Source organism: Rhinolophus ferrumequinum, chromosome 17 (assembly GCF_004115265.2).
Source record: "Rhinolophus ferrumequinum isolate MPI-CBG mRhiFer1 chromosome 17, mRhiFer1_v1.p, whole genome shotgun sequence".
In the NCBI taxonomy this organism is placed as follows: Eukaryota; Metazoa; Chordata; class Mammalia; order Chiroptera; family Rhinolophidae; genus Rhinolophus; species Rhinolophus ferrumequinum.
In genome coordinates, this window is record NC_046300.1 from 45019752 (window position 1) to 45082306 (window position 62555).

Sequence of the window (62555 nt, forward strand, 5' to 3'; positions counted from 1 at the left end):
GTACAGTGAAGAGGTAGCACAAGAGGATTTCTGAGGTGCCAACATGTGTTTACCACCACTTTGTTGGAGCAGCATGGGGAGGCACAAAGGGACCCCAGCATCTATGACAAATGCATTCCCCAGGGCTAGCGGTTAGTGCTGTCTCCAGGTCTTGCAAGGTGGGCAGTGCCTCACAGAGCAAATTGAATTTGTGTTTGAAAATGTAAGTGACCAAATCGCCTGGCCTTTTAAAATTCCAAATTGGTTTTGGAGACAAATGGATTAGTAGGAAGGGAGGGAGAATGGAAGGACAGCCCACCCTGTGTGGATTGCTGACAGGCAGCCTCGCTTAATATGAGATCAGCATCTCTGACTTTTGCCTGAAACAAACCACTCTGTCTTCCTGGCCTGCCAGGAGCCAGGAGTGAAAATCTGCCCCAGTTCCTTACCCAGAGAGGAAGGCAGCCAGACCCTAGGCACTGATGCTTGTTGGGTGAATCTGAAGCCCCCAGGCTGGCATCTGAGTGGACCTGCTGAAGAGCTCCACAAGAAAGACCTTTCAGAGTCCTGGCCATGGGATGGATCTTGAGCTGTCGCCCGTCAGTTTTCTGACCCTGTGAGGCCTGAGCCTTCCTTATTCCCTAAGGATGCTGGGGAAGCATCCTTAGTTCAACATGTGAGCCTCAGGTCCCAGGGAACTTCCTCCTGCAAGCTTTGTAATGGGGCACACTGAGACTGAATTCCTCTGTTTTTGAAAGTATGAAAGTCTGGAAACAGGGACAGGCTGATACTGAAAAATTACTAGTGTTCCACAGATGGAACAAACTCATATTTGGAGAAAACGGCTCAGAAGTCTAGGACAATGGGATGATAAAGTCTCTGCACAATAATGTAGACTGTGCCTTCCTTCCTTCCTTCCTTCCTTCCTTCCTTCCTTCCTTCCTCCCTCTTCCTTCCATATTTATGGAACACCTCTCATTTGCCAAGTCCTGTTCAGGGAGCTAAGCATGCAGCAGGGAACAAAACAGATGGAACCTGTCCTCATGGAGCCTACATCCCGATTATAGGGTGGGGAGACAGATATTAAACAAAATAAAGAGTAAGACAGTTGACGCGTTAGATAGGACTAAGTGCTATGAAGAAAAACTAAAGCAAGAACCAGGACTAGGGAACCGGCGATTTGGTGGGGGTGCTGTGTGAGAGTGTTCGACTTTAGACAGAGGGCTGAGGATGGCCTCATTGGGAAGGTGACGTTTGAGCAAAGGCCTGAAAGAGGCCAGGGAGTGAGTGGTGTGGAGATCTGGAAGGGAATTCCAGGCAGAGGGCACAGCCAGTACAAAGGCCCTGAGGCGGGGGTGTGCTTGGTGTGGCCTAGAAGCCATGGGGAGGCTGGGGTGGGGGCCGCTGGGGGCCCAGGGCAGAGAGGGGTTGGGGAGGTGCAGGCTGCCCCTCAGGCCTTGGCAGGGGCTGGGCTTTCAGTTCCAGTGAGGCAGCTATGGGGTGTTGAAGTGAGGGGGGCTGCATGTGACTTGCAGTTACTGAAGGGACAGATACAAGCTCTGGGTGGTGGGGCCAGGGCAGCGGTCGGAAGCAGAGAGAAGCCCCTGCACTGACCTGGGTGGGAAGGGCTGGGGCTCTGGTACGAGTGGGAGCAAATGGCCACACTGCCAGTGGGTGTGACATGCTGACATTGCACGAGGGGTGTGAGAAAAAGAGGGGCCCAGGGGGCCTGGAGATCAAGAGCGCAGAGTTAGATGTGCAGACTTGAGGTGTCTGGGAGGTGTCTGAGGGGAGGGGTCCTAGCTGAACAGAGGGGTCTGAGCTCAGGGGAGAGGTGCGAATTTGGAAATGGTCCTGGTATGGATAGACGGTCATGAAGCTGACTGAGATGACCCAGGAGTGAGCGCCGATGGAGACAAGATGAGTCCAGGTACCCTGATTTTTAGACATGGGGGGTGAGGAGGTGCCGCTCCCACCTCACCACCCCCAGGAACTGACATGAGAATGAGAAAGGTGGTTCCTGACATCTTCATGAACCAGAGGGGCTATGGGGCCCTGACAGGGTGGATGGGATTAAAGAGCCCCCTATAGGCAGGCTGCCTTCCAAGGGGGGAGGAAGGCTCTGAGATGTACGCGTGGGAAGCCAGTCAGTCAGGGGTGCTCTTGGGAGCAGGCCCGTGAGGAGGGAGCAGGCCCGTGAGGAGGGAGCAGCGTGGCCCTTCAGAGCGGCCCTGAATTCAGACAAGGAGGCCTGGCATTGACCAGTCACGGGGCATGTGGGCCTCCCCGAGAGGTGGGGCATACCCTTAAGCAAGGCAGATTCCTTGGGGCCGGACGTTCCAGAAAGACACAACTCTGGGCCTTGAGCATTCGACACTGCCAGGAGTCGGGAGCAAGTGCCTTGGTCCTGAGGGAGACCTGAAGCACCCCACAGGGGGACGTGACCAGGCCTTTAGAAGACAGTGGCAGGCCAGGGTCTATTAAGAAAGTTGGTGAGTTTTGGGTTCCCTGGAGAGTCAGGGCCGGTGGAATCCAGGAGCTGTGACATGTCCACGACTCAGGTTAGGTTTTCTCTTGTGTTCCAAAATGTCCACAGCTGAATTCTGTGAAGTGAGACAACCTGGCTCTAGAAGCTTATAGGAGCGGCCTCATTTATGTCCAGATGGTGAGGGAACAGAAGACTGGAGGAGGTAAAAGAGAGGGCCCAAGAGCATCAGCCAGGGTGACAAGTGGCAGCACACCCAGTGTGGGTTAGTGCAGTGGGGAGCATTCCTTGGAGACTTCCAGAAAGACCTGGGAGGGACCCCTGTGAAAATGTGGCTTTCTTGTCAAGGAGACAGAGGTTCAGACTATCACCACTCAGCTAGAAAAGGGAAGGGTGGAAGAGTGACTTTCCCTAAAGGCAAGGAATTGCAGGCATCAAGCTACACAGCTTTCCTTTGTTCTTTTCCTGTTCAGTGGATTAGGTAGCCAGGTTTACAGGGACCGAGCCACTTTCTAGCCAGGTCAGTGAAAACCACATCACTTTCTTTTCCCCCAGATTCTTACAACGACAGGTAATAATGCACAGGATTGTTTGTAGTCTACATTAGGGTCTTAGCACCAACAGGTCCTGCTTGAATCCTGGTTCAGCCAAACATGAGCTGTGTGGTCTTGGGTAAGTCATTTTCCCTCTCTGAGCCCCTGCTTCTTCATCTATAAAGAGAATCATAACTATGTTATGGGTTATTGTAAGGGTTTAGGCAGGACAGCACCTATGAAATATCTCCCTTCATCCTGGCATTTGGGAGGCATCAAAACTCTCAGTCCCTTTTCTGTCTCTGTAGTGAGGAGCCTTGGGCCAATTTCCCTGGCTCCCAGGGAGAGGAGGGTGCTTGGTTGCAGTGTTCCAGGAACCTCCCACTTGGGCAAATTTCTTATTTGTGTCAAGACCATTCTCTTCCATTCCATCCTCGATTCCTGCCATGGGCACAACGGGTCTCCATCTACCCAGCCTGCAGATAAGCCAGAAACAATGTTATCACAGCTGCCAGGCCCTTTGGGGCAGAATTCCTTTGTTGGGCAGTCTTGGCTCGTGCCAGGGTTCTGGGTGGATCCAAGTTTAGATGGACCGCTGAGAGGGCCTGGGGCAGGGCCTGGCTCCTAGCAGATGCTCAGTGAGTGTTCACTGGATGAACACAGTGAGTGGCTCAGAGCTCCTCGTATATTGATGGTGGGCGAGAACTTCATCTGGAAAGAGCAAGACTGGATTTGGAATGAGTGCTTACTGTGTGGCAGGGGGACATTGCAGCACCAGGAATTAGGAGGCTCCAGCTTGGCTTCTTATTGAGTGATTCTGGGCAAGTCACTTCACCTCTTGGAGCCTTTTAAAAACATCTGTCAAGGGGCGATAACAATTGTGAACTGAAAAATGCCGTATAAACAGAAACACGCGTTGGTGAGGATGTGGAGAAATTGGAACCCTTATGCACTGTTGGTGGGAATGCAAAATGGTGTAGCTGCTGTGCAAAACAGTAAGGCAGTTCCTTAAAACATTAAGCATAACTACCATATGATGCAGCAATTTCATTTCTGGGTATACACCCCAAGTAATTGAAAGCTGGGTCTCAAAGAGATCTTTGTACAGCCATGTACATAGCAGCATTATTCATAAAACCAAAAGGTGGAAGCGATCCACGTGTGCATCGGCCAACGAATGGATAAAGAAAGTGTGACCTAAACATACAAATATTATTCAGCCTTAAAAAGGAAGGAAATTCAAATACATGCCACAATATGGATGAACCTTGAAGACACTGTGCTAAGTGAAATAAACCAGTCATGAAAACACAAGTGCTGTATGATTCCATGTATATGAAGTCTGTAGTAGTCAAATTCGAGACAGAAAGCAGAATGGTGATTTCCAGGGGCTTACTGTTTGATGGGGACAGAGTTTCAGTTTGGGGTGAAGAAAAAGTTCTGTAGGTAGACGGTAGTGATGGTTGTACAATGTGAGTGTACTTAATGTCATTGAACTGTGCACTTAAAAATGGTTAAGATGGTAAATTTCATGTCATGTGCATTTTATCACATGACAGTACAAAAACATTTTTTAAAGTGCTATGTAACTACCACCTCCTGCATGAAAACAACTTACCTTGACTGAAATTGAGCCTTTCCATTTGCCTCCATGTAGAAATGGCTGACTCTTGAATAATTTAAAATTCTGGGTGAATTCTTGTTGTCATCAACTTATGAGATGGTTATGGTGGCACTCTGGGGTCAGAGCAAGAGCGGAGTCATGGAATAGATGGCGTTTGTGTCTGAATGTCCTAGGATTGCTCAAGGTGGAGCTGCCAACAACTGAGATGATATTTGTGCCTCTGACATGCTTCTTCAATTCTCATTGTGGTCATCAGTGTTACCCCCTCAATATTTGTGCCCTTCAGGAAGGAAAATGAGGATCTTCCCTGTAAGTTGATAGAATGACCTCAGCCAAGCACTTAACCCAATAGTATAATAATTCTTTATCTTGAGCTGAAGAAAGTCCTCTCCATATAAACGAAAAAAAAATCTAAGACAAACGGTGAGAAATCTCATTAAACTTCTATTGGTTGTGCCTTGAAATGACTCGCATAAGAAATAAAATGTTGGAATGCTGAATTGTGCTGCGTGTGTTCCTTAAGTCAGTGTTTCTTAAAGTGTAAACCAACTGAATTGGAATCACCTGGGAGTCTTGTAAAAAGGATACACAACCCAGGGCTCCACCTGAGACATTCTTAATCAGGCTATCTGGGGACAGAGCCTGGGAATTTGTATATTGGCAGACCCCCTGGTGATTCCTGTTGACTGACTAAGAAACAAGGCCTAGGGCCAGCGCAAGTGAATTCATTAGGAAGCCTGGGACAGACACAGTGACCATCTTGAGAGGCCACCATTTGGTGGGAGAAAAACCAGCGATGGCCGCCAGGGGACGGAGGTATAGTCACAGGGAGGAGGCAAGTAGGGGATGATGCTTGTCGGGAGCTTGTGCAAGAGCTGAGCGGAAGCTGCCTCTTCTGAGACCAAGAAGTCATCGGAGCTGACTGGCTGAGGGGCAGAGATTCCTGGCAAGTAGGTCTGATGTTTAACCAGAAAGTTCACCTGATACTGGTTTAACAGTTCAGTGTTAACTGGTGCCTTGTAAGCGGTACATTTTCTGCCACAACCACCCCAATCTGTGGATCCCACATAATACTGGATCCTCCATATTCCAGACCATTTTGTCTGCCCCTCCAGCGCAGCCTTTGGTCCTCTGCATTTAAGTACTTGATTATGAATTTCTCTCCCACCCACCACGGGGAGTTCCTTAAGGGCAGGAATTACCTGGTTTACCTGAGGCTGGGTACATAATAAGCACTGCCTGAACTGTTGAATGAACATGTGATGAACTTTCTGGCTACTTAGACAACAGATCTGCTTGCTAGAAACCTCTGTCTCTGAACCAGCCTGATTTGATTGTTACCATAGGCAGAAAGAACAGGGTTGCGGGGAGAGACGGGGGAGGAAAGGAATGAGGAATGAGGTCATCCTTAGGAAAAGGTGTAGCTACCAGACTGACCAGAACTGGATTCCAGTGGCCAATTGCAGATCCAGGACACGGTCTTGCCCCTCAAGGTGAACTTTAGTTATTATAATGGATTATAATATTATTAGCATGGCAGCCAAGAAAAATCTGCACCCTCTGTGTTGCCATGACTGTTCCGACAAGGGCCAAATAAGGACAAAAAAATCCCTCCTCCTGAGAGGAAGGAGTGGTCAGCAAAGACCCGTCTGGGAACGCCTATTACACCACCCCAAAGTCTTGACTATTCTGTGCCCTCATTACAAAAACAATAAATTCCCAAGCCCCAGTTCTCCCCAGCCTGCCCACTCCCACCCCTCTGGGACTGCACTGTCCTGTCTTCTTTCTTTTAATAAATTCACCGCTTGCTCAGCTTGTTTGGCAGCGTAACCAAGAACCTGTTCTCTGCTACATGATCATTTCTTTTGTCTCAGAGGAGGCAGCATCTGCTCCATTTTGGAGTCCAGAGATGGTAGTTTTGATAGAAGTATTATGTGCAGGGCAGGCAAATCTATATCCAGAGTGTCTGTTTCAGAAGAACGAAGTGTTACCCTTCCACGGTCGAAGTGGTTCAAGGTAATCAACCCGCCATCAGGTAGCTGGCCGATCACCTCAGGGAGTGGTGCCATAGAGGGGCTCAGTGTTGGTCTTTGGCAGACTGGGCACTCAGCAGTGGCCAGACCAGCCTGGGTAAGTGGAAACCCAGGCTATGATCCCTTGCGTAACCTCCATTCCTGCCGCTTTGACCCCCTGGGCATGGCAGAAGTGGCTGAAGAAAGAGCCTGACTGGTAGCCACAGAATGGGTCATGCCATCAATTTGGTTACTTAAGTTCTCTGCTCAAGTCACCCTTTGGTGAGCATTAACATGGGGTACAAATATCTTCACATTCTTTGCCTATTCAGAGAAATCGATAATATATCTCTTCCCCAGACCTCACTGTTACCAATTTTCTAGTGGTGTTCCTGACCATCCAAGGAAACCATTTTTTCACAGCTCATGAATTGATGTAGAGTCTTACCTGTGACCCTTTCTTATTCCAGGCAAAATGCACAGCCAGGTGCACTGTTCAAAGTTCTGCCCACTAGGAGGATTTCCCTTCTCCTGTTTTTCAGGACTGTTCCAAAAAGGGACTGTAGTGCTGCAGCATCCGCTTTTGGACTCTGAACCCAGTTTGCACTGAATCTGAGGCCATAAATTGTTACATTCCACCACTGCCCATGTTTTTTTAATCATGAAGCTTCTGCTTTAATATTCTTCAGAGAGGCCAAACCCAATGGATGGAAGTTCTGTTCACTAGACAGATCTTCTCTTTTGTCCGCTCCCCTCTCCACATCCCTGATTCTGGACCAGCTCCGAGCATGCATGCTCATTGGATAGGTGTCCTGAGATTCACTTCTGCTGCCTCCTCCCCATGGCAGCCCTTTAACACTTGAAGGCATTTATTGAGTTCTCCTTCTAGGTGTTTCCCTCACATCATATTAAACTGCAGCCATACAATGTGATTTCTAGACTCCCTTCTAAAGCCATACACCACCCTAACATGTTTCCCACAGCCATGACATACACTCAAGGCTCAAAGACCAAGGTATGAGGTTACATAGACTTTCTTTCCAAGAACAAATAAGGTTCTCAGACAGCCATAAATGCCTATAGTCACCTCCTGGACAGCTGCCTTCATTCAACAAATGTGTTTTGTGCATATTTACCATATGCAAGACATGAAGAGTGCCAATGCTGCATCGTATCCAAGGACCACTGAGGACCAGCTCAGGAAGAAGAGCTGTAAGAAGCCCACTTTCTGCCATCAACAGCCGTGATACAGAATGGAGGTAAAGTGCCTGGCACACAGTTGGGGTCCCCTTTCCTCGGCCCAAACTGCTTCGATACCAGTGGGAGGTGGAAACCAGTATTAACTTCATATTGGCCTGGGTCCTAGAACGGGTGCTGCTAGTTCCTGCTGACACCATGAATCCTGTGAGGTGATGGGTACATTGTTTGCCGAGTCACTCAAGCACGTAGGCCCACTCTTGCCTTGATGCCTAAGCAAGAGTAGAAAGGTGTAGCAGTTGGCTTGTTCATCTTCCATGTATCTTCAGACATATTTACTAATCCACTACTATGTCATCTAACTAGTGTGTAGCAAGGGACTGCCACTCCTTTTGATCTCCATTCCTTAGTTCCTAAGATACAACTCATGATGGTCTGTATTTTTGTAGCCTCAAGATTTCTGGTCCCTTTCATATTCAACTCTATTGAACATCTTGTTCCTTCTGTTTGCCGTTTAAATCATTTCCTATGATTTTTTTCTTTCAAATGCTGAAGAGGGTTTTAGGTAAGTATATACTGCTGCTTAAAAAGTCCTCAAGATGTAATAGGGGTATATTGTTGCGGTTAAAACACAAGTAGTTGATCTATTTATTTATCAATCATCTAGCTACCTATCTATCAATCATCTATCATCATTTATCATCATGTTTAGGCTCAAATATACATACACACAGACATATAGACACAGACATAGACACACACATGTGAGTATATTATGTTTCGGGTAAACTATATACACAGCCAAGCACACGCATCCTGTTCCCATGGAGACAATTTTACAAGGGCTTAATATCATTGCTTAATGTACGTATAAAGGTATCAAACGACTATATTCATTCCTCAGGATCTTGGTCTTTCTCATGTATTTACAGTAATGAAACTTACATAACTCTCTTCCTTGAAAAACAACAACAACAACAACTCTCAAGTTTAAGAAATTCAGTGCTCCTACCAACCGTAAAAACCTATTTGTGGGTGTTGAGTTGTCTGACTGTATTTAAGAAGTGTTTGTCAGCTATTGCTGCTGTTTTCATGATGTCAGCAGCATTCTGTTGGGAATGGGCAGGGAATGATGAGGGGGAAAGCAGTAGAAAGGGACTGAAGACACTTTGTGGCACACCTCGGAGCCGTCTCTGTGTGGTGTGGCCATGCCGTCAGTCACTGCTTCCCCAGGGGATGCGATCACTGGTGATCATGTAGGACTGTCACGGCGCCCCCGACAGGCCTTGCTGGGCTGGGCGAGCCAGAGCACCGGGTAGTTGCTTTGTCCTGTGGAGCAAGGCTGCCCTGGCCAGATGTGAGGGGTCATCACCAAGGCTACAGTTAGGGGGCGGCCAGTGCACAAGCTTCTACCACCAGGTGACTCGGGTTCAGGTGTTTATTATTTAGACTCCTGCAGAGGGGAGGGTTGATATTCCAAGGGCTGGGGTTGAAGTACTGAGCCTCGATGCAAAAGGCTTGGAAAGAGACCTTGAAAAACCCGGGGAGGTTTCGCAGGAGGCTAGGCTGGTGTGGTGACAGCCGTGGCCCACGTAGCTGGGGTTTTTAGCGGCTCTGCTTATGATGTGTTGTGTGGCCTCGTTTCTTCTCCAGCAAGAGCCTGACAAGTGGAAAGTCTGGTGAGTAGGAGTTCCAAGAACCCCTGTAGATCAGGTCCAGAGCTGTGGCTCTGATGGAAAAAGTGTTTTCTCCCCCCTCATGTTTCCCTTTGTTGAATTCAAATCGGGTAACAATGGGCTGCCATTCAGGGAGGGGCCGAGGGTGGTCCTTGAGATCCCAGCGGCTTGAGCTCACTGGAAAGGCAGAAACCTCCTTGGCTGGACCTCTGGACCATGGACAGGGATCTGAGTGATGAGGACAGTAAGTACTGCAGGGAGGGTGTGGGGCAGCCACCTGTGTAGCCGGCACTGAGCCGGAGCCTTCCCCCTGCCCTCAGCGCTGTGTCAGGTTCTGCATGTGGGCTGCCCAGAGCATCCTTGCCTTCCTTCCTTCCTTCTTTCCTTTCCGTGCAAAGCCCATTTGCAGCCTGCAGGCTGTTTGCATTATGTGCCTCTGGGCATCAGAGGAGGATGGTAAAAACCCAAGAGGAGAACTTTTCTCCCTAACCATGGTAACACAGTCTAAGCCACATCTTCTTTAGCCTTCCTTTCTCTAGTTGACAGGCTCTCCCGCTCCAACCCCAGAGTCACATGTAAGTGTGGTTGTCAGGATTCTTATTTTAATCAGTTGGGTTCTGTTCTTAGAGGAGGTTAGTTTTAAAGAAATGTCCTGAAAGGTCTTTACTCCTGGTCTCCCTCTAGCAAAGTACACGCTTGTTCATTATTGCTCCTGAAACAGCCCCGGTGACCCCATCCGATCATTACGGGGACAGGAATACAATGGAACCTAAGGATTATATAATGAGATGAAGAAGGAGATGGTATTTTAGGAAGAAGTGTGCTATGCTTTAAAAAAGGATATTTTTGATCCTGAATTTGGAATGGGCAATGTGATGGAGTATCAGATTGGGAGTTGGGAGGCTAGCGTTAAAGTCCTGGCTCCGCTATGAATTGGCTGTTTGATCTTGGGTAAGTCACTTAACCTCTCTGAGCCCCATTTTCCCCATCTATGAAAGGAGATTGGGTCAGGACTTCTTAATTTGAGGACCATGAAGAAGATGTGGGTAAAATGTTGTATGAATGTGCACCACAGATTTCCTTTGAATCCCAGGAGGCCCGCGACACTAGTACATTTTCACAGTTTCTGAACTTGGCGACTTTGAAGGTCCTTTGAGGGTTCAACACCCTCTATTGTCTTTAATGTTGTTATCTCAAAGCTTTAAGCTTCAGAGCCGAAGTCGGATATAAAATAAACCCATGCTAATCTTGGAGCTCAATTTAAATTCTGTTGGAATCCTTTTTCATATTGAAGTAGGAAACTGCATGGAGATATTTTAGCATGTGTTTGAGAAGGACTTTATCTGATAGATTGGAAATTATGTATCCATAGTCTTATTTTAATAAGCTTCTACTAACATTCAAATGCAATATTTCCTCTAAAACACTGCTCGTTAGAAGTCTTTCAGTTCATGTTTGGAGTTTCTCTTAGTAGAAACTGGCTAGGTCAGATCTCAATTCAAATCCAAGCTGTGCCTCCTAATTGCTGGGTGACGTTAAGTCACTTAAGCTCTCTTGTCACCTTGCAGAATTAGTAAAGGATTAATTGGATGTAAAGTGCCTAAAACATCACGCAGTCCAGAGTAGGCGTGGAATAAATGTTGACTCTAGAAAAAATTACCAGATTTTTTTCCCAGAGTTTAAAAATTAAACTCTATTAATAGAAAATATTATTACCTGTGATGTTTCTGTTTTGGCATCATCCTTTTAGTAAGCAAGGTGAGAGTATGGTGAACTCTAGTTCCATTAATATTCTAAAAACCCCGATTCTGTCATAGGCTGACCCTACATACTGATTTCTAACACAATCAAACCTCAGGTCAACACTTAGGGTCTACTGCAAGGTATGGGATCCTCCAGAAAAGTTTTCTGAAACTAAGTTGATGAACTCTGGAACTAGGTAAAATTTTCTCAAGGTTTCAGACGAATTGCTATGGGACTTGTATACCTTCAGCATCCCTTCTTAGGTGAGAGATGGCGACCCACTTTTCTCGGTGGGTTACCCTTCCCAGTCACTGTGTCGCCCCACAGTTTTTGAGTCGATGATGTGGACAGCTTCAGAGAGAGAATATCTTCCTCCAATGAAAACACTTTGGCACCAAAGCTGGAATGGATAGGGACATTGTGGGACGTGACCCCCACAGGGACGTCACCTTAAAGGCCGTTTCACACCACTGCTGCCAAGTGCTGGGATGCTTCTGGCAGCATCACCGACTAGAGGCAGCATCGGCGAGTCCTGCCTCAAATGCCTTCTGTGCTGGGCGGGTCCCCCTTCCACAGCTGACACTGTCAAAAGTTCTTTCCTACACTCAGCTGATATCTCTTTCTCTGAAGCTTCCACTCTTCAGTTTTGATTCTACCCCCAAGGCTACTCAGAACGTGTCTGTTCCCTGTTTAAAATAAGAACCCCTCAGAGTCTGTTCTCTAGCTTGACCAGGCAGGCCCTGTTTCTTCAATGGTCCCAGCTGTACTGTGTTTTTAATCACTCTTCTCTTAGAGGGAGATGTTCTAGCACAGAGCTGAAGAGAAAAATTCCCCTTCTTTATTCCAAACACAATAGCTTTTGTAATACAACTTCTTTTGTTACAGACTGATACCCCTCCCAGAAATGGTGAGCAAGAGCCTCTTCAAGTAAGATGTGATGTAACTAGCGCCCCTGGTAATTTTAGGAGGAGGCTGCTCTGCTCCAGAACCATAGGACCTAGGTGGCACCTCCCGACTCCTGGGCACTGGTCCCTAGGCAGGTGGGGGCAGTGATCTGAGGCCACCAAATTGTCACCATCAGTGAGTCAGTGCTGAAGAGATGGGACTCTCCCCTTGGCATCTGAACCACCTCTGCTCCCCAGAGGCTTATCCATTAAACTGTCCCCCCACCCCAGCTCTGAGTTGGAGATCTAAGAGTGGTTCTGAAGCTGTCACTGTAACTCAGTGGGAAAGGATGCTGAACTTCCTGGCAGGGGCCCAGCTGCCAAGAGCCTTGGTGTCTGACCATAGGGCCTCAGCATTTTGACACATCCCTCAGGATGGAGGCACAGCCACCAGGAATGCAGGCCTTCCCCGACAGGTTGGCCCTGGCCTTGTGGGCCCCCTCTGGTCTTTCCCGCAGCACCATATTTCTGGAAGGGGAATGTGGGCCTGGAAAGTCCCAATGGACTTTTTTGGGGAGTAAGAAATAAAAGCTTTAGTGCAATGTTGTCACAGCTTAGAGAAGTTCCCAAGAACTCTCCTGAATTTGCTTCCAGAGCTCTCTTATCCATTGTACCATTCGTTCCTCTCAGTGACATACTCCTTGAGCCCTAATTTAGAAAAAGGATATGAAGCTCTAAAAAGTTAAGTGAGTTTCCCCTAAGACTACACAGCAGGCTAGCTGTGCTGTGCTCATGGCTGGGGGAACAAGGATGAATAAAACATCCACCTGCCTTCAAGGTGTTCAAAATCTAGTGGGGGAGGCAGACCCCGCACTGGTACTTTACACATAATCATTCTTACTATAAAGCGATTCGTCAAAAGCAGTGCTAGAGAGTGGAATGGAGTACTGAGGGCACAGAAATGGGAACCACACGCAGGCTGACTTTGCAGAAGGTGAGGTTTGGGCTGAGTCAGGCTGAACTGGGTGATAGGGGGTCTGTGGGCAAGAACAGCTAGAGCCAGGGCTGGGAGAAATGCCACGGTGTGTGTGTGAGGATAAGTGCAAACCTCGGTCATGAAGTAACCAGTGGCCTCTGGAAAGGAGAGGCACCTGGCAGAAAGCCCAGCCCCCGTGTGGCCCTGTCTTGGCACGATGGCACTTTCTACAAAGCGTGAGTTCCACATCCCGGCTAATTGACGATGTGTGGTACTATTTGCTACATTCTCTCTTGGCACACCAGAGGGGGCCTACATAAGTCCAGGGAAAACTTCTTCCAGGTCTTCTTCCCCCCATTTCTCTCAATGTTGGTCTCACTCCCGTGGTGGGCATTATATTGCTCCCCCAAATATTTTCTCAGTGGCCCGCACCTCAAAGCTTCCACACTTCTCTTTCCAACCTTAAGCAGGTTTATCTCTCTCTGTCTCCCCGTTTCTGCTCTGTTCTTTATTCTCACCACCTCACTCCCCAGTTAGCTGTCTTCCCCGCTCTCACCCTGCCCTGACGACACAGGAAGGCTTTTGTCCCATCCTGTGAGCAGACTCTCGTCTGCTCCCTGTCCCACAGGTGATATAGGGCCTTATCTGCCAAGTTCAGGAGCTTTGGCGTTAGCTGTGGGTAGTAATGAGTCAATGCAGTGTTTGAGACGAGATGACCTTGTCAGGCTTTCTAGTCTTGCTAGGACGGCCTTTGCATAGTGCAGGCAGTTATTTGTTTGTCCTTCTTGGCAAAACAGGACTTCTTCCTTTTCTTTATCTTATAATCACCTGAATCTCCTTCTCTTTCCCTTTTATTTTAAATGGTGGTAAAATGCACATAACGTAACGTTTGTCATCTTAACTGTTTTTAATGGACTGTTCAGTGGCATTAAGTACAGTCACACTGTTGTGCAGCCATCCCCACCACTCACCTCCAGAACCTTTTCATCTTCCCAAACTGAAACTCTGTCCCCATTAAACACCAACTCCCCGTTTTCCCTCCCCGCAGCCCCTGGAAAACACCATTCTACTTTCTGTCTCTCTGACTTTGACCATCTGAATCTCTCTTGTACTATCTTAAGAATAATTCAAACCCCAAGGCATTGATGTGCACCAACTATATGCAAGAAGGCAGGGGGTGGGGTTTCCTGTCGAAAAGGGGCTATTATACCTGTTGAAGGAGATAAGATTTTTAAAAAAATGGCAGTGGGGAGGCACTTGAGCCGAGAAATGGCAGGATTTCAGTGCTTTTCAGATGATTAATCTGGAATCAGGGCCAGAAGATGTGGGCTCTGTTTATCCTCTGAAATAAAAGGCATGGCATTTGAAAAGAGAAAGTGAAGAGGTTATCCATTAATTATGCCTTTCTCTAGGAGAAAAATTCCTTTCTGTACAAACGAAAAATAGCTGGTGGCTGGTGAGCAGAAACACTACCTTGGTACCACTTTGTAAAGCTTTCTCAGCAACCACCGGATGCCATTTGCATGGAGCTATATAGGGTGTTCAGCTAAGCGAAAAGGTCACTGGGCTTGGCGTTAGGACCTGAGTTCTAAGTATTATTTCCGTCTCTGCCGTGAATGTCTGAGCTCCTTGCCTCCAATCAGACCTCCAGCCTCAACTTCTTCTTCTGCGAAATGGGGAAAACCATGGTTGTCATGAAGTGCAAAAGAGATCCATCCCTTTGTGAGCCACAGGACACAATGCATGTGTTAGGGTGGGGTGGCCAGCTGGACAACCACCCTGGAACACAGCCCCAATGCCATGGAAACAGTGACGCTCTTGGGGGCCCCTTTCGGGGTGCCTCACGCTGGGCATCACACAATGCCCCCGTGACATCCGCGTTCCTGTTGCACAGGAAATGACGCATCCGCCTGGAGGTCAGCCTGGAGTCCTTTATTTTTGTCCATAACATAATGGTGAGATTAATTTAGCTCTGACGAATGGCGACGGCCCCGGGAGGTTAGGGTGGCTCCTGTGTGATGGATGGGGCTCTATGTTTCCCACCTCTCATTCTTCCCCTCTTCCTGCCCCTTTGTTTGGTATCCAGCAGGACATAGCAGGCATATGGCATTTCCCTGTCTTCTCGTGGAGGACAGTGTTGATGCCCTAGCTGACCCAAGGCTTCTAGGTGGGCGGGAGCCGTCCCTGGGGAGGGGGCTCTGATGTCCTCGCCCTTCTTTCCGTGCTTGACATTTTTGCTTTTGTCTCCTGGCTTAAAGGAGCACAAAGAGAAAGGAAGACCTTCCTTTATAAGGTCCATGGCATCGACTGAACATTTATTAAATGCCAGGCTTGGGGCTAAGAGCTCTGTACACATTGTTTCATTACATGGGCACTAATACCACCCACACTGTTCCACAACTGGAGGAGTTGAGTTCTGCACAGATGTGTGGCTGGCACAGTGTCACGTACCACCTGGCTCAGCTCCAGTGGACCAGAACCCAGGTTCCGAAGCACTGAGCCTCAGGATGCCGAGTCTGGTCACCCTGGCTACAGGCTAACACTGACCTTCATCTTTAATTCTGATTCCTGGTCCCAGAAAGGTTCAAACTGCAGCCGCCACCTTTCTGACCTCCCTCAAACCCATCCACACAGGTGAGTGTCTAGGTCGGGGTGGACGAAAAATAGCTCAAGGGACAAATCTAACCCACGGCCTGTTTTTGCAAAATTTTGTTGGAACAAAGCCACACTTATTCAATTGTGTGTTGTCTGTGGCTGCTTTGAGGCCACAAAGCCAAGTTGAGTAATTGAGACAGACCACTGCGTCCACCAAGTCTACACTGTTTACTACCTGACTATTTATATAAAATGTTTGCTGGTCCCTGGGTCACTTGTGGCTAAAATAGCTGAGAATGGTAATAAACTCATTAGAAACAAAACAATATTGGGAACCAAGGTATGAATCCCAGGTGATCGTATTGGGGACATCGGTCCCCATGGACAGACCTCAGTTTGAAACTTTGGGACGATGTCACTTTGCATCACATCTGTGTCTGTTTTGGCTCTCTTACCTGTTTCCGGGCAGAATCATTTGCTTACAAGGATGAATTTTCCTGCTAAGACAGGTACTCTGTCTACATCTGCAAACATTCTTCTATTTCAGCTTTCTTTGTAAGTTTCCTGCAAGGAGAAAGAAGCTTCAAGATGCATATGTGTTTCTTATTATCAGAGGACAAGGATACTTCTAATTTGCGGGGAGTGGTGGAGCTGGTTTGTCCCCCTACCCTCCACTGTTTTTGGCCACAAGTTTCAGGATTTCAGGCTTTTTCACCTTCTGCCATTTTCACTTCCAGACGAACCAAGCTGCTCCAATTTAGAAAAAGATCTGGTTAATCTTCTGACCTCTGTTTTTATTAAACTTGAAAGGACAGGACATATTATTTTTATTTTTGAGGAGGTCAAGAGCTATAGGCTTTAAAAAGCTGTCCAAAAAAAGAAGAAAAAGAGAGAGCGAAAGAAAGAAAGAAAGAAAGAAAGAAAGAAAGAAAGAAAGAAAGAAAGAAAGAAAGAAAGAAAAAGAAAACGAGAAAAAAAGAAAAAAAGAAAAAAAGAAATAAGAAAAATAAAAGAGGGATCTGGGGGATGTAGTAGACCAACTGGATGTTTGACCTGAGTGTGCTTCACTGATTTAATGCAGAGAGAACCACCTTCCACTTACCGTTTATCACTTTACCCTTTAAAGCCAACTTCCTGTGATTAAATTGGCAGCTAGAAAGACAGCTGGGGGATTCTTGTCCCTCAGCATGGGGGCTTCAGGGACCAGGTTTGAAGGGTGGGCTGGAACGGAACAAGGACACTCTATCCTGCTCTAACTGCACTGCTGTGCACTGTACGACTACTGGAGTAACCTCTCTGAGCCTCAGATGCGTCCTGTCAGGTGGAGTTAGAAGGCCTGCATTCCATGCCTCCAGGTGTGGGGCTGAGGTGAAGCAACAGGTGTGGGGAGGTGATTCATGAGTTGTCCTGAGTTTCCGGGGGCTAGTTCTTACATTGTGCTTTCCTGCTTGGAGTCTCAGGGCCATGCATATCTATGTCACAGCCTGACAGATCAAGAAAAGTTTTTAAAAGCAGCTTTATAGTGAGTGATTCTTCTATAGGGTTTGCCTCATGAAAAGTGCTTGGAAAGAACACAGGGTTTGGAGACTGATGGACCAGTCCAGCTCCATCACTCACTGGCTATGTGATCTTCGGCAAGTCACCACCTTTCTGAGTACCAGTCTTCTCACTGGTAGAATGGGGTAGTATTAATCTGACAGTTTGAGTCATCCAGGAAGCAGACACCAAGATGGCATTAGATATGCCAGATGTCCCTTGAAGACGCCTGTGAAGAGAAAAGAGAAGAGGGAGCAGATGTAAGCAGGGACGGTCTCCAGACCCCAGTGTAGGTCAGACTTCTGAGAGCAGGGCAGGAAGGAGCGTGAGCAGAAGGAGCCTCAGACCATGGTGTGGCTGAGAAAAAGTCTTACCCAGGTCTGTGGGGCGTCCCAGAGCAAAGGCTGCCCATTGCAGGAAGCATAACAAACAGCCCCATATGACAGTGTCTTGAAAACGACAGCTGAGCCATGTTTTTATTTTTTTGGGGGGATCAGGAATTTGGTCAGTGCTTAGCTGGGTGCTTTTTCTGTTCCATGTACAATCCATTAGGGTCTGTCTTAGTTTGGGTTGCTGTGAAAAAGCACCATAGACGGGGTGGCTTAAACAACGCACATTTATTCCTCACAGTTTTGGAGGCTGGAAAGTCCAAGATCAAGGTGGTGGCAGATCTAGTGTCTGCTGAGGACCCACTTCTGGTTTGTAGGCAGCTGCCTTCTCTTATGTGCTCACGTGGCAGAGAGAGAGAGAGCGCGCGCACTGTAGCCTCTTTCTCTAAGGACACTGATCCGATCATGGGGCAGAGGCCCTCATAACCCCATCTAGCCCCAATCACCTCCCAAAGGTCTCCCTCATAATACCATTCCATTGGGGGTTAGGGTGCCAACATATGAATTTGGGGGGATACAACCATGCAGTCCGTAATGGGTCCCTCAGTGGTCTCAGCAAGCAGCTGGTCCGGCCAGGAGGGTCCACCATGGCTTCATGCCTATGCCTGGTGGCTTGGGTGGCGGTGGAGGGCGGCAGGAAAGCTGGGCCCTCTGGACCCTCTCCACATAGTCTTAGGGCATCTCCATGTGGTCTCATCAGCCTGCTTTCTTACATGGAAGCTCAGGACTCAAGAGGGAGCGATCCTAGAGGCCAGAAGTAGACGCTGCAGTCTCTTCATTGCTTCCATTGTGTTCCTTGGTTGAGGTAGTCTCAAACCTGCCCAGGTTCAAGGGAGGAGATATAAACCCATCTTTCTTTCTCTCTTTTTTATTATTAGTTTCAGGTGTGCAAAACAATGTACTAGTTAGACATCTCACCCCTCACAAAGTGATAACCCCTCTCCCCCAATCTATTGCCCCTCTGGTATTATATATATCTATTACAATTCCATTGACTCTGTTCCCTATGCTGTACTCCATATCCCGTGACTATATATGTATTAAATTATAGTTGACATTCATTATTATTCAGCTTCAGCTTCAGGTGTACAGTGCAGTGATCAGGCATCTACATCATCCCTGAGGTGGTCTCCCTAATAAGACAAGTGTGTATCGGATACCCTACAAAAACTTCACAACATTATTGATTATATTCCCCAAACTGTCTTTCATTTCCCCGTGGCAATATTATAGTTTCCAATTTATGCTGTCTAATCCCTTCTCCTTTTCCCTTATCCCCATCCCTCTCCCATCTAGCAACCATCCGTTTTTCCTCTGTATCTCTGAGACTATTTCTGTTTACTTTGCTCATTTATTCAGTTCTTTGGATTCCACATCTAAGTGAGATCATATGGTATTTGTCTTTCTCCGTCTGACTTATTTCACTTAGCATAATGTTCTCTAGGTCCATCCATATCATTGCAAATGGTAAGATTTCTTTCTTCTTTGTAGCCGAGTAATACTCTATTGTATAAATGTACCACAGTTTTTTAATCCAGTCGTCTACTGATGAGCATTTCAGTTGTTTGCAAGTCTTGGCTATTGTGAATAGTGCTGCAATAAACATAGGGGTGCGTATAGTTTTTCGGATTAGCGTTTTGGATTTCTTTGGATAGATAGGAGTGGAATTGCTGGATCGTAAGGTAGTTCCACTTCCAGTTTTTTGAGATACCTCCATATTGATTTCCACAGTGGCTGCACCAATCTGCAATCCCACCAGCAGTGCACGGGGGTTCCCTTTTCTCCACAGCCTCACCAGCACTTGTTTAAATCATCTTTCAATGAGAGAGAGGAGCATTGAAGAAGTGTGACCACCTATAATTCAGCATCTATCTTCTAGAGTCGTGGAATATGACAATGTTTACAAAGCAGCTGTCATGGTGACTGGCACAGAGTAGGTGGTCATCAGACTGGAGCTGCCATTCTTAATGTTTTTCCCATCATTATTATTACTGCTGCTACTCTCACACACCCACCCCATTTCTGCCTGCCCTGCAGACGTGTTTTTTGTCCGGAGGGTGCCAGAGTGAGACGGGCTTAAACTGTGAGGCTTTTATAATGCACCTGTCCTATTTGTTAGCTTCCTGTGAAGTTGCCATCAAGACCCCTTCCCTCCCCGAGGCTTAGGACTAGGTATGTCTTTCCGCAGGTGTGGTGGACCTCAGCTTCGAGGCCGAGAGTCCTCTGGCACCCCCAGCTGAGCTCCTGGAGAGGCTGCCCAGCTATGACTGCCTTTTTCAAGGTGGTGGTAAGTCTGTGGGGTCTTGGATGCTGCGGCCTCTTCTTGGGGCTTCTGCTGTTTGAGGGGACAATCTCTGGAACAGGCCAGCACCGGGCTAGCTCCCCTTTCCTCTGGGGGCCCTAGGAAGCCTCCTGTCAGCTTTGGGAGGGAACGGGAGGACATGGCATCAGCCGTGTGTCCACGAACATTCCATGACCATGTCCACTAGAGACGGGAATGATGCTGGTCTGAGAACCAGTTTCTTCATCTGTGCTTTCTCACGTTCAGCCAGTCTTTCCTTCTTTCACCCCACAAGTATCTGTTCCTTTGAGCTAGCCCGACTCCTCCCCTCTTTTCCAGGACGGCAGATATTCTTCCCACCTTTGGAGGCCCCGGGGAGACCTGAGGAACCCAGGTGCTGGTCCTCATTCCTGGAACAAAGGTGAGCTGCAGGTGTGCTCGGTGACCCTCAGAGAGCCATCCCACAAAGCACGTGTGGTGCGTCTCATTGTCACCACTGCCCCGGATAGCACCCTTCTGAGGGCTCCCAGGGGCCACGATCTCAACCCTGACAGCACATCAGGAGCTAGACCTCCTAGATGAGATTCTCCAGGATAGAGCCTGGGAATCCCTATTTTATGCAGCTTTTCAGGCTATTTGGCTCCCAAGCCAGAGTTGAAAACCATAGTGGGGATTGCAGGTTGCAAACTACGGCCCACTGCCTGTTTTTGTAAATCGAGTTCCATTGGAACACAGCTGCTCTCTTCTGTTTACCTGCTGCCTGTGGCTGCTTTCCCACTACGACAGCAGAGGTGAGTGATTGAGACAGAGATGAGATGGCCTGCAAAGCCTAAACTTTTTATTCTCTGGCCCTTTACAGAACAAGCTATTGCTCCTTGGAAAGGCCCACACTGGCCTTGTTTTGAGAGAGCTGGGGCAGAGTTCCAGCTTTGCTGCCAGCTTTGTGCAGACAGAAGGGGGAGCCTGGAGCACTCCCCTTCTCCTCTCTGGCCGCCCACCTTCTGTGCCCAGTGCAGGCCTGATTTTTTCTAGTCCACATGCTTCCTGCAGGCACACAGGACCCTTTGGGCAGGGTGGGCTGCTAGAGACACAAGTGTGAATGAAATGAGCTAACCGTTTGGAGCTGGGCTACTGTGAAGAAATGTATGAAGATGAGACGAGGGCTTGGGGGAAGGAGAACAGGGCTCCTGCTTACTGGAGGTGTTGTGGCAGGGAGAGGTTCTCTAAGGAGGGGACATGGCAGCTGGGCCTCAGGAAAGAGATTTCCAGGAGGAGGGCAAGCTGGCCAGAGAGAAGGCTGAGGAAGGAGTCGGTTGTCTGCCTTTCTACCCCCACTTCTCTCTAACCCAGCAGGCTCTCTGTGAGTTGCTGTGGGTGCTGCTGTTGGATGAAGTTGCTTGTAGTTCCTCTGGCTGAGGTCAAATTTCCCAAGGGCAGGAACCTCATCTAGCCTAACTCTGCCTCCTTAGCTGTGTGACATCTTCTCTGGATCTCAATTTTCCTCATCTGTAAAAATGGCATAATTCATCTTTAAGGGTTTTTTTTTTTTTTTTTTTTTTTTTTTTTTTTTTTTTTTTTTTTTTTTTGTTCTAAGGCTCTATCAGCCCTTCTCCTGAGCTCCACACTTCAGCTAACGTGGTTTTGCTGTCCTCTAGAAAGACCTGCCACTTTCCCACCCTGGGCATCTGTTTGCATGGTTCCCTTTGCCGAGATGCCCTCCCTATTTGGATTTCTGAGTGCTTTCCCACTACTGTGGACCAGTTCCCATCTGCACAATGAGGGGGCAGTCTGGCCTGGCTGAGCCCACAGGCCCTTCTGAGACCCCCCTGCCTCTCTGCTCCATCCCAGCAGAGTCCCCGTGGTGACGGAGGAGGTGGCACGAGAAGCCCTCCTCAGCTTCGTGAACTCCAAATGCTGCTATGGCAGCACAGCCGCGGGCGACCTGATCATCCAGGAGCTGAAGCAGCAGACCCTGTGCAGGGTAAGAGAGCTGGGCCTGGCGGGGGCTGTGCTGTGAACCGGGAGAAAGGCGTCCAGGGTGGGGCAGTGAGCGTGAATGGTGGTGGCTGACGTCCCTTCTGCGACTTCTCTGGTCTGAAGTCTGAGTAATAATACAAGGAGTAGTTATTATCAACCATCGTTGAAACGCTCGACTGTGCCAGGCATCGCGTAAACCATGCTAGATGTGCCACATCACAGCCTTATAGCGACCTACATGTTAGGTATTATCGTCATCAGTTTACAAGGAGGAATTCGATGTTTAGAGAGGCAAAACTACTTGCCCCCAAATCTGCAGCTGGATTCAAACTCAGGTTTGTTGGCACCAGAGCCTGTGTTGTCAGACACAAGGCTGACCCGCTGCCACAAGGGGGGGCTGGGAGAGAGAGGTCCCTCTGCTCCCCTTCCTCCCAGCTTCCTCTACCAAGTTACATCTGTCCAAGGAATCATTTATTCATCACTGGGGCCTGACACTGCAGGGAAATCTGCGCCGGGATCTCAGCAGGCACCCGTGTCACCTTCTGCATGGACAGGGCTGAGGGACAGCTTCTAAGTTTACATTTCCTAGTGTCACTGGCACAACCATCCTCTGGTGAGCACAGGATCGCACAGAAATCAGACGAGCCTGGCAGGGAGTGGCTAGAGCAGGGGTCCCAGAGAAGAGCCCCCTGTGTAGTTGTGTGGCTTTGGGCAAGTCAGCTGACCTCACTGAGTCTCCATTTCCTCACATGAAAAAGGAGCCAGGTGATTTCCAAGATCCCTTCCCATTTTGTGATTCTGTGGATCAGGATCAAGAAGGAACTTGACATCAAGCAGATAAATTCCTTCAGAAGGGGAGCCTCGTGGCAGTGGATTCCAGCAGCCTCCAGCATCGGAGGACAATTGCTGCTCCCACACTTGCCGCTTAGAGTGCTTCTACATATACAGAAGTGGGGAACTGAAATCGCCCAGGTTGTGAGCCTGTCAGGGAAATTCCTGGGGCTGACTGACCTCTCTGCAGAGACATCTAGAACAGAAATCACTATTGCCAGCCTGTTCTAAGCAGCTCCCGGATGCCACGAGTGGGGTTTCTGGTTTCTCCACTGATCCCCAGCACGGGGTGGGGGTTTGGGGAGGGGGGGCCTGCTTCTTTTTGTATAATGCTCTGTCTTCCAAAAGGGCACGAGTTTGAACATGCTCTCTTTTTCTCTATAGTATCGACTAGAGACTTTCAGCGAATCCAGGATAAGTGAATGGACATTTCAACCCTTCACTAGTAAGTGAGTTGTCTGAAATCAGTTTAGTTGGGAGCAAATATGGCAGGGGCTCATCTTAGCTACTAACCTTGAATGAGACGCTCTTCTGCTCAGAACCCCAGTTTCCCCATCCCCTGTAAAATGAGAGGATGGGCTTTCACGTTAGAGGCTTTCCAGTGCTGATCTTAGCAAATGCTTCCCGCCCAGGAAATGGTTTGTAGAAGGTCCTGAGAAAGTCTAGCTTTTGCCTTTGACCACAGGCTGGTGCTGCCACAGGGGGCCATATTGCAAAGGAAGCATGTGTGCGTGAGCGTTTCCCTGCCTCCCAGGCCACCCCAGTACCTCCTGAAGTCTCTAGATCTCTGGGCCCCCCTTCACTGTGCCATCCCAACTCCTGCTTAAACCCACTGGAGGCTTCAGGTTCTCTGTCTGGGAAGCCCTATGCTGTACTTGTTTTGTCTGCTGACCACTTCGGTTCATCCTTCAAGACTCAGCTCACAGGTCACCTCTTTCATGAAGCCTTTCAGGATTTCTTCTCCGGCCACTTCCCTCCCCAGCAGAATGAATCAGTCTTCTGGGTTTTCACAGCCCCTGATGAAACTCTTGTCCAAAGCACTTGCTTGTCCAAAGCTACAACGTGTTGTAGCTCCTTGAGTAGAGGAAGAGGAAGAGGAAGAAGATGGTGGGGATGGAGACGAGAGTGCTTGTTGATTGAGCCTTTCACCACGTGCCAGCCCTGCGCTAAACATTTCTATGCCTTCTTCTATGTAATTTTTACTACCATCCTAAATGGTAGGTGCCATCATTATCCCCATTTTAGACGAGAGAACTGAAGGTCAGAGAGGTGAACTCATTTGTGTGGAGTTATGCAGCTAGGAAGTAGAAGAACCAGTAGTCAAACCCAAGTCTCTTCAACCCCAGAGTTTGGGTGCTTCATCACTGACCGCAAGGAGACAGTGATTTATCTCCCTGCCTCAGGGTAGCCTAATGCCGGGCACTGAGTGAAGCCTCTGAAGTATTTGGTAAATCAATAAAAGTGTGTCCTGGCAGACTTACTGTTCTTACACTGATGCCTCTCTGTGTCAGAACACTCTGTGGATGGGCCACAAAGAGGGACGTCCCCCAGGCTTTGGGACATCAAGGTCCAGGTGCCCCCGATGTTTCAGGAAGACGTCAGGAAGTTCCAAGTCCCTCACTCATCATTGGTCAAGGTAACATGACTATTGGGACCCTTGCCCTCCTCTCCCAGCTGGTGTTCCAGGCACTGGAAGTCTCTTCAAACTTCATCCTTTTAAAAAGGGAAACCCCAAATCCAGGCTGTTGCTTTCTTTTTTGGCTTTCTATTCACATAGCAAAAGGATGATCCCATTTACAAAATTGTCATCAGATTTAAATAGTGAGCATTCACATTTAGACCATCTGAATGATTTTTATCCTTTTTTTTTTTGCTTGATAGTAACCAGCTGATGTGCTGAATAAAACGGATATAAAATAAAGTTAAAACATTGTTGGAATTTTTCATAGAAATCCGTAGGGGAACAGAATTTAACCTCTATCCTAGTTTACAGAAATATCACAACATGAAGTGAGGGTAACCTCATGTATTACAAAAACAGAGCTGAGATATTTTATATTATATTCTCATCTAATTGTCTGCCTTGTTTTCATTGTAGAACTTGATGCAAGCACGTCATTTAACCCTCTGTTTTCTTAGCATTATAAGATGGAAGGGACTGTGAGAGGTTAAGCAAAGTGTTCCACTCTTTTCTCGAGAGTGGAAACGCTATTTTGATTCGATGATTAAATTCCAATAGCTAGCTCATTGCCTCTCACAATGTGTCCATTTTTTATGACTTCTATTCCCAAAGACCACTTTAGCTACTTAATGAGTGAAGGGCACCGGTCTTTGTGGTTTAGCCTGGGAACAGAGAGAGTCAGGATGCAGGGCTGGGAGAGCAAGAGTCCCCTTCTTAGTATCCAGGACAGACTGGGCTGGGGCTCTGAGGAAATGCTAACACGATCTCCTGGGCTCGGCATTCAAGGCCCGTTAGATCATAGTCAAGTGGGAATGGCCGTCTTCCTACCCTGGCTCTGGGATGGTGACATCATGGGTGCGAGGGTTGGGGTGGTGAAGCCAGGAGCTGCTGGTGCCTGGGAAACTAGATTCAAGGCAAGTTTCACCTTCAGGAATGCCACAAATGCCACGGGCGTGGGCGCTACAAGTGCAGCGGCTGCCATGGGGCTGGCATGGTGAGTCACGTGTGGCGGCTGGTGAGTAAGGGACAGTGAGTAAGGGCCGCATAGAGACAGAGGGTTGGGCTGGGGGCCTGGCGCTTCCCACTCTATCAGTGTGACCTTAGGAAAGTCATCCTCCGTTTTCCCATCTCTAAAATGGAAAGGTTGGATGGGGTGGTCTCTACTGGTGTTTTTCACTTTGATGGTTTATCATTTTAATTCTTCTCTCCTTATCTCATCCATCTACAAACACTCATTGAGTACCTGCTTGGTACCAGGCCCTGCAAAAGGACGAAAACTAAATCTGGAGCTCCTTCCAACCGGGGACGCCCTGCCTGTGGGGGAGACTGACAGTGACCAGTACTTGTAGGGTGATGAGTGCTGAGAAGTTGAAGTTCAGGGGGCTTCCAGAGACAAAATAGACGGGGCCTTGTATCAGTTTCCGAGAGCTACCCTAACAAATGACCACAAACTGGGTGGCTTAAACCAACAAATTTATTCTCTGACAGTTCTGGTGGCTGGAAGTCCAAAATCAAGGTGTCAGCAGGGTTGTTTCCTTCTGGAGGACTTGAGGGAGAAGCCATCTTTCAAGCTCCTGGCAGCTTCTGGCAGCTTCTGGCAGCTTCTGGCAGCTTCTGGCAATCCTTGGTGTTCTTTGGCTAGGAGCTGCATCACTCCAGCCTCGGCCTCTGTCTTTACATGGCCTTCTCCTCTGTGTGTGTCTCTGTGTCTCCCCGTGGCCTTCTCATAGGACACCGGCCATTGAATTTAGGGCCGAGCCTAGTCCAGCATGACCCTGTGTTAACAATTACATCTGCAAAGACTATTTCCAAATGAAATCACATTCTGAGGCTCTGTTGGGTGTCAATGTTGGTGAGGGGGAGGAGGGGAGACACCATTCGACCCAGTACAGGCCCCTGAGCTCACAGCCAGGCTCTCACGACATCAGCCTTTCAGAAATCTTCAGGGCTGCCAACCATCCCAGGCGTAGAACCACGCTCCTCACGTGTGCTTAGCGCTCCCCTTTGCACCTAATCCTTTGGACACATACTGACCACTTGTCACTCTAAGCTGTGCCTTCATCCATCCTCCTGTCTGCCGGCTTTCTGTCTATTCCTCTCACCCTGGTGGTGTCCTCCTTCTGCCTGCTGTGTGTTCACCCCTCTGTCCACTCACACCCCATCTGTGGGGCCAGCGGTGCTGAGTACCAGTGTCTCTCTCCTGTGTGCTCACCCCTGCCGTTCTCCTTGTGGCTTTCCGGAGCCCCTCTCTGGGGTCTCTTCTGTTCCTTCCTCCACCCCACCCCTCTCCTCCCTCTCCTACCTCCCTCAGGCTTTTCCTGGAATGTCTCCAGCATCCACCATCAGCCAACTGGGGAAGCATTGCCTGGGTCACTTCTGGGGGCCTTTCCAAGATGGAGATCTTTGTCTCCAGCATCAGGTCCCTCAGCCAGCCCGTCCCTCTTCCTGCGTCCTCTGGCCATGGCTGTTTGGGTAGGGGACAGTCCCAGGGTGTGTGGGCATCCGAGGGGAGGAGGAGAGCCTGATGTCCCAGGAGAAACAGGGATATTAGGATGTAGATTCTTTGAAAGGTATGACAGAAGAACAGAAGGTACTTTGAAAGGACAAATTCACTATGTCCAACCCTCCCATTTTACAGATGAAGGGGCGGAGGCCCAGGGAGAGGAAAGGGCAACCTTAAGGTCACCAGGCGGGGATTTGAACCAGGTCTCAGGATGCTCTTTGCCCCACTTTCCTGGGAGGCCAGTGGAGGCTGAGGCCGTGGTGTGTCCGCAGGTGAGGTGCCCTTCCTGCTGTGGAGCCAAGCGCAGAGCCAAGCAGCCCCGGAGGTGTCAGATGTGCTCGGGGTGTGGCAGGCGCAGGTAGGACGGCTCTCCCTGGCTTCTCGCTTCTCATTGTCTGCTCTTCTGGGGAGCAAGCAGGCACCCTGTCTGTCTTATAACTCCTGTGTCTCCAGACCTCTGTGCGTAGCAGGTGCTTGATAAATATTTGTGGAGTGGGTGGGCTTTTCTCAAGGCCTGATATTTCCGGAAAAGACTGGAACTCATCAAGCAATCTGTGAGTCAGGTGCAAGGATCACGCCCCCACAGGAAGGCAGGCGGGCAGTTTATGGAGAGGAAACCTCGTCCTGCCTCACGTGGTGGGGAAGTGAATATAGAAAACCACCCAAAGATGAGATTCTTGATTCTCTAAGTCCCGGGGCCTGGGAAAATGCTTATTTATAACTCACGGCAGGGAGTGAATGGCGGAGAAAGAAGTGAAGGAAGGTTGGTTGATGATCTAAATAATCAACCAAGTTCCATCTCTGCTCAGAAGGCTTTGCAAACAGCGGGGTGTTGCATTTTGTAAATCATATTCTTTAATGTATTTATACATCTTTAAAGGACAACAGGAAATCATGAGGAGTGAAACTATTCGAAGTTGTGTTGGTTAATGATACTTTTGGCTCATCGAGGCCCAAGCTACCCTTCTAAGAAGCCCGATGGTGAAGCTTTGGTATACCTGCCACCTGTGGTTGATAAAGAAAGTCTTTGATTTGGAAGGAAACTCAGGTTTATGTCATTTACAAGTGAAAGAAATCCAATTCAAACTGGCTGTAGCGAAAAAGTAAATTTATAGTCCCACGTCATGGAAAAGTTCAGGAGTATATTTCTGGGTTCAGGAGTATATTCCATCCAGCTGAAGGTACAGCTGGGTCCAGGTGCTTAAACAATGTCCTGAAGAATCTGTTTCCATTCCTCACTCTGCTTTCCTTTGTGTTGGCTTTATTCTCAGGCAAGCCATCTCCAAGTTTAGTAATCTCAGTAGAAAAGGGTATCCCTTTCCTGAATGTTCCAACAAAAGTTATGGGGCAGGTCTCATTGCACTCACCTGGGTCATGTGCCCATCTTTGTATAAGCCACGGTGGCCAGGGAGATAATATGCTAACTGGCCAGGCTGAGGTCCCCAGCTGGTCATAGAAGGGGTGGGGGCAAGCCCATGAACTCTGGGGACTGGGTGGGAGAAGGGTGGTCTCCAAAGGGAAATTGAGGTACCGCCACCAGGAGGAGGCCTAGATGGTGGGCAGATGGAAGTAATCCGTGTCCACCACAGTCTACATATATGAGACAGGATTTGGGGGTGGAGCCTCTGGAGGTCCCCAGGACCCCATCACTATCAGAGTGGTACTGACGACGTGTCCCTCTCAGGTGCAGCACATGCTCGGGAAGGGGGAACAAGACCTGTGCCACCTGCAAGGGGGAGAAGAAACTGTTGCACTTCATTCAGCTGGTCATCATGTGGTACGTGGCAGTGTCTCAATGCCGTGGCCCAGGGGGTAGCCGGGGAACGTGGGCTGGATTGGCTTCTGCAGAGAAACTCCACTTGCTTGGGGCTTTCACAGTACAGGGACCTGCTGGGACAAAAGGGATTAAAGCGACTTGGGAAGGGGAGAGAGCTCTGGGAAGAGGCAGCGTGGGATGGTGGGGTGCTGCCGGGCTTTAGCGCAGACCTGAATTCAAATTCTGCCATCACCGCTTTCTAGTGCAACAGCCACTCGTCAAGTGGGCATTCCCAACTGGGAAGTGAGTCCCCGTGTCCTAAATTCCCATGTCAGGTAAGGCTTCCAGGCATTAAGTGTTTCTCCCTTCAGACACCGCGTTGAGCACGTCACAGGTGAGGGTGAAATGAGGTAATAAGATGGAGCTGTCAGTACTTTACTAGTTTCTGAGTTTACCGTTGAAGATAGCGAGGCCCAGAGAGGCTAAAGAACTTTCGCAAGGTCCTACCAGCAGTAGTAACACAAGCCTTCCAGCCCAGGTTTGTCTAATGTTCTAATCCCATGTTCTAATCTGTCCCTCACCCTCTTCACCTCCAGGAAGAACAGCCTGTTTGAGTTTGTGTCTGAACACCGGCTGAACTGCCCCGGGGAGCTCCTAGCTAAAGCCAAAGGAGAAAACCTCTTTAAGGATGAAAACACAGTGGTAAGGAGGGCTTTGCAGATGCCCCACGGAAGCTAGGTTCCTTTATGGCTCCTCCAGCTTTCCGTGGCGCTGCTCTCATTTGGAAAGACAGGCTGAGCTGCCTAGACAGAACAGAGGCGGCTGGGACCCCAGGGGGCCAGTTCTCCCACGAATTTCACACTATTATACCTTCCTTCCTCCCTTTTTCCTCCTTCTTCCTCCGTCTTCTCTCTCTTCCTTTCACAAACCTGGAGACACTTCTCCTATACGAAGAACCATTCTGGACCCTGGGGATACCATCCAACAAAATCCCTGCCCTCATAGATCTCACAGTCTGGTGAGGGAGAAGATAAAAACATTTGACCACAATGTCAGATGGTGGTAAGGGTCATTGAGAAATATGCAAGCAGGGTGAGGAGACATAAAAGGTTGGGGGTGGTGTTTCAGCTGGTCGTCAGAGAAGTGACACTGGGCAAAGACCTGAAGGCAGTGCAGAGGGGAAGTGGGCCATGTGGCCATCGGAGCGAGGGTGTCCAGTGGAGGGAACAGCATGGCAGAGACCTTAAAGTGAGCTGGGCAGAGCAAGGAGCTAAGAAACGGGAGGTGCCAGTAGGCAGATCAGGGAGGGTCCTGTAGGCCAGGGATCAGCAAACACTGGCCCTCAGACTGCTTTTATAAATAAAGTTTTATTGACACACAGTCATGCTTGTTTGTTTACATATTGTCTGTGGCTGCTTTGGTGCTACAAGGGCAGAGTCGAGTAGCTGAGACAGAGACCCTATGGCCCACAGAGCCTAAAACATTTACTATCTCGCCTTTTACATAAAAGATTTGCTGTCCCTGCAGTAGGCCTTGGCAGGGAATTTGGCCTTTATGGGATACCTGAGCAAGGTCCCTATGCCATTTTCTCTGAGGGACATGTGCTCAGCTTTCTCTCTCTCTCCCTCCTTTCCTCCTGTCCTTCTGCCTTTTCAAACTGGCTTCTTTCACTTAGTAACATGCATTTTTTAATAATTGAGATGTAGTTGACATGTATCATTATATTAGTTTCAGGTATACAATATAATGGTTCAATATGTGTATACATTGTGAAATGATCACAATAGGTCTAGTTAACATCCATTACCACACCTAGTTACAATTTTTTTCTTGCGATGAGAACTTTGAAGATCTACTCTCTTAGCAACTTCCAAATATCCAAAATAGTATCATCAACTAGTCACCATGCTGTACATTACATCCCCAGGACTTATTTATCTTATAACTGGAATGTACCTTTAACTCCTTCACTCATTTCTTCCAACCCCCTCCCTGCCCCACCCCTTCTGGCAACCATGGATCTGTTTTCTGCATGTATGAGTTTAATTGTTGTTTTTTAGATTCCACATATAAGTGAGATCATGCCATCTGTATCTTTCTCTGACTTACTTCACTTAGTATAATACACTCAAGGTCCATCTCTGTTGTCAAAATGCCAGAACTTCCTTCTGTTTGATGGCTGAATAATATTCCTCAGCCCCCTTTCTTTGCCCCAGTCACTCGGGCTTCCTAAATGCTCGCGGCAGGCATTGCACCTGTAGGAAGCCCTGCGTCCCCCGATCAGGCAGCCCGGAAGGCTTGTTGGGGTACTGAGCGGGCTGCAGGCGGAGGAGTGCTCTGTCCACAGCCTCCTCCTTTTGTTGGAATTCCCGAGGCTTTAATGCTGGTGATTGAGGGTCTGTGGTGATTAAGCAATCCCCACCCGCTGGCTGCATGGCCTGGGCCCTCCCCTCTGGGCTCTTCCTCCCGCCCACCTGTTGGAATCAGCTCACCAAGGCTTCAGGTGCTGACCTGGTCCGAGAGTGAGGTGGGTGTGTCTCTCCCCAGGTATACCCACTCGTCGACTTCCCCCTGAGGGAGATCTCTCTGGCTTCCCAGCGAGGCCTTGCGCAGCACAGCGCCGCCCTGGCCTCCAGAGCCCGTGTCCTTCAGCAGGTGAGCTGGGCAGGGGCCTGGGGCTTTGGGGAGGCTTCCAGGGCCAGCCTGGGACCCTGAGGGCACCGTCCCTCTGGTTACGTAAAGGAGGAAATGAGATGTTTCTTTTGCTGGGGCTCCTTTCTGAGGGGCGGGCAGGAAGGATAAGGAAGAGGCAGCTAGAGGGAGGGTGGTGGGGAGGAGCCTCAGCCTGAGAAAACGGGGGGGGGGGGTACTGGGGACTGATTTGAGGTCAGTGGCTGGAGGCAGAGAGCAGGGCAGGCCACATAGTCTATGGTGAGGAGTTTGGACTTTTATCCTGAGAGTGACAGGAAGCTATGGCTGGGTTTCAAGCAGGAATTTGGCTCGGTGTGATTTTGATTCGAACCCCCTGGTGTTCAGAGAGGGGAAGGGAAAGCTCGAGATCCAGAGTCCTAGGCAGGTGGTAACCCAGCGTTCTGCCCTTTAGGGCACTTTCCAAATCCCAGGCATGTCTTCCACCAGCCTCCCTGGGGCAGGGGTGGTGGCCAGGGCAAGGGTTGCTTTGGTGCTATATCCTGGTGGCCACTAGGTGGCGGTGGTGCCTGCTGCGTCCCCAGGAGCTAGGGTTGCTTTGGTACTGTATCCTGGTGGCCTCCAGATGGTAGTAGTACCGGTTGCAACCAGCAGTTACCTGGCTGGAAGCTGCTGGAAGTTGGAGGTTTGGCCAGGGAATGCCCAGCACCAGAGCTCTGTGAGGGGTTTTGTCATCAGAGGCCCGAGTCTTGCAGACTGGGCTCAGATCCTGGTTCTCCCACAACCTAACCTTCGTCCTCCTCCTTGAAGTCCAGTTTCTCATTTGCGGAAAAAGAGATGCTAGAGTGGCCTCAGGGGGGTGTTGTAAGGATAAGACAATTTGCTTTAAGTGTTTGGAAACTGGTGATCAAAATGATCAAAATGTCCTTGTTCTTTCAGTTCCCTTTGCAATGTGTATTTCCCCTTCTTTCTCTGCAAATGTCCCCTATTTGCAGGAGAGAGAAGGATGCATTTAATTTAAAATTAATAAATGACCATCTTGGAGCTGGAATGGACCTCAGAAATCATGGAATTGGGGAACTGCAAACTCAAAGGCCTACCAGGGCCTCGTGGTAACATGGTTGGGAGAGCCCTTTATCCAAAGGCACCCGCCATCGCTCAGCTTTACGTAGACTCAGAGGCAGAGATTTCAGATCTAAAGTCCAGATTTTTATATATGAAGCCTTCTGACTTCTCAATATTGATGACAAATTTTTAAAAAATGCTAAGTGAGCACTGCACAGGCTGATGGAGCTGCTTTGGCCTGTGAGCCGTCATAGGCTAACCCTGGTCTAGTCCAAACTTACGGCTTTTCCGATACATCAGAGGCCCAGGGAGTGGAAGTAATTTGCCCAAGGTCACTCAGCTTCTTAGTGGAAGAGCCTAGGAGTAGAACCTAACTTTCCCGACTCCAAGCCAAATGTTGTTATTCGCTGCATTTAAGACACACAAGCAATTCTTTGGGAGCTAGTGTAGGCTCGCCAGGGAGATCAGCCAGCGGGGAGATTTGGGACCCTTTTCACCGGGCCAGACACTGCAGGGACAATTTGCTTAGCAGGCTAGGACCTGCTTGTCCGGTCGGGCATGCACTCACGGCTTTCAGCCCCTTTCTTCCCTGCCATGGGCCTCTGTGTTCTCTAAATGAGCGGGGCTGGACCTTGCCTTGTGTTGGACTTTGCAGAAGCAGATCTGAGGCAAAGAGTTTTTAAGGCAGGGGTCCCAGGAGAACCTGGTAAAGTAGTGGGAGAGCTGAAGAGGGAAGAGGAGGAGGTCATGCAAGGACGCAGTGCCGGTGACGGCCCAGACACGGCCCAGACGCTGCCCAAACCCAGGTGAGCTCTGAGGGTCAGTCACACCTCAGGCTGTCCTCCTGGGGGTGAGAGAGCTGGACTTTTGTTCTTCAGTACCATCCAATCACTGGCACAACCGCCCAGGCATTTTCTGCCCGTGGGAAGGAGGTGGGTTCTGTATCTCAAGGATGGGACTCTGGAGAGAAAGGTTGAGTTGTGAGCAGTAGCGTGTGTAGAAGCGGGATAGAGGTGAGTGTGCAGAAGCAGATTCCAGGGAACCCGGGTGAGATGAGAACAATACCTACGAGAGTCCCCAGAACGGTCTCTTGGGGAGCTTGCTCTTGTGGCACTAGTATCCTATGGTGTGGGTCCGAGTGAAGAGCCCCAAATATTGAGGTATCTGCTTGGGAACTGGGAAGAAGGTGAGGACGTGATTCAGCAGCGTGTGGACACTAGTGGCTATCCTGGGACTCTCTTGCTTCTGAGACTGACGATTTGAGTCCTTTTTGGACCCTTCATTTGGCACCTGGGAAAACTGAGGCCCAAAGAGGTGAAGTGACTGTCGAGATCTCGACCTAGGTGGCTGGCCTCGGTCTGGAACCTGGTTTCCTGGGGCTTTTCCCTACCGCATGATCCTGTCTCGGGCAACACAAGCCATTTGTGAACCAGCCCTGGAGCAGGGAAGGGTAAACTGGAGGCATGGGGAACATTGTGCTTTAAAAGGGAACGTAATGGGAGAAGAGGCCACATCTGTGAGTCTTTTCCTACATTGTCCCTTCGTCCTGGACTGGAGATAAAGATTCATGACGACATTCTGTTTGGAATCAAGAAGTTAGTAAGTGGAATCCAATGTGGAGACAGCGTCATGACACCAGCCCAGGTCATTACGCTCAGACCTCAGATTTTTTCATCCTAGGGGCATGACCGAGGTGTAGAATCAGATAAATGGCTGGTTATAAGATAACCACTTGATGGCAATTGATGTCCTGACCAACCTGTGGCCTCAAACTCAGAGAGCATTCAAATCAGAAGCAAATAGCAAATGGAGGCAGGTGGGGGTCGGTAGGGTGATATTGCTGTGCTTTCTGTTTGACCTTAGTAGAAAAGTCTGGAAACGAGTGGTGCTGACACCATTGTCCAGGCCTTCTGAGCAGTGATATTGACTACCATCTCCTCTCTCCTTGTAGTTCCCATTTTGGGTCCCCCATACCAAAATGTCAAGAGGGGTTTCTACCTTGTATTTCCCAAATTATCACTGGGAGACCAATTTCTGGCATATGAAAAAAACCCAGTCTCACAATCTCATTTGATTCTCTCAACAACTCTGTGACATAGAAGTTTTATCCCCATTTCACAGATGAGGACACTGAGGCTCAGAGAAAGGAAGTGCAAGATCACACAGAAAGCTTCATGGAAAACGCATGCCCTGATCTGGGACCCCTCCTGCCACAATGTCATGCTTCCCTTAAGCTTCCCCTCCAGTACAGTAGGGAGCTGCTTCTCAAAATCCAACCCTCTATCCCCAGCCTGTTTCACCCTTTCCACGGGGCCTCAGACCATCACATACACTGACAGGACTTGGACTCTCTTCCTAAGCAGGGGAAATTCCTGCAAGTAAGAGTCTGGCCCTGGGCCAAACTCCCTCTGGGTTTGTGATCCCCACATCTGAGTCTGGGACAGGGGAGCAGATAGTGCAGAAGAACTTAGGGGTTTTGACACAGAGCCTGGCCCACAGGATGTCCCCAAGAAAGCTTCACTTCAATGATTAGGGGTAACTTCCTTACGGCAACTCCATCTGTAGTTGTCAATAACAAAACAGCATGGAAAGCTAATGAGGAGGGTACCTCAGTAGGAGCCAGTGTTCTTTCCCAAGGGGGCCGCTGCTAGTTCCATTCTGGGCCCCTTGATTTCAGAAGCTCAGAGAAGGGGCCAGAGAACGAGGGACTTTAGGACCGCTCTGTGGGAGGGAGGGAGTGCCAGGTACAGGTGGGTGCTGGAGAGGAGACCTGAGCATTAAACAGGTACAGCTATGGCAAGGAGATGGAGCTTGACCTAGACGGTCTTCCAAATTGGAGATTCCATGAGGCCATGGGCCTCGATTTTCCCATTTGGTGGGGGGCAGGCAGGGTCGGAGAAAATCGCCTGAAGCAGCCCATCAAACTTTGGAATTCCTTTCGTGTCCATGTTCTATCTTAAAATTTAATTCAAATTGCATAATCCACTCGCTAATATGTCCATGGTTGTTTTAATATAAAAATGTTAAAAATGACTTTATCTTCTACCTTTGTCGTCCCACCATTTAAAAAGGAATGTTTCTGGGAGATGTCCTGTTTGGCTGGTGGCTTTTCATGCATCTGGGGACTCCCCTGGGGATACCTGTACCGCCACTTCATGAAACCTAGAAGCAGATGGTGGCTAAACATGACAAGTTGGTTTGAGTCAGAATGTAGGGTATGTGGAGGAGCGCAGGGGGCTATACATCTAGAGAGGCAGACGGGAGCCAAAATGCCAACTCCAGAGCATGAACTTCATCCCACAGGTAGTAGGGAGCTACTGAAGGTTCTTGAGCAGAAGAGTGACTTGAACAGAACACTGAAGTTTTTCTTGGCCAATTGTTTCCTCAGCGCCAGACCATTGAGCTGATCCCCCTCACAGAAGTTCATTACTGGTACCAAGGAAAGACTAATGTCTACTACATCTACGGCACTGACCACAGGGTGTATGTGGCAGACTACCCTGAGCGGTACTGTTGCGGCTGCACCATCATCTGACTCGGCACAGCTATCTCCACAGCCCACCGGGGAAGACAACTGAGGTCTCTGAGCTCACTCATCATTGGCTACATGGCACAATCACACACGAACCCAGGTGTCTGTCCTTCCAGAGAATTCAGCTCATCGTCTGTCAAGCCACCGGTCTTCCTCTCCGGAGCACCTCTGGTGGGGCCTATCATGTGTTTAACCTGCAAGAATTCAACTTCACACATTCCGTTAGGACAAATCATTTCACGGAGGGGGCTTGGCCTCCGGCCTCCAGGCCTATTCATGCCCTGAGTGAGCGTGTAGTCTGATGTCGCTTTTCCCTGGGTCAGGCTCAGCTCTGGCGCGCCTCTTCGAGTGTGAGCCGTTTGTTTGCCAAGCAGAGCGCTGTTGGAATGTTTAAAGATACACCCAAGCCGGCTGCCCCCTAATGCACACCAAAGAGTGCACTTAGGCATAAAGTACCTTTACATGCTAAACTTGGACTCCCCGTTCTGTGGGTCGGGAATTCAGACACAGCCACGGCGGGGATGGTTTGCGTCTGTTCAGTGACGTCTGGGAAGATTTCAAGGCTGAGGTGGCGCAAGGGCAGGGGGCTGAAATCACCTGAAGCCTGGTTCACCCAGAGAGCTGGTGGTTGATGGTGGCTGTTGGCTGGGACCTCTACAAGGGCTGTCAGCTGGAGCACCTACATGTGGCCTCTCCACACAGCCGGGGCTTCCTTAAAGCATGGCAGCTGTAAGGGTAAGCACCCCTCATGCTCACCTGACTGAGGAAATAGAGATCTCTTCCCAAAGGGGAGAACAAGGCCTGTGTGTTGGATGGACTCAGGGTCTATTTGCTGATATCTAATGTGGTGCCTACGCAAGAGGAAATTTGAGAGAGTGCCCTTGGATGTAGGCAGGTTCTCACATCACGTGTTGACCTCAGAACCTGCCCACTGAGGAGCACACAAACTGGATGTCCTGTGTACCCAGTCACGCGCAGGAGCTCCCACCTGGTGCAGCCAGGCTGGGGCGGGGGAGGGTGGTGGAGGGGGTGCCCTGCAGACTGCATGCTCAGTTAGCCTTGGAGGGGTGGTGTGGGGCCCGGGTGGGCCACTGTGCACCTGTCTGTGAGTAACCAGAGGCCCCTGTCATTTTACTATCCCCGCTCCACACCCAGAAGGGGATTGCCGTACCCTGCAAGGGCCAGTCTGTACCCTTTTGATTCCCAAGCTCCTGCCTGCCTGCGGCCCTTGTCTCCCATGGGGTGGGAGGATGTGGACACAACAGGCCTGGCTGCGGAGGCTGGGGGCAGGGGTCTGAGGCCATTCCCCGGGCATCTCTGATAAATGCAATGCAAATAAGCACCTGCATCCTCGCCTGCCACGCAGGCAACCCCTGCCTTCTGATCGGGTGTTGCTGTTTCCTGCACACTGGAGGTGGGGTGGGGGGTGACTGGCAGGAGCAGCAGGGCTTCAGGGGGGTGTCCGGCTCCCCTAGGGCTGCAGGAAGACAAGGGAAAGTTGACTGAGAAGCACAGGAATGGGAGCTGGAGGCTCTGAGAGTCCTGAGCCTCGCAAACCTTCTAGGCTCAGATGCTGCCCCCAGCTAGTGCCACTGGGTCTGCATGTGTGGGAGGACAAGGGCATGAAAAGCGCACACTTGGGTGGGGGTCACTCCGGTGGGGGTGCACCTGGGGACAGGGCCTGGTGCTGGCAGGGGAACCAGGGAGGGCCTCCCAAGGCTGCCCACTTCCTTTGCCTTCTGCAACGGTGTGCACTCCAGTCTGGGAGGTTCCCGCTCTGGTTCCCAAGGGAGGCCAAGCACCCGCCTCCCTGGAGACGGCCCACCTACCTCTGTGGGGTGCTTTTGCCCCTCGGGGAACTTGTACAAAGGGAGGGGACAGTTTTGGTTGTTACAGTGATTCGAAGCGACGCTCTTGGCGGCCTTTGGTGGACGGAGTCCAGGAAAGCTGCGGTCCAGCAATGGCTGGAGTCCAGGAAGCGCCGTCCCACATCTGACACGACTTGCAGACACACCACTGACCTCTGTGGCGAACTCACTCAGTGTTACAAAACAGCATCCGTTGTGGCTTAACGTAGCGCTGATTTTCGTTGAGTGTTCACCTCTGTTCTTTGATTTTCCTATGCACTTGGTCTGAAATGGCTTCTGGTCCTCTCACTTCCCTGAAGTCCTCGCCTGTGTTGAGGCTCCTGGTGCCGCTGTGCCTGAGTATTCACAAATTGAAACACGTGTATTAAAACAATGATTTCTTATTTCCCCTTGACATTTCACTTTGGGCATTCGATTGCTTTCTAAAACATACAATATAAGTAGGCTATATGTGAATATCATTTTAGGATAAAAAGGGGGTATGTGAAGGTTGAGGCCCAGTGGGCCATACACACGGTTGGTGCATGAACCCAATGAGAAAAATCCAGCAGGAATAAAGTGGGTCCAAAGGGACAATGTTCCAAGTGAGCCCCCGTGAGCCACTAGCCACAGGCTCCTTAGTTCCCATGGTTTCGGCAAAATCCCAGATGGATGCTGGGTCCTCTGATTGGTTGATAACCGCTGTGTGATTTTCTCTGCAGTGTTATCTGTTTTTATGACTCTTGCTGCAGCCAGGATATGACTTCATTTGCTATTTCTACCTCTCTCTGCTACCCGAGGGCTGAGCTGGCTGTGACTGTGTAGCCCTAGCCCCAGCTGAAGTCCTGGGGGGTAGAGAGAGCACAAAAGGGCAGCCCTAACTCGAAACTGGCCACCACAGACCGGCTCTGATCCCAATTCAATTTTGTTTTTGAAGAACATCAGACTCATGTGGCTTGCTTTTTCCTTATTGCCCTGCCAGAGGACAACACGAGCCCTGTTTTTTGACCAGTCGCTGGGTCCCTGTCAGGTGGGCAGAGCCATGCTGGGCTGGCAGGGGTTTCCCAGAGATCTGAAGTCTCTGCCCTAAGACTACAGGGCAGTAGCAGACACTGTGTGTTGTGCAGAAGGAAAGGAAAGAAGCAACGTGAGAGGGAGTTGGTGACATGAGAATGCCTAACACCCCATTGGTGGTGATGGATGCAAGTATATGTACCTGTGTGCATGTGTGTGTGCATGTGCATTTGTGTGTGTATGTATGTGTACGCGGTGTGTGCATGCATTAGGTTGGTGCAAAAGCAATTGCAGTTTAAAAGGTTAGAATTGCAAAAACTGCAATTACTTTTGCACCAACCTAATATGTATGTGTGTGTGCAGTGGTGAGTGCGCATGCATGGTGGGTGTACATGTACCATGTGTGTGCGTGTATTTTTGTGTGCATGTGTGTGCATGCATGACGAATGTGTGTATGCATGCGCATGTGTATATGTATGTGTGTGGTGTATGTATGTGTATATGTATGTGTACATGTGTGTGCATGCCTGGTGTATGTGTCTGTGCGTGTGTGTGTATGGGGTGTGATTGCATGCAGTGAGTATGTGTGTGCTTGCCATGTGGGGAGGATCACTGCTTAGAAGGCAAGAGGGATGTCCTCTCCCACCCGGTTTTGCTCCCTTCCCTCCAGGTTCCTGTCATTCTTAGTATTTCCCAATACCCTAGCCTTCAGCACTTCGTCAGCTTGTTGTACCTTGGCTGACTTCAATTCCTAATTCACATGCAGCCCTTGATATGGAGAATGGCGAGAGAACTGTGTTATTTTCACAGTTGGTTCAAATGACCCAAGTGGAGTTATGTTTCCCAGTAGGAAAGAACCTTCTAGATACAGCAGCTCGGCCCTGATGGCTTGCACTCAGAATTCCAGTCTTTTTTTTATTATATTTAATGGCCAGGGATTGTGGAAACAGCATGGTTTGGGGACCATGTGTACTCTGATTCAAATTCTAGCCCTGCTTATGATCAGCTGTGTGACACTGGGCAATTCTATTAACCTCACTGAGCCTCAGTTTCCCATCTGTGAGATGGGGATGATATCACTTGCTTTGCAGGGTGAGTAGAAAGGGTTAAAAGAGGTCAGGTGTGCAGGGCTCAGCGTCGGTAGGCACTCAGTACCTGGGAAGGCTGTCTTCTCCTTGAGTGAAACTCCTTTGGGTAGGTAGTGCTGAATGTGTGTCACGGCAACTCTCTAGTGAGCCGGCCTCCTGCACTGAGCAGTGAGCAGTGACTGCCAGAAACCTTGCTTTTTCATCCTTCAGCTCCTTCATCCCCTTCCTCAGGGATGGTTCCCCTCGCTCTCAGGGGGGGCCAGATGCCATGGCCCATCCTCAGTGCTCCTATCTCTGGGGAGGTTGCACGTGTTTCATGACTTGTACTCCCCCCCCTGCCCCCCCGCCGCTGGCCTCATAGGGCAGGTCTGTGTTTAGCTTATCACTTATCACTGTTACATGCGGCGCCCATCTGTAAACACTGCCAAGTACAACCCAAGACTGAATCAAGGTGCTGGATGTTGATTTAAAATAAAGAATGTCAGATTCCAATTCTAGGTGGCCTCCACCAGCTGTGTGATGCTGAATAAGTCCTTTTACCTTCTGGACGTCAGTTTTCTTTTTGTATTACGAGGAATTGGTTTGGATCCTAGTTTTCCTTTTTTCATTTTTCCTTTCCTTTTTCATGGCACTGTTTATGTCTCCCCCAAATAAAATCTTATGTGGGACCCAGATATAGAAACATGGTTGCTGTGGCTGAGGTGTGGGTGGAGGGCCCAGAGCCCCCCTGACACCTGTCCTCTCTTCACCTCCAGCCTCTAGGAACCCATCTGAACACGGCCAGACCAGATGTCTCACTACTGCTCAGGAGTCTGGGAGGTGGGCTGCATCTCTAACAGACCACAGGGCACTCCTGGAAACTTCCCTTTTCTTTTCTTTCTAAGAGAATGAAACCCTGAGTTTATTTGCTGATGGAGGATTTATCAGAGTGAAAAGTGCACAGAGAGAAAAAACACCATAGAAAGTTCTGTCTAGGGGTACTCTAGGCAGTTCATGTTTTTCCTGTCCTTTGGAGCAGAACGGACCTTTCACCTGGTCCCCAAGCTGGAGCAGAGTGTTGCTACCTATCTTTAAGTCTTGAGGTCTGGGGCACTTCTTTGCTTCCTCTCACCCCCATCAGCTGATGGAATTGAAATTTCCAGCGAAAAGAAAGATATGACCTGAACGTGGGGAGCTCATCTTTTAGGCCAAACTTAGTCGCTGTCATTTTAGTGACAATTAGTTTCTATCATGCAACAGGAAAGTCAGGCAGCTTAAGGGGCCTGGGACACAGGAGGGGGGCATTTTGTAGGGGAGACGACAGTATGGTACAAGGCCACACAGTGTGGCCTCCATGGTCACAGCCTGGGGGCTCACAGCCTGGCTCTGCTGCCACTGCCCGTGTGGACTCAGGGACCTCTGCTCGCCCAGCGTCCCACCTGTAAGACGGCAGTGCCCACTGTTGGGACTGAGGGAGGCGTGCATTTCACGAGGTCCGAGCTATGAGTAGGTGTGGGGATAACGGAAGGCAAATGTTGGGAGGAAGAGACAGATCCTCAGCACCGGGGGTACAAGGGAAGGACGGTGTTATAGACTGAATGTTGTGTCTGCCCTAAAATGCATACGTTGGAATCCTAACCCCCAGTGTGATGGCATTAGGGGGTGGGGCCTTTGGGGGGTGCTGAGGTCATGAGGGGGAGCCCTCGTGAATGGGACTGGTGCCCTTGCCCCGGGAGGCTGTAGAGAGAAGATGGCTGTCTATGAACTAAGACACGGGCCTGAACCTGACTCTGTCTGCTGGTGCCACGATCCATTTTCCAGAACGGTGAGACGTAAATTTCCTTTGTTTATAAGCCACCCAGTCTGTGGTATTCCATTATAGCAGCCTGAGCAGGCTGAGACAGAGTGTACGTAAGCACAGAAGCTGAGGCCACGTGATGCAGGCAGTGGTTCCCAAAGCCGGTCCAAGTATGGGGACCTGACTGCCCCAGCCTCACCTAGAAAGTGTGCTGGAAATGCGGATTTCCAGTCTCGCCCCGAGATATTTGGGGTGCTGGCTGAGATTCTGTAGTTTTAACCAAGGCTCCAAGATGATTCTTATGCACAGTCAGAACAGGAAATTGACATTTGGAGTAAAAGATATTTGGGTTTGGATCCAAACTCTCAGCCTTAAATTTCAGTTCTTGGCTACCCATGGGCTTATCTTCTCTAAATCTCAGTTTCTTCTTCTGTGCAGTTGGAACAAGCTGGCCCTACCCACTTACCTTGCAGGGTTGTTTGAAGGCTCACATAAGACAGAATGTGAAAGTGCTCTGCAAACTAAAGCACTGCATAAACATTTTAGTTATTCGGAGTGGTAAAGACAACCTGATGGTTTCAAAGGCTTCCTGCTGCCTTTCCGTCTGTCCACCAGAGGGCAGCAGATGCACACACATGAAACCTCAGAGCAGTGTCTCCCGCACAAGCGAGTTCCCTGTGCACGGAAATCAGAACCCTAAGAGGGTCTCTCATTCTCAGCAGTCCCTGGGCTATTGGGTCCCTTGCAGGGAAATTGGGGTGGCTCCAGAAAGTTTTTTCAGAAATGCATTTATTATGTCTTCTATTATTCATATACTCCAGTTAAAACTGTTTTATGCTTCCAAAGGGACACCATAGGAAACAATAGTGACATTTAGACAGCCAGGCTTGAGATACCAAACCAGAAGTTAATGGTCTAGGTCAACACATTAGCTCTTGAATCTAATTCATTCATTCATTCATTCATTCATTCATTCATTCATTCATTCATTCATTCTGGACATGAACTAAGCCCCTTCTCTGCTGGGCATTAACTAGGCCAGGCACAGGGAGAAAAAGATAAATCAGGCATTGAACTTGCCTTGAGGACTTCTGGTCTTCAAAATAATGGTGAACATCTCTGGAGTACCACCCATATGTCAGGTGCTGTTTTCCGCTCTTTATGTGTCAACTGACGTGAATCCTGCTAGGTAGGTATTATTGACAGAGAAGGGAACTGAGGTCCAGAGATGTTAAACCAAGGTTCCACATCTAGAGGCAGAGATTTGAACATGGGCAGTCTGGCTCCAGAGCCTATGCTCTATCTCATTTATTGGGGGAGGCAGACATGGTACAGACTTAGCGATAAGAACTATAAGAGACTCTTGCCTCAGTCGCTCCTTATTCCCGGGCATACTGATGATGCTTCGCAGAGCTGGGCAATGGGGAGTGCTGGGGAGATGATGTCCCTGCAAGCAGCCCTCCACCAAAGGCAGGTGCGAGAGTTGGAGGCTAAATGGGACAACTCTGAGGTGTGTTCTATATCGCCCCCTAGTGATCCCCTGTGGGACTGACCTCTAGGTGCCCACAGCAGTACCTTGCTCAATGATCCAAGCTTCCTGGCTCCTTCGCTCTCTGTCTCTCTTCCTCACATTCCTACCATTGTTTCCTGGGATCACCTTCCAACTGAACTATTCCCACTGGACTCCTTGGCTTAGAACCAGCTGCTGGGGGAGCCCTGCCTGTGACACTGTGTATCTCCTTGAATTGTGCATCCCTTAAGGAACAAAGGGCTAAGAGTGATTCATAGCTGCAGCCCCAGCCCAGAACATGCGAGGGCTGAGTGGACTGGAGTGAGAGGATGCAGAGACCTGGAGGGCATTGATTTGGCCCCGTGGGGAGCAGTGAATGCTCTCAGAAGAGATGACATTTGAGTTGCTGATCTGGACTCCCCTTTACTCTCTATTTAAGGCTGTTCTCCCTCACAATTTTCTCCTTGCGTTTGGAACCTACATACTTCTATGAGGTCTCAGAAAGTCATGATCTAATTCCCCATGATTCCAGAGCCTTCTGAGCCCTGACTGTTCACTCTCAAAGCATTTTCTCCTGACATATTTATCAGACGTGTTAACCAATTGATTGCTTCTGCTTGACATTCCTGAGGCCACAGGTCACCACAGCTTCATCAGGGGCCTCAGTTTCCACCTCTGTAAGAGGCACTTGCGAGTCTCAGTGTGATGAGGTGAGAACAGGTTCTGTCAGCTCATGGTTGGCTTTGGGAGCTCCCTGAGTCGGGGGTTCCACCCTGCCCCTCGTGTGGGGCTGTGTCCAGCACAGAGCTCTCATCACGTGACTGAAGGTAGCCCAGGCACTGGCCTCTTCTCTTCACCACTTCCTGGGTGCTTGCAGTCTTTCAGTCTGGTCCTTTACCTCCTTGCAGGTGCCCTGGGTTCCTGGAAGAGATAGGAAGGAGAGATGCTCTCTACTTCTTACCCATTTCTTCCAGATGCCCCCAGACTCCCAGAAGTCCAAGCCGCTCACCTTAGAAGGTCATGGCCAAACAGTCCTCCCACCTCCAGGAGACCTGGCCCAACATCTGGACCTTGTTATGCTAACAGCCCTGGTCTCCTCCTTCTGGAATCACTGCAAAGCTCTGGGATTCCTCTAACCTGGCCTTGGCTGGCTCCACGACAACTCCCAATTCCTGTTTCCCTTTTCCACTGATTGCAACAGACAATGATTATGGCAAACATTTATTAAGTGTTTATTAAGTGCCAGATGCTATTCTCACCAGGAAAGTACAGAGCAGGATGTCTGGCTTTCAGTCCGGGGTGCAGATGCGGTGTGCCAGCACAGACGCTGTGCGTACGTGTGTGTGTGTGTGTGTGTGTGTGTGTGTAAGGAGGGTGATCCCCGGGGACTCTAGGGGATAAGTGTATAGTCCAGCTGATAGGAGCAGCAGGCTTGCACTCCTGCCAAGGCTGGGTGGGCAGAGCACCTGCCTGCTGGTGGGTGGCTGGTAACAGCTGTGGCTCTAGGGAGGCCCCAGCCCTGCGGCTGCTGAGCGGAAGTATGTTATTCTTCCTGGGTAGACATTTTGGGCCCAGCTTTCTCTGCTGCCAAAGCTGGCTTGGTCTCCTCTCAAGATGGGTTGGTCCCAAGTTACCTCTTTAACCACACCCTAGAGCAGAAACAGCTTCATTTAGGAATGCGAGCATGGGTCCTGTCCATGGCTTCCTGTTTATGTCACTATTCTGGGCAAGGGACTAATAGGGCCCTGTGTGATCTTTCTTCCTGCCAATCATTCATGGGATTAGAATTACTTATATATTATACAATATATGATTTACACACTCTCACAACATATATATGATAAGTTGTAAAATCACCCTAGATTTGAATAAATCCCAGCTATGCTCTTCTAAGCCCTAAGACCTTGATTTATCAAGCTCTGTGAACTCAGTCTGCCCATCTGGAGAATGGGTTATTAGTAGTATATACTCCTACAGCTCTTGTGAGGACTAATGATATGTAATGCCCGGAAGAGCCCTTAGAACAGAGACTACCACATACTACCGTGTTTCCTCAAAAATAAGACCTGGTCCGACCATTAGCTTTAATGCATCTTTTGGAGCAAAAATTAATATAAGACCCGGTTTTATATTGTATTATATTAGACCCGGTCTTATATTATACTAAAATAAGACTGGGTATTATATTATATTATATTAAAGACCCGGTATTATATTAAAATAAGACCGGGTCTTATATTAATTTTTGCTCCAAAAGATGCATTAGAACTGATGGTCCGGCTGGGTCTTATTTTCGGGGAAGCACGGTAAGCACTTGATAATGATTATTATTATTAATCTAACTCTGATTTTTATGTTTTATTTTGTTTATTTTATTTTTAAATATACTTCTTAAATTTAGACAGTATATTTTAAAACTACAGAGAATGATGTAATAAACTCATTAGTACTCATCACCTAGCATTTTAATTTAACTGCTAATGTTTTTCATTCTATTTCAGATGTCATCTGATTTTTATTATTCCTGTTACTTCTGTCTTGGAGAGTTGTTTGAAGATTTAAATGAGATAATGCTTGGCATAGAGTAAGTGGTCAGTAAAGGGTAGTTATATTATCATTATTATTATTTTGTCACTGTATTTTACTAAGTTCTTTTGCTCTCATTTGGTCCATGCTCTAGATCTGAGGCAAAGCTGGAATTCCTTTTCTCATTTGAAAAAATGTTGAAATAGATGCATAAAAAAATCAACGTGTCTTTTTCTAAGTTTCCTAAAGAATACAAGTCAAAGTCATGACTGAAATTTATACTATTTGGGCTCAAAATCCTATATCCTTCCTACTAACGTCCATGAATTCCTACTTTGGAATAAGGCACTGAAGGCTCCTTTAAACTATGCTCTTGTTTTGCAGGAAGGAGCTTTTGAAACCACACCATCTATTAAGTGCCTATTTATGAAATACTTTTCCATCTACCATCTCAATCTGATGCACTTATTCTTCTTCTGAGGTCCATTTATTGTAAGACCTATTTCAAACATGAGAAAACTGAGGCTCACAGAGGATGAGCTTTCTGCCTGAAGTTATGTGGCAGGTTGGACCAGAGTCAGGGTCTCCTGGCTTCTCCAGTGTGGAATCTGAGAGAGTTCCCTTAAGACCAGAGGAGGCTTGTGTGTCCCAGGAAGCTCAGACCTCCACAGAGCACGGTTCTTTCTTCCCTGTCTTTGCCACCCTGGTCACTCCTGGCAGCTCTGACTGTTCGAGAGGCTACAGCCTCTGATTCTGGCTCTGTCCCCTCTTGTGACTGATGACTCCCGTGGGCTAGCTCTATCATAGAACCCCGTTGCGCCTCACTTCTCCCTGCACAGACCACGCATGGATGTCCCGAGACTCCTCTCCCGGTATCTGACCCCTGGCTGTCCCTCCTAGCTCTCATCCCAGACCGGCCAGCTTGCTGCTCTGTCTGCTGTACGGCTGAGCAAGGACTCTCTCTCTCATCGCTTCCTGCTGCCTCCAGACCATGGCAGGACACCCAAAGGTGGAAGAGAGAGGTGTAGGGAGGTGCAGAGGACAGATGTTGCTGACGTCACCAACAAGAGTGACGCAGAGACAGCAGAAGGAAAGTGTAGATGCACTTGTGGGCACAAGGACACTAGGTTATGAGTGCCAGAAGCCCCGCTCATCCTGGCTGATATACTTCGTTGGCATGCAGAACTGACTCCTGGGGCCTGGGTGTGCCCAGAGGTTCAAACCGTCTTTGGGAACGTGTTTCTCTCCACCTCTTGTCTTATTGGTGGCAAGCTATCCACCTTAGGTCCGGGCTTACCCAGACTCTCTCAGCAACTCCTATAGCCAAGAGGACACAGCTTTCCTGGTTGCTCCAGAAAAGGTTCCAGAACTGAGACTCACTGGGCCAAATGGTCTGCCCTGGGCCAGCCTAGAGCCAGTCCTCATGGCCTGGGTGATGAAATGGGATCCAGGGAATGCGATCAGCATCATGAAAACCCCCTGGATCCAGAAGGGGAGAAGGCCGGTTCTCTTAGGAAAATCTGGGTTCCACTCCCAGAAGGGAGCAGCAAAACAACTAAGGACCAGGGCAACATTTGTGTGTATTCTGGACACGGGACATCCTGCAGCCAGCCTCTTTCACTGTGAGACAGTAAGCTTGGACCTGTCTGGTCTCATACATGCACTTGAGAAACGCTGGGTGGGACCTTTCCTCTGAGGATGCAGGGGCTGGACTGGAGACTCTCTGTCTGTACTGGACTGAGTTCAGTCTGGAGCTGGGCAGGGATGTCAGGCTCCTAACCTTCCTTCTTTCCTGCAGCCCAGACTCTCCACTGATAATTGCCCTGCCTCAAAGCAGGGAGATGGTTCTGGAAGACAAAAGGCCCATTGCTTCAGATGGTGCAGAATGTAGCCTCTTCCCTTAGAGGAAGTGAATGAAGACTGGCCGGGCTGCGGAAGGCAGCGTGGTCTGGCTCTGGGCAGTGACAGGCAGAGGTGGGCCGCGGGCCGTGAGTCTGTGGTTGTTGCGGAGCACGAGGGAATCTAGACTCTCGCCGGGGAACAGACCAGATCTGATTATCCAAACACGAAACACCTCCTGGTTCGAAGCATCTGCTTGTTTTTCTCATTCCCCTAGCTTGACTCAGACAGAGTATTCTCAAAGAGAAATCTACTCAGTGGCTGCTCACACAGCCGCGGAAAAGCCTCCTTAGCCTTGCCCTGGAGCATGTAGCTGTCAATGCAGCAAATGATCCATGAAGAGATGGGGTTTGTATTGACAGACACATGTTTATCCAGATCAATTAGGGGGAAAATATATATATTTTTATTTTGTATTTTTTTTCTTTCTTTCTTTCTTTGCAACGCTCCCCAAACAAGGCTTTGCAGCTAATAATTAATTTGATCTGTGCAACACAAATGACAAAATGTGAAATGAGATGAGAAAATGGTTTGTCAGATTTCCTCTCAGGGAGGGCACTGCATGGTCTGTTGGGAGGAAATGCTGTGACGACTCCTTGCAACACAGGGCAGAATGCTTTCTAAATTGCTCTGCATAATTAAGGAGGGAGAAGTTGGAAGATGGGGAGGCAGTGACTGCTTTTCAAAGGCTGACCACTATGCGGAGGAGCTCAGGAGAGAAGGAAAGGAACAACCCAGCTGAGGAAGCCTAAGGAGTGCTGATGTGTCGGGTGGGGAATTCGTCAAGGGAAATTCAGGGTGCTAGGTGATGTGGATCTTCTCCATAAATGTACGCATTTATTGTCTGTGGAAATTACTAAGAAATCCCAAGATGCATTCTAGGCTGAATCTCTTCTATTTGCTCCACTAACTCTGGGAGGCTATCCTGCAAGGGCTCTCTCTCTCTTTAAAGATTTTTATTAAAAATATAGCTAACGTACAATATTATATTAGCTTCAGAGGTACACCATAGTTATTCAATATTTATAAACCTAAAGAAATGATCACCATAAGAAGTCCAGTAACCATCTGACACTGTACCATGCTATCACAATATTATTGACTATATTTCCTATGCTGTACATTACATCCCCATGACTTATTTGTTTTATACCTGGAAATTTGGACCTCTTTTTCCCCTGTACATTTCCCCATGGCCTAGGTGATGAAATGAGCTGAGTAGCAGGCCTGGATCCAGGGAATGGGATCAGCCCCATGAAATCCTCCTGGACCCAGAAGGGGAGAAGGCTGGTTTTTCATTTTTCAATTACAGTTGACATTCATTATTATTTTATATTGATTTCAGGTATACATCGTAGTAGTTAGACATTTACATAATTTAAGAATTGATCCCCCTGACTAGTACCCACCTTACACTACACAGTTATTACCATATCATTGACTATATTCCCCATGCTTTCCTTTAATCCCCATGACTACTCTGTAACAACAAATTTGTACTTCTGAATCCCTTCCCCTTTTCCACCCATTTCCAATGCCTCTCCCATCTAGTAACCATCAAAATGTTCTCTGTATCTATGAGTTTGTTTCTGTTTTGTTCTTTAGATTCCACATATAAGCGAAATCACATTGCGTCTGTCTTTCTCTCTCTGACACTCCACTCAGTACAACACCCTCCAGGTCCATCCATGCCTCCGCAGATGGCAAGAACCCGTTCCTTTCCCTGGCTGAGCAATATTCCGTTGTATATATGTACCACCTCCTCTTTATCCATTCTTCCATCGACGGACACCCAGGCTGCCTCCACATCTTGACTTTTGTAAACAATACTGCAATGAACATATAGATACAAAGGTCCTCTGGAAGTAATATTTTGGATATCCTTGGATAAATACCCAGAAGTGGGATTACTGGGTTCTTTGCCTCTTGTTATTGCTTCTGTTTTAAAGTCTATTTTGTCTGGTATAGTATTGCTACCCCAGCTTTCTCTTGTGTGTTGTTTTTTTGTTGTTGTTGTTGTTTCTATTTTCATGAAGTAACTTTTTTCATCCCTTTACTTTCCATCTGTGTGTGTTTTTCAATCTGAAGTGAGTCTCTTGTAGATAGCATATGAAGGGTTTTGTTTTCTTATCCATTCATCTCTCCTATGTCATGTGATTGGAACATTTAATCCGTTTACATCGAAAGTAATTATTGATAGATATGTAGCTATTGCCATTTTATTATTCATAATTTTGGTTTTCTTTTTCTGTCTAAAAAAGTACCTGTAACATTCCTTTTACTACTGGTTTGGTGATGATAAACTCCTTTAGCTTTTTCTTGTCTGGGAAGATCTTTATCTGTCCTTCGATTCTAAATAATAGCTTTGCTGGGTAGGGTAATCTTGATTGTAGGTCCTTGCTTTTTATCATGTTGAATATTTTGTGCCAATCCCTTCTGTCCTGCAAAGTTTCTGTTGAGAAATCAGCTAAGAGTCATATGGGAACACCCTTATAAGTTACTAGTTGTCTTTTTCTTGCTGCTTTTAGGATTCTCGCTTTGTCTTTAATCTTTGCCAATTTAATTATAATGTGTCTTGGTGTGGGCCTTTTTGGGTTCATCTTTTTTGGAACTCTCTGTGCTTCCTGGACTTGTATGTCTATTTCCTTTGTCAGGTTAAGACAGTTTTCAGTCATTATTTATTCAAATAGGTTCCGAATCCCTTACTTTCTCTCTTATCCTTCTGGTTACCCTTATGATGCAAATGCTGTTACATTTGATGTTGTCCCAGAGGTGTCTTAAACTATCCTTATTTATTTTTGGATTCTATTTTCTTTTTGTGACTCTGTTTGGGTGTTTCCTGCTACTTTGTCTTCCAAATCATTGATTCGATCCTCTGCTTCATCTAGTCTGCTGGTGATTCCTTCTAGTGCATTCTTCATTTCAGTTATTGAATTCTTCTCTTCTGACTGGTTCTTTTTTTTTTCTTTTTTTCTTTTTTCTTTTTGGTTTCTATGTCCTTTTTTATGCTTGCTGTCTCTGTGTTGAAGTTCTCACTAAGTTCTCTGAGCATCCTTATAAACATTGTTTTGAACTCACTAAGTTCCTTGCGCAATCTTATAACCATTGTCTCCATTTAATTCTTTTTCTGGGCTTTTCTCCTGTTATTTCATTCGGAACATATTTCTTTGTTTCCTTATTTTGGCTGCCTCTCTGTTTCTATGTATTAGGTAGGGCTGCTATGTCTCTCAGTCTCGGCCAGGTGGCCTTATGTAGTAGGGGTCCGGTCAGGCCCTGGCACAATCTCCCTGGTCACCTGCTCCATGTGTTCCAGGAGTGTCCCTTGTGTAGGTTGTGTGTGCCCTCCTGTTATAGTTGAGACTTGATTGCTATTACCACCTCAGTGGGTGGGATTGACCCTCAGGGTATTTGGCTGTGGGGTTTGGCCACATCCACAGCTTATGGGCTGCTGTGCAGGGGCCTTATCCCACTGAGTGGGATTCACCCCAGTGGTCTCTGGTGCCTCTTGAGAACACCCTTTGGGTGGGCTGCTCGTAGGGCTCATTCTGCGGTGCTTTGCTGTGATCTGAAGCCCACCTCCAAGTACATTGATTTCTGGGGCCTCTTGGGAGGGGCTCCAGTGCAGACCCAGGTCACCCACTGCCTGTTTCCAGCCAGGGACTACCTGGTAGGGGCTATAAAGTTGCCCATGTTTGTTTGCTGCCTGTGGGAGAGGCCAGGCCGCTACCCAGGGACAGCTGCCACCAATACTGGGCCTGGGGTAGCTCTGCAAAAAGCCAGGAAACACGATGCCTACTGCGACCTGCTGGTTCCCTTAAGGTTCAGCCATGAAAACTTTGTGTGGTATACAAATTAGGTGAATCAGAGTCTCAGGGAATCACTAGAGAGGGAAGACTTGTGGTCACCGAGTTAATGCAGACTCTGGTTTGGTGCCAGTGCTGACTCTGGAGCTACTCAGCAAATGTCTCAGAGCACACAGAGGCCAGTCACTGCCCACCTGGGGCTTGCAGACTCTGATAGTTTTCTAAGAAAGAGTGCAATGCGGGCTGGCGGGCCCGGCTTCTCTCGAGAAAAATGTCTCCAGCATTGGGGGAGTTGAGTGGGGTGGGGTCACAGCTGGGTCAGCAGGGTGGAGTAGCAGAGCTCACCAGCCAATCAGAGTCAGATTTGTCTGTGTGGGGGTGGGCTCAACACAAGAAAGATGGAGCCCATCTGCTGGCTGCAAGGGAGGAGAACTTCTCATAGGGAAAATGGTGACTCTCCCCCAGCCCCACCCCCTGAATGCCTCCGATGCCCCCCGAGTCACTGTTCCTCCTCTGGAGCCCAGGGTGAGTGACTGGGAGTGAGAGTGTCTGTGCATAGGCTGTTTAAGAGGATGTCTGGGTTTCTGGCAGCCCATCCCACCTGGATGGTCAGAATTCCCACTACAGTTTTCACAGCCAGATGTTATGGGGGCTCCTGTCCCTGGCACCAGTACTCTGGGACTGAGGTCCCTCTCTCCTCTGAGGGAAACCTCCATGGCTGAGATACCCCTCACAGTTCTGAACCCCACAAAGAGGTGTGGAGCCAGCCTGCTTCTCGTCTCCACTCCTCCTACCAGTCTTTATGTGGCTTCTTTATATCCTTAGTTATAAAACTTCTGTTCAGCCAAACTTCAGATGGTTCTCCAACTGGATTGTTCCACAATGTAGTTGTAATTTTAATATGTTCATGAAAGGAAGGAGCCACAGTGTTTATCTACTCTGCCATCTTGGATCTCTGTCCTGCAGGGGCTCTCTTACCCTCTGGCTTCCATTGAGTTTGGCCAATGGGGAGCTTAATTTGGGTTTGGCCAACAGAGAGCTTTGGTTTTGGCTAATGAGGAGCTTTCGTTTCTGTCTGGTCAGGTCATCAGAGGGAAGAAAAGAGTGATGTTGGGGAAATTTATTTCCCTGCTTCTCACTTCCGCCTTGCCTTGGGTTCGCTGTTGCTAGTTTCATGGTACCACATGACCCTTTCGGGGTTCTTTACACCCCGCTCAGGCCTTTGTAAAATTTCCTCTATTAAACACCTCTTAAATGATCCTAATTTGAGTGTGCCGTTTCCTGCCAGGACTCTGACTGACCTGATTGGTGTGAGTGCATTCTCATGCAAACCTATAAAGGGGTGAGGTTCTGTCTCCTGGGTGAGGATTGAAGCAGCAGTTCACACGGACAAAGGAAGAGCTGCTTCCAATTACAGCACACACATTCAGGAGCTCTCTAGGGATCTCCTGAAGCCTGGCTGCTCCTTACAGCCACAGTCACTTGGAAGTAAAAAAATTTCAGTCTCAAAGTATCAGACTGCTCTAGGAACTCACCCAGGCTGGGGCCCATTGGGCCATCAGAGAGCATTGCTACTATGACTGAGGCCGGGAGCAACCAGAATCTTGAGACATACAGGATGGGGAACTGACCATTGCTGGGTGTGACCATTTCACTGATGTGGAAACTGAGGCTGCCAGAGGTTCAAGTCACATGTCAGGTAGATAGCAGCATTGAAAATGCTGTAGAAAAGTGAAAACACGGCTTGGTCTAAGAACAGATATCATGTCAACCAGAGGAGACGTCAGACAAATAAACACAGAATTGGAGTTGGCTGATGGCAGAGCATTTACAGAGCACTCTAGGCAAGTCAGCTGGGAGGCTTCTGTGGTGCTGAGGTTGAAAAGATGCCGCTCCATTTTTCTGATTACAAAAGCAATTCAGATTAATTAAAGAACACTTGAAAACCATGGCATAAAGTAGAAATCACCCAGGATCTTACAATTTAGACTAACTCAATTACTACTCTAGTATATTTCCTTCCAGGGTTTTCTCTTCAATATAGCTGTAGTCCTTCAGTTCTTATAATTTTGTACTCTACTTCTTGGCATTGTGAGTCAACATTATGAATAAACATGATATTTTACACTTTCTATTTTTTCTATCATATAGATTGCTGTAATTTGTTTATATAACTATTCCCATGATAATAGACATTTAATATTTTTCTTTTAAAATTTTTATTTGTTTGGTGTTGTAGCTAATAGTACATATACAGAGGGTGCCAAAAAATGTATATACGTTTTAAGAAAGGAAAAAACTACTAAAAGTGTGCTCAATATGTACCAATAACAAAAGATGAATACAAGTCATGTGTATACATTTTTTTGGCATCCCTGGGCGTATAATAATATATATTATATTAATGTTATACATATATATATATATAAATATATATATATATATACACACACAATCTTGTACACAGACTTTATAGTCTCATTTATGTGTTTATTTCTCATTATTTCCTTTATTCAGAATTTAAAAAGTGGAATTATCAAAGGACATGAACATTTTAAAAACTTTTGGTACATAAATTGCCTTCCAGAGAAGTACTAGTCTCATTTCTCTTGCCAGTCACCTAAGAGAGTGCGAATCTCAAAGTAGCTTTTCCTTTATGGAGTTTGGTAGGGCCTCACTTCAAGGCCTGGCCCCGCCCCCAGGTTGTGGCCCCACTCCCAGAGACTGGCCCCGCTCCCAGGTCCCACCTGCATGTGTCTTAAAGGTGAATCCAATGCCTGTTAGTGAACACGTGCAGTGGGTGAGGGTTGCTCTGGTTCCAAGAATAATATGTATCTGTTTTCGACTTTCCAGATGTTTCTTCCCTCTGGGGCCAATTCCATGGCTCCCTGGAAAGTGATATGATGACCTTGGGCTTGAGTCCAAAGAGCATGGGAGATTTTTGGCAGGTTGATGGTTGGTTGGTGCCAACCCACTTAGAGCAAAAACACTGTATGTTGGACTCACACAGAAGAACGTGTGTGCATCTGCCTCCGATGGGCTCCGAAGCACCACGGCCTCCCCCAGGAGACTGCCCGGGCAGCTGAATCCCTTTGGAGCAAAAGCAGGAAGGATGTGTTTTAGAAAGGATGCATGTGTGGGGAGGTGATTGAAGAGGAGGTACACATTAGGTGTGGAATCAGGAGATCTGAGCCTATAGAGACCATCGGTACAAAAGCAACAGTAGTGTGCAAAGTGGATATTTACCCTGACTCTCAGCTTCCTCATCTGTGTGGGTTAGTGTTGGGAAGTTTTCTAGGGCCTTTTCGAATGAGTGTACATACCCTCGTGTGTGCACACACTCACAGATAGATGTCCAAAATATATGTTCTATTGGTTAATCCACTTGCTGGATGGTGGATAAATTCCAACTCTGATCCATTCTTAATTTTCAACTTCCTCCTGCTTACCCTGATGCCCTTTGTGGAATGCACTTCGTGGATTATTAGTGGTAACTATGGAAACCCAGGGCTGTTTTCCCCTCAAACAATGACCTCTTCCTGTCATTACCCGCAGGTCCCCACCATTTCCTGTGACGGAGTCAAATTCATTTTAATATTAACTCAAAAAAACATGATTAAGAAAGTTGACCTACAGAGCTTGTGTTTGGACTTATTCAGTATTTATGCAATCACCCTTGCATCACTATTCTCCCTAAGTACAGGAAACTTTGAATTGCTGGATGTGACCATCTTACAGATGTGGAAACTGAGGCTGAGAGAGGGGGCATGTTTAGCCCAAGAACACCCACCTGGTGAGTGGTGGAGCCAGGAGCTAGAATGTAAATCTTCAGATTCCAGGCTGGTGCTTTATTTATTTTACCAGTGGTTTTTAAAAGGTAGAACCCCTTAAAAATGAGTCTTATGTGCATCCTGTCAACTCAAAAAACAGACAGATGGAAGTAGTAGGGAGAGGTTGTGTGTGGCCCAGACCCTTATCCACTAGGGGCTTCTGAAGCAATTCCATGGGTCTGTATACTTCTGCTTAGAAACTGCTGAAGTTCACCAAGGAGCCTGACCCATTCATTCACTTACTCTGTTATTCAATTTTCTCTTCAGCAAGCACATGATGAATACTTATTATATCCTAGGCTCCATGCTTAGCTTAAGTGAGCTACCTAGTGTTCTTCCAATAAATTCTCTGCCCTTGCCTTTTCCCCTTTCTTAAATTATTCAGAGTCATTTCTGTTGCTTTCCATCAAGGAGCCTTAACACTGGTAGGTGGAGTTTATACTAACTATCTTGGTGATGGAGCCCCTTTGGGAGGATTTGAGCAGGGGAGTCTCTGGGACAGATTTGAGTGTGAGATGGATCATGCCGGTGGCTGAGGAAAGGATGGTTTAGTTCTCATGGGAGTTGGGGCTTGGGGGAGATAAGCAGGGAAATTGGTTAGGTAGTACTGATGACCAGGAAAGAAATCACTGGCCTAAGCTCGGTCAGTGATTGCAACAAAGGCAGGGAAGTGCAGTGATTAAGAGCTTGGACTCTGCTCACAGATCTGGGCTTGAATCCTGCCTCTGCCACTTACTTGGTATGTAAACATGAACAAGTCTCTTAATCTCTCCAAGTCTATTTCATTATCTGTAAGATAGGCTAGATAAAAATATCTCTGCTTGTGGGGGTGTTGGGAGGATTCACTGCGCTAACTAAAGTGGAGGCTAAGCGCGGTGCCTGGCTCACAAGAAGCAGTCAGTAAATGCTGTTATCCACTGATGATGATGACAGTGACGAGGATGGTAAGGATGGTGATGATGATGGTGATAGTGATGATGGTGGTGATATGATGGTGATGGTGGTGATAATGAGGCTGGTGATGATAGCGATGGCGACGATGATAACAGTGATGGTGGTGATGGTGGTGATGATGGTGATGAGGATGGTGGTGATGATAGTGATGAGGATGGTGGTGATGATGGTGATGGTGATGATGGTGGTGATATGATGGTGATGGTGGTGATAATGAGGATGGTGATGATAGCGATGGCGACGATGATAACAGTGATGGTGGTGATGATGGTGATGGTGGTGATGGTGGTGATGGTGGTGGTGGTGATGGTGGTGATGGTGGTGATGGTGGTGGTGGTGATGGTGGTGATGGTGGTGATGGTGGTGGTGGTGATGGTGGTGATGATGGTGATGGTGCCAACTGTCAGGGATGGAGATGATGAGTGGGATTTGAAGGAAAAGTCAGGGATAACTCCTGAAGTTCTAGGCCAGGTGACGGAGGGAGCCCTTTTTAAGAGAAAACCAAAAACATACACATATATTCATAGGGTTCTATGCTTTTTGTAGAATTTGAAAAGTTGGATATTGGATATCCGAACCTCAGTTGGTTAAGATCACCTTCTTTCCCAACTCTGCCGCCCCTCCTGCATGCCGTCTCTTATGTCAGGTGGTGCTGGGCCACTTCAGGGAGGACATGTGTTAACTTCATTAGCTCTGTGTAAAGTCTGTCTGTTTACTCACAATTTGCGGAACACCTGAACTATATTTACTTAACATTTCTTTACATTGTCTTATGGGTGGACACGGGATGCTAGCATCATTTCCAGAAATAAAAAGTGGCTACAGATTAAAATACAATGAAAATCAAAGTTATTCAGTTTTAGCCAGATGACCTAATGGTGGCCTGCAAAGACTCCAAACCTGAGGCTTGCTGTCTTTTTGTTCAAAAGAGAGGTTAACTAGCATTAGAAAGGTGTGGAAGACCTGGCTCCAAACTGAGACTCTCCTTGCACTAACCAGCAAGATTTGAAGAGAACTGATGGTGGAATGTGGTAAATTTCTCACTGTGTGAGTCCATGTTATTTAATGCTGGGTCCACGGACCACCCAAAGCCATGTCCCAAACTGCCAGTGGAACTCACCCCAAAGACAGGCTGTCATAGCACCACGCCATGTGGCTGCACTATTCAGGACCTGTGGAAATTGACATCGACAGGTGGAAACAGGTAAAAATTAGCTCAGGATTAATCAGCTTGGCTTCTCATCCTGGCTTCCTCAGGCAGGCAGAAAGGAGGCATCACCACACAAGGCTTCTATTTAGAGAAGGCATCTGAGCAACTGGGTTTGGGATGGGCCAGGCTCTGCAGAAGGGTTGCTTTAGACTCCAAAGCAGGCTTGCTGGTGGCATCACTGGAGCCAGGGCACAGCTGAGAGACCACCATGAAGCAATTAAAGGGACAAGAACCCCCCCATACACACACCTTCTAGGAGCTTCCACAGAGATACCTCTTTTCACAAAAGAGGCGGAAGCCAGCAAATTCGTCCCCTGCAAATGAGAAGTGAAGATGAACAACTTTTCTGATATGTTTTAAAGAGTGTGCTTTTCTCAATTCCTGCCTGCCTTGCTCAATAGCAATTTGCTCAGAAGACTTCCAGAAAGACTAAAAGGCACTAACGTAATCACGGACACCAAAATTGACCTTTGCAAAATATTAGCATCCTTTTAAAATTCTGTTTCTAAGCTGTGACATTAGCCACAATGTTCAAAATATTGGCAACATCTCCATTTTAAATCTTTAATTACAGAAAATGTCAAACATACACAAAAGTGCAGAGAATAGTTAAGAATAATGAGCCCCTTGTACCCAGCACCCAGTTTTAGCAATTATTAACTCATGGCCAGTCTTATTTCACCTATTACCACCTCCCTCTTCTATTACCTAGTGAGGTTATTTTGAAGAAATCCTGGAATCATGTGACTTCATCCACAGTTGCACACTCCGTACACAACTGCTGATAAACACATGTTTATTTCAAGGGGGTTTGTTTGGCTGAGGATTCAGTGCAGTCTACTCATTTTTGGAGCATCTTCCTGCTCCTTCTCCTCCTTCCACGTGTCTCCATTCTTCTTCTCATATCCCCCATGTTTATATTCATCCCAAAAGGAGAATTTGGGAAGAAGGTAAATCTGTTTTTGGAACTTCCAAGCTCTTCTGGGGGTTGTCTGCTCTCTGGGGTTCCCGTTGACCTCCTCTAGGCACTCGGAGATTGTATATTTTCTACTTATTGAGGAATTTTTATTCCGAACAAATTCTGGTTCCCTGAAAAAAAAAAAGGTTCTCATGAAAGGACCCATGGGAAAAAGCCAGTATATTGTAGAGTGGAAAGGGGCTCCTTGGTGCGTCTGTGCCAGTGGGGCTGACATTTTTGTTTAAGAATTGGCTGAGGCCTGGCCACTGCTTTGTGGGCCTGGCCAAATCACTCGACCTCTCTGGGCTCCCATTTCTTCGTGTGCCACACAAGAGAATGTTTGTTCACTTATAATTCCTTTTCTTTCCCACCATTGGAATTGAGTGTTCTCTATTATTGCTGTAGCAAAATGCCCAGCATGTAGCAAGCGCTCATCCGTCTGCTGAGCACGTGGATGAAATACTCTCAGGAGCCCCTTCGGCTCTGAAGCCCCGCTGTTCCAAGACTCACCGATCCTCCTCACATCAAGGTGTCTCACTCCCTCCTCCTGGCTGGGGCGTCATCTCCCATCCCCGACTGTGCTTGGCTGACTGAGAAGAAACCGACTGCAGACACCCATGGAGGAAGAAGTGGACAGGGAGGTTGGAGGCCACTTCCGCAGTGTCCTTGACTAAACATTCTCTTCCTGGGTGACAGCCTGGGTCCCAGTGCTCAGCTCTATTTCGGTTGCCATTTGGCATGTGTCACCTTGCAGAGGCCCGGGCCCTCAGGGACAAAAGGCCAAAATCTGCTACAAGAATGGTAATTTGAGGAAACTTGGCTCCCTGCCCCTGGGGCTTCGGTGTTCTTTGGGACAAGTGGAGTGATGATATCATGGACGTAATTACTTTCTGGACTATGTAGGGTCCTTGTGTCTGGGCTCCAGCCGGTGTGAGGCCCCAGGGAGACTAATTTAGGAAAAGGAATCAGCAGGATGACAGCTGTTGAAAGTGCTTGGCTCCACCTTCAGCCAGAGAATTTAAGAAAAAGGCCCTTAGAAACACCTAGCTCTGAAGGTAGGTCTTTCCTTCTGATGGCTTTCAGAAAAAGGCTCAGTTCTTGGGGATGAAAGGGCCCACAGAGGTCATCTTGGCCAGCAAATACCCTTTCCAACACCCCTAAGAGGTGGTGTGCTTGATTACCTCCAGTGATTCTGTGTGATTCTGGCTGTGCTTGATTACCTCCAGTGATGGTGAGCTCAGCCTCTCTGGAGACAACCTGTTTCATTATTGGAGAACTCTAACTGCTAGACTGTGCTCCAATGTGACTTCTCCATTACCCCCAAATGTATTGATGCCACTTCAGTTGCCCTGGTTTCACCCTTGGAGCCACATAGAACATGTTTAAATTCCTCTTCCTTGTGACAGCCCTTCAAATATTTGAAAGCAGCTCTTATGTCCCCCCTGGAGCGTCTTCTCCAGGCTAAACATAGCTCTTGCAGCCATTGCTCATATGACATGGCTTCAGTTCGCACCACTGTCCTCATCATTTTCCACTGGATGGATACCAGCTTTTCACTGTCCTTCTTAAAATGTGGGGCCCTGGAGGCACTGAGCGAGAGGAGTCCGACACTCACTTTATTCCTATGCTCACACGTCCACTATCATAGCCCTGTTTGGCACACACCCCATACTGTACACCAACAAAGTCCCCTCCATCTTTCTCACACAAGCTGCTGTTAAGCCGCACCACCCTCTCTGGGATTTGGGCAGCTGCGTTTTAGGGCCTAGGCACAGGTCTTCCAACCATTTGTCCCTATTACAGTTTCATTCTGTAGGATTCATACAATTGTTCCAGGCTGTCTGGATATTTTAGGGTCCTAATTCTCTCATTTGACACTTGAAGCCCCTCTCAGCTCTGCACTGCCTGTGTTTGCCTGGTCACTAAAACACGACCTGTGGGACTGGGCAAACATGTTCCGTTCAGGCTCATGTGCTCTTCTGGGGGTGGTCATTCAACACACTACATGTAGCTCCCATTTCTTCACCCGCTCACAGGGTGCCTGGGGAAGCCGGGTTGCAATCCAGATATTCTGTGTCTACACATAATCCCTCCGTACTGATAAAGGCAGTGAGGTGGGTCTGCGGGGTCCCGTACAGTTAGCCCAGGCTGCTCCTGCTGACCTCTGCTCTCTCTTTGGAGGGCCACCCAATCTCCAGATTGCCCTGGAAACCAGGGGGATGCATACCCTGAGGCAGCAATTTGGCAGGGCAGTGCCTGCTGGAGTCCTGAGGTGGTGAAGACTCTTAGGTTAAAGTCGACAGGAAGAGCTGGGCCCTGGGTGACAGATGCAGGCTAAAGAAAACCCCCTACCTTGTCTAGGTCCACTCACCTGCGGAACCTTTTCCAGAGGCGGGACTCAGTGGTGGTATAACTGAATGACTGTATATCTCACTTTTCTCTGGCTTCTTTTCCTTCCTCCTTTCCCACTTTCCCTTTCTTCCTTTCTTTTTCTCCTTCCTTTCACCGGTGTCTTTTATTTTGCTACTTGAGCACCGTCTGTCTCTGTACTCACTATTGTTTAGGATGCCTCTGTCCGCCAGGTTACAGGCCACTGGTGAGACACCTGTCAATCACCAACATCCATGCCTGCCCATGGTGAGAGGTGGGCCCAAGGTGCACCCAGTGCGGGGATGCTATGGGAATAGGAGTTTCTGGATAGTCCCAAGGCCTGAGGTTCTGCCTTGTGTTCTTCATAAACCATTGAATGATCCCTGAAATAATCACACTTGAGTGTCCAAATGACAACTTCCCAGATTGACTTTCCCACCTGAAGGAGATAAAATTCTTTTGTTAAACTCTGGACTTGTTTTTTGGTCTAGAAAATATGTCCCCATAATAAGTGACTTTCAAGTTAGCCCAGGTCATTTTGGGATTTAGAATGCTACTAAATTTGGGGACAAATCCCAAAAGGGATCTACTAACCAGAGTTCAGTATGATATACTGGACCAGGGCCACTTATGGGCCAGGAACCTAAGGTGGCCAGCAACTTTTAGGACCTTCTGGAGATAGTGTGGACTCTGACATTAGTTTTGGGTTTGTAAAGTGGCTCTTTCTTTCTCTGGCTGTGTGACCTTTAGCATCCTAACCTCTCTGGACCTCAGTTTTCCACATCTGTAAAATGGGGGTAATACTTTGCTGATCGTTGTGAAGATTTATTGAACTAGTACAGTTCCTGGTACATAGCAGACATTGTATTTATTACTTCACAGCTCTGCCTCTAATAGCATTATGAGCTCTTTTTAAAAATCTGTGACTCTTCTAAAACAGGAAAAGAATGGTGGAGAACATGAATAATGTAGATTCCATAGGATGCCTGAATTAGTTTCAAAATAATTTCTAATTTGTGTTTTCTTTGCTTTTCTTCTGTTAGGTTTTGTTAGAAAGTCTTTTCAGAGGAGAAAGTGCAGCTACATTTCAAAAGTGGAAACCTCCCAGGCCTTGCAGGGCTCCACAGTCTAGGAGTTTGTCCTGTTGAACAATGACAGGTGGGCCAGGGCCTGTCTTGCCCTGTGCAGAGAAATGCAGTGTAAATCAGGGAGCCCCCGGGGTGCTGAGCTGGAAGTGCTTTTGCATGCCAGGACAAGAGGACGGGACCGTGCTGTGGAGAGCCCACAGGAGGCAGAGGAGGCTTTGCCCCTCACTTCTCCTGGGCTCCTGGCCAGGATTGGGGGTAGAAGAATATCCAAGTATTCCTTGTGCTCCTGTGACCTTCACTTCGCCCCCCATTTTTGAGGCCAAGATCTGAGTTCCAGGTTTTCCATCCTTGCCACTGTCCCCACCTAGCTATTGGCAGGACTCTGACCAGCCTGGCTGCCAACTCCCTGCAGGTCAAGCTGACCCTTGTCTGCTGATCATTTCTCTCCTGGACTTGTCTCCCACCTTCTCCTTCCTCCTGAGTCCCAGAAGTGCACCATTTCATTAGGATTTCCCAACTCCAAATCCTGTGATATGGCCAGCGCATGCCATTTGCACTAAGTCCGCAGATTTCATTCTATTTATAGGATGGTGTGGCAATTCAGACCTGGCGCCTTGTCTGTCGGCCTGGAAGCCACAATAGACTTTGTTTTCTTTGCTCTTTTTTCTTTATTCTCTAAATTTTAAAGATAATTATTCTCACAATAATATGCAAACCTATTCTTGCTGGAAGAGATCTTAAAAATAGAAAAATATAGAAAGAACACAAAGAGTAAAA

At 48.1% G+C, this 62555-nt stretch overlaps 1 protein-coding gene across 2 annotated transcripts; it reads left to right on the forward strand.

Moving 5' to 3' along the window:
- Positions 1–9688: 9688 nt before the first annotated feature.
- Positions 9689–36330, forward strand: SSUH2 (ssu-2 homolog). 2 transcript variants are annotated; one of them, XM_033132791.1, is made up of 12 exons: positions 9689–9750; positions 19818–19916; positions 20250–20331; positions 21762–21891; positions 23103–23163; positions 24230–24354; positions 25331–25393; positions 27175–27260; positions 28587–28679; positions 29255–29360; positions 31206–31313; positions 35761–36330. In XM_033132791.1, the coding sequence occupies exons 1-12, from the start codon at positions 9723–9725 to the stop codon at positions 35905–35907; spliced, it is 1128 nt and encodes a 375-aa protein (XP_032988682.1). In that variant the 5' UTR covers positions 9689–9722; the 3' UTR covers positions 35908–36330. The 2 variants fall into 2 exon arrangements, with proteins under 2 accessions (XP_032988682.1, XP_032988681.1); XM_033132790.1 differs by having other exon boundaries at positions 9701–9750; positions 21759–21891.
- Positions 36331–62555: the final 26225 nt, after the last annotated feature.

What these genes read in the sequence shown, in the direction of transcription:
- SSUH2 (XM_033132790.1), top strand. Translation starts at nt 9,723, where the DNA reads ATGGACAGGGATCTGAGTGATGAGGACA. An exon ending in GGATCTGAGTGATGAGGACA is followed by an intron (nt 9,751 to 19,817) that starts GTAAGTACTGCA and finishes GTCTTTCCGCAG; the next exon opens with GTGTGGTGGACCTCAGCTTC. An exon ending in TTAAGGATGAAAACACAGTG is followed by an intron (nt 29,361 to 31,205) that starts GTAAGGAGGGCT and finishes GTCTCTCCCCAG; the next exon opens with GTATACCCACTCGTCGACTT.